The 72,089-nt window shown below is 40.5% G+C and overlaps 2 protein-coding genes across 13 annotated transcripts; both read right to left on the bottom strand.

Moving 5' to 3' along the window:
* Positions 1-4,075: 4,075 nt before the first annotated feature.
* On the bottom strand, positions 4,076-23,828 carry KBTBD2 (kelch repeat and BTB domain containing 2). 2 transcript variants are annotated; one of them, XM_065939878.1, is made up of 4 exons: positions 23,672-23,828; positions 14,562-15,069; positions 9,428-9,593; positions 4,076-6,770 (listed from the first exon to the last, which is right to left on the bottom strand). In XM_065939878.1, the coding sequence occupies exons 2-4, from the start codon at positions 14,729-14,731 to the stop codon at positions 5,235-5,237; spliced, it is 1,872 nt and encodes a 623-aa protein (XP_065795950.1). In that variant the 5' UTR covers positions 14,732-15,069; positions 23,672-23,828; the 3' UTR covers positions 4,076-5,234. The 2 variants fall into 2 exon arrangements, with proteins under 2 accessions (XP_065795950.1, XP_065795951.1); XM_065939879.1 differs by lacking the exon at positions 23,672-23,828 and adding an exon at positions 23,140-23,271.
* A 19,614-nt stretch (positions 23,829-43,442) lies between these two features.
* On the bottom strand, positions 43,443-69,748 carry LOC136171161 (retinitis pigmentosa 9 protein-like). 11 transcript variants are annotated; one of them, XR_010663767.1, is made up of 6 exons: positions 68,942-69,728; positions 68,593-68,733; positions 60,029-60,158; positions 54,845-57,817; positions 45,616-45,709; positions 43,443-43,635 (listed from the first exon to the last, which is right to left on the bottom strand). XR_010663767.1 is itself a non-coding variant. In XM_065939881.1 (6 exons), exons 2-5 carry the CDS (start codon positions 68,608-68,610, stop codon positions 54,846-54,848), a joined length of 258 nt encoding a protein of 85 aa, XP_065795953.1. In that variant the 5' UTR covers positions 68,611-68,733; positions 68,942-69,169; the 3' UTR covers positions 52,789-54,208; position 54,845. The 11 variants fall into 11 exon arrangements, 2 of the variants coding, with proteins under 2 accessions (XP_065795953.1, XP_065795954.1); XR_010663768.1 differs by lacking the exons at positions 43,443-43,635; positions 45,616-45,709 and adding an exon at positions 52,787-54,208 and having other exon boundaries at positions 54,845-54,906; positions 57,677-57,817; positions 68,942-69,744; XR_010663765.1 differs by lacking the exons at positions 43,443-43,635; positions 45,616-45,709 and adding an exon at positions 52,788-54,208 and having other exon boundaries at positions 54,845-54,906; positions 56,886-57,817; positions 68,942-69,320.
* Between the last annotated feature and the right edge of the window lie 2,341 nt (positions 69,749-72,089).

The following is a 72,089-nucleotide window of genomic DNA, read 5'->3' as shown; positions in this document are numbered from 1 at the left end:
TGTCATAAATCAGTATTGAATTTTGTCAAAAGCTTTTTCAGTATCTATTGATTGCTTATTGCAATGATCAGTGGCCTAGTCAATAGAAAGGAGAAAATATGTTAAGATACAATGTAGTGTAAATTTATATAGGGTTTTATTTATAAAACCCTGCAAAGTCAGGGTTTTACTCATCCTCTTCTATTTTTCCTTTCTCCTCTGCAGAGAATTCCAGCTCTAAGAAGATTCTAGTAATAATGGATTAGATTATCTCATTTGCTTTAGCCACAGTACACACACAATAGTATTAGAAAACTAATACCAACACTACCACTAATAATATGACTAAAACAAGTTAAAAAGATTTTTTTTCTTAGGGTTTATTCCACTAGAGAGGTACAAATTACTGTTTTAAGTTGATTAAAAGTTCCTTTTGCGGGTTATTCCACCCCAGTTACTAATTTAGATTCTTTAGATTCATCTTAAAATCTTTGTTTTATAATTATGTAAAATATTTACATAATTCCAAAGTCAAATTTACAAAACAAGTTACACTCAAAGACTTTTATTTTGATCCCTCATCCTGTTCCTTTCCTTCTAGTTAACCATTTAAAATGTTTATATTTATCTTTTTTAAACACGTAACAAATTTTGTAAATAATGTAATTTTACTGTATACACACACTTTTCTCCACTTTTTTGAGCTTAGTAATATGTTCTGGAGATCTATGGTGGATCTGACGTTTAACCATTCGTGATTTAACCAGTTGCTGATGGATTTGGAGTTGTTTCTGGTCTTTTTGCTATTATAAACGCTATTGTAAGGAATAACAGTCTTGTGCATATATTTAAAAGATGTTTTTTTCTTTGGAAGAGATCCCTAGATTTAGGATTGTGATCAAGATTAGTACTACTGTCAAATCTCCCACAACTACCATAGTTTGTAGGAATATCAGGAATATGTAAGCATACCTGTTTCTTGATCAAAAGTATGTCCAAGTTTGGGTTTTTGCCTACTTAATACACGAGAAATAGTATCCCAGTGTTGGTGTTATTGTCTCTGTGTTTCTTGTAGTATGAATAAGATCAGTATATATTGTTTATTGTTCACCTCACAAGCTCAATTTCTTAGAGTACTTGGCCTTTTTAAAAACTCTTTAAAGATATTAGAGATACTAGCACTTCTAAACATTTTTCATATTTTGTCATTTGTCTTACTTTGAATTTTGACGGTTGATAATACATAAAACAAGGCTGACATATATATTGTTCTTGTATCCTGTAAACTTGCTAAATTGTTAGTTCTAGTAGCTTTTAAAAAAATTTATCACAAATGGTCCTTAGATTTTGTCAAATAACTTTTCTATTGAAATGATTATATGACTTTTCTCTTTTATCCTGTTCATGTGTTATATGATTTCCAGATGTTTAACCAACCTTTCATTCCTAAGATAAATCCCACTTGGTCAAATCAAAATTGTTGAAAAGTTTGTGGTGTTTGTTCTTTTTGCAAAGTGTGTGTTTTTAATGCTGGTTCATTTGATGTTAATTTATTGACAAATCCTTTTTCCATAGTGTCAGAGATAGTCCATTACTGATTACTACAATTCTGAAATAGTGGTCTGGATTATCTATTCCCATAGGTTCCCCTTGTGACCTATGAATGCCTTTATATAGATTTTACTGTGTGCCTACTATGTGCCAGGCATTATTATGCATTAAGGATACAGAAATAAATAGGGTAGACACAGTCCTTGCCCTCTCAGCTGTGGTGAAGACAGTAAGAGAGTTTAAGGAGTGTTAGGCAAGAGAGTAAAATTTGAGATTTAAACAAAGGGAACTATGTTAGAATTTTTTTTAAAGCCTTTTGGAGGGGACATGTCCCTGGAGGTCCAGGGGTTAAGACTATGCAATGCAAGGGGCATGGGTTCTATCCCTGGTCCAGGAACTAAGATCCCACATGTCCCATGGCACAGCTGAAGGAAAACAAAAAAGTCACTTGGAGGAAGTTATCTGAATGGTAAATTGAATTCAACCAGGGTTACCATATCATTTATTATCCAAACAGGGACAGTTTTCAAAGTGAAAAGGGAAAACAGGCATAAAGTAGGATACATAATCACCTTAAATCTAACCAGTCAAATGAGAAGTGTTTGAGGCAGAAAAAACTGAAAAAAGACAAGGCCCATTAAGATAATGAAAAATCTTAAATTCAGTGAGCTGTAAACTGTGAGGAAAATTAGGTCAGAAAAGCAAGCAAAGACCAAAATATAAAGGTCTTGTAAACTGGAAAGGAACTTGAGCTTTATTCTAAGGACAATGAATGTTCTAAGCAAAATTAAATGAAAACTATTGCACTGTGGAGAAAGTGTGAGCAAAGAAGGTATCCTTAGAGATCATTTGGAGGAGAATGGAGGGTGGGTATGGGTTTTGGGGGTCATGAAATGTTCTACACAAAGGCCACAGAATTGCGTGCTGTGCCTTACAGCTTGATAAAGCTTTTTTCCTCCAGGTGAGAGATGAAAACAGCTCTAGATTAATGTATTGGAAGTAAGGATGAATTCAAGGGATATTTAAGAGAACCTATAAGGCCTTGTGACTGACAGGATATGGAGGTGAGGGAAAGAAACAAGTCAGTTAACATCCAAGATTCTGGCTTAAGCAACAGGATGGATGATGGTGCCATTTACTGACATAACCAGAACCAAAAATGAGGGTGTGGGTGGAGAAATAAAAATGTTGAATTTGAGATAACTTTGAAAACACTTAAGTTATGGACTGTTTGTGTCCTTCCAAAATTTGTTGAAACTCTAATCCCAACTGGGTGTTGGGAGGTGAGGCCACTGAGAATTACATCACGAGGGTGGAACCCTCATGAATCTGACTAGTGCCCTTATAAGAAGTGGCCCAAGAGATTATTGAATCTTTCTGCCACAGGAGGATACAAAGTTGGCAATCTGCAAGTCAGAAGAGGAATTTGTCAGAATCTAACCATGCTGGCACCCTGACCTTGAACTTCCAACCTCCAGAACTGTAAGAAATTTCTGCTTTATAGGCAGCCTAATCTATGGTACTTTGTTATAGCAGCTCCAGTTAAAACTGTATCCAAGTTTGGCTCAGGTGAAGCTCTGGGCTGAAGAGAATCAGCAGAAGTCATTGAAGTGAAGACTTTTGTTTAGGGCATATGTAAGATATGGTTAGAGGTGAAATCAGCAAGGGTCTGAGAAAAAGGCTATGGGGGGTAGGTGGGGGGAGAAAACCAGAGGAGCATAATGTGACAAGTGCAGTTTGGAGTCTCATAAAGTGTTCAACAATGTAAAATACTCTCATGTTTCAATGTAAAATGAGCAAAGTATCCTCTGGACTTCAAAAAAATTCAAGTTTCAGTGGGATAAAGTGGCAAAAACTAGTCAGAGTTTGCCACAAGTTATAAAAGTGATAGTAAGGCAAAGAAGTTTGGAGAACTGCCAAGAAATCTTTATTTTTCCTTCACTTTAGGCTAATTTTGCAGGACACAGAATTCTATGTTGCTAGACTTTTAAACACTTTAAATATTTTATTCCATTTTCTTGCCTGAAGAGAAGCTGAATGTAATAACTATGTATAGGTATTTTTTTTCACCTGGCTTCTCTCAGGATTTTTTCTTTGATTTTCTATAATTTTAAAACAGACCTAATTTGGACTTCATTCAATGAGTGGGCAGCAGTTAAGGTTTGTAAACATAATCAATTATATACTCTAGGAAGACCAGAATCAAATCTAGGTGATCTAGAATCAAACCTTTATATTTAAGGCCTAAACCAATGGGGTTCCAAAAGACTATTGCTTTGAAGAGTGTACAGACTGTGGTTTCCTTTGTTTGGGATGAGGCTTAGGCATCATCCCAAGCTTTTTCAAAAGTACCCAGAGATGATTCTAATAGGCAACTACAGTTGAAGGCAGCCATTGAACTGTAATTTATGTTGCTACAGTAAGGCTCAAATTGGACAAATATACATATAATCTCAAACAAAATTCTGAAGAGATCACCTGTAACAAACTAAGCTGATCCCATAAAACTACAATCACACCATTCACATCACAAAAGAAAAACAGATTTTGAATATATACAATTTATTTAATAAATTAATGTCATTCAAAATACAGTGCCAGAACATTATGCAGTTGAACATGCTAGTAATGTTTGTCATGAAGCACCTGTGCTCATGTTAGATTGGCGGCGGCCCGCTACTGCTAGTGGTTCCTGGGATTAATGCCAGAGCAGCACTAGTTATCTGCTCTTCTGCACTGCTAGTGCAGAGAATTCCTGAACAGTTCACCTTTCTAATCCTACCCCCCCACACACAACAGGTTAAAAAAAACACACCCTGACAGCTAACAAATATCTATACACAATCACTCTACAGTAATGCTTATTAAATTAAGATGTAATGACCTGGTTAACCCACTCTAAATCTTTAAGATGGAGAAATACAACAGCAGCAGGTAGTTATATGCATGAGCCAATGTTAATGTAATACAGAAAGTGGAGGCATTTACTGATTAAAGCTCCACACAGACCCGCACAATGAGGGACTAGCAATTCTTATTGCAAGCCCAGCAACTTAAGTCCACACCTGGTAAATGACCAGCTGATTGGAAGACCTGTATTCTAGATAGACAAGTATAAGTTAGTGAAAAGAGAGTACATGCACCTAATAGTATATAGTTAGACTGATCCTGCAGTCATACTTTCCCTGTGCAATACCATAAAATGGAAGATCTTCCTCAACTATAGGATTTAGACAACATTTCTATGCCAACATGGACACTAGTGTTAAGTGCAGCTCAGTTAACTACACTGAAAAAAACTATATTCCAGGACTTCAAAACAGAAGCACGGGAATGAAATACATATACTAAAATAACCTCAGCACAATTTGCGATATACCACACTAGGAACAGGAAACTAATAAGTGAACTTCTGGAACTGTACATACACAGGGCTAACAATGTTAGATAATTCAGATTGTTATGCTCTCATGATACACATAAAAGTTTCTCAATTATTGGATAATCTATTTCATTATGGAAGCATATCTTTAAGACTCACTGATATATATTATACTGATGCAAATATTAAGTAGGGCATAAAAATAAAATTTATCAAAGATAGATTTTTTTTATGTACTCATAGTCAGTCCTTTCATAGTCTCTCATTAAGCAAAGAAAATGACAAAGCAAACAGATGAAGCGTGCACTCCCTGAACTCCTGACTATACAGGCGGTAGTGCAACCATCTCTCCATCCATTTCAAACTCCTCTGTTCCATCCGGTGAAAAAAGGTACGTTGGTGGTTTCCATGGAGATTCTTCAAGGCAGGATGGATAGAGTTTCCCCACAGTGCATCGAAAATCTCTCCCTAGGTCCCAGAGTACACGTTCAGATATATGTTGCCGCAGAGACCACCGGTCAAGTTCCAGATCGTATTGGTAAGTGACGTATTTAGCTCTTTCATTTAAGTGGGTTTCTCGCATAAACACACACAGAGAATTTGAGATTACAACAGCTCTCACACAGGGATCTGAGTACCTCTTAGCAGGGATGTTGGCTGCCATTTTCCACTCATTTTTATTCACATCATAGACTTCCACAGTTACTGAAGACCCATCTACAGTGCCAGAGGGGAGTCTTATGCCAGAATTGGTAGCAATGTGCAGCCCTCCGATATAGAAAATTTTATCACCGAAAGCTGCAGCTGAAGCAAAAGACCTGCTTGTCTGTCTCATGGCCATTTCTACCCATGAATCAGACCTTGGAAAATAACAATACATGAGGTTTAGGGTCATCACATAAATGCAGTCATGAACTACAACTGCTGCACTCCACTGCCAAGCACAAGGCAAAGGGCTTACCATTGTCCATTCATCCTTCTCAGTGTCGTATCTTTCTACAGTCCTCCGATTAAGTTCTCCACCCACACTATCTCCTCCGATTGCATAGATAAAGCCTTCACAGCAAACCAAAGATGGCTTTACGCGGACAAAGAGCATCGGGGTCTTTGGAAACCAGGTATTTTGCTGTGCATCAAACCAATAAAAGCAATTCACAGTTCTAAAGGCAGTCTGAAGTTTGCTCGTTTTACTGTGATTTGTTTTTGTGTTTTTCAGAGGAACTTGACCACCTGCTATATAGATGTCATTATCAGGTGTTACAACGGTCCCAACCTTATGTAAATCAGCTGGTGGGCTGCACAGCTTGTAAACTTTTTCTGCTTGGGGACTGTAACAGACTGAAGAGTAAAGACTACAAGGATTTTCTGAAGATGCTTCAATGAAAATCATCATCTCCTCTTTAGTCATTCCAAGTCTTGGTTTGAAAAACTTGGGCATGGACTTATATAGACCTTGAACAACAACTGACTTATCATTGGGTGGCAGACCTTGAAACCAAGCTCTCTGTGTTACTTCTGAAAGTGCATCAATTCTGATTTGGCTAAGAACTGAAGACAAATACTGGGATCGTGATTCTGTGTTGTACTCCAGCCACAGCATAGCAGCTTCACGAACTGTCTCCTCCTTTTCTACATTTAAATTGTCACTACTGAGAATGTCTATCAGTAGATCATGTGACAGCTGCATGAAAGCTTCCTGATGATACACAGCCGTGAACTTGTGCTCCACCATCCTTTTAGCACTTTGTTTTAATTCCTCACAGCTGAACAGATCAGCAAAACTCAATAATCGCACACAATTCTCTGCATTTATTTTTTTAATTAAATATTCTCGACAACGTTGTAACACATCTTCTACCTAAAAATGGGGGAAAAACAAGGCTTATAAAGGCAAGCTAAACATTTGTTATGTAACACACAAGTGTATTAATCAGATCCTTATACTGTAGTTTTATTTTTAGGTACACATGTTTGGGCTAAGAGATAGTGTCTTCCAGTAATAAAAAACAAGACGACTGTGCAGGGGCTTTCCTGGTGGCTCAGATGGTAAAGAATTTGTCTGCAATGCGGGAGACCTGGGTTCGATCTCTTGGTTGGAGAAAGGAATGGCTACCCACTCCAGTATTCTGGCCTGGAGAATTCCATGGACAGAGGAGCCTGGCAGGCTACAGTTCATGGGGTCACAGTCGGACACAACTAAGCGACTTTCACTAGGTATTGTTTTGCATTTTTCTTCCTGTCTAGTGGCCTACTTAACTGCCCTATTTAGGAGTCAGTGGTATAACATTAGATAGGCTCTTGGGGACTTCCCCACTGTTTAAGAGCCTGAGCTTCCACTGCAGGGGGTGCAGGTTCGATCCCTGGTCGGGGAACTAAAATCCCATATCCCACATGCTGCACAAAAACAAGACCCCCCAATAAATGGCTCTCAAAAACCTAAACAGCCTAAAGGTAAGGAAATTCATGCATAAGTTAAATACTTTTAGGCTTTAAAAAATATGTAATTGAAAAAACCAAATAAGAACAATGTAAATTGGTATAAGAAATGATTATTGCTGGGAAGTGAGAATCTGGTTTTGTCAACATGTGTAAGATATTCATAAAAAGGCAGAAATACACAATGCCTAACAATGGTTATTTGCCTTTCTTACCTGGTGCACTAGGATAACCAATCAAAAGAAAACAGTCAAGTGCAGTTATAAATAATCTACATTTAACAACCATCTTAGCCACTCAAAGTTTCCTAGATTTGTTTTTTCTCAAGACAAAACAGATCTCAGTTGAGTTACAAGTGCTACCTACTATATTTATTCCAGATCACAGTGATTAACTAGAAACAGTTTGTGATAAGAAGTCACGTTGCTTGGATTCAAAACTTGGATAGGCCAGTCAACACTTGTATAATATCAGACAAGTAGCTTTCTTCTCTAAGCCTCAGCTTTCTCCTGCATAAAATGGGGAAATCCTTTAAGTGATTGATTATTTTAGGATTAGATGAGAACCGATATATAGCATCAGTACAGTATCTGGCATATAAAAACATTTCACGCAGTTAATAGTGAAAGCCATGTTGGCAGTCATAAAATGCCCCATCCCAGACTTGCCAGGGCAACCTTAGTCCTGGAGGCAGAGTCTGGGTTTGCATTTGGGTAAGCATATCCCTAAGGGTTTCATTAACATGATTAAAAAAAAAAAAATAAGGAAAGATGTCACTATTTACAGTAACAGTGTTCTGAAACCCAAATTTCTTAAAATTCCTCAATTATTTAGCAATTCTAAAAATACCTTCTTTTAGTTCTTGGCTTTTAAAAAAAGTAATGAAATCATTTAAATTATAGAAGGCAGTGCTTACAGTAGGCATTTCTCCCTTTTAGGTTTGGATTCAGGATATCAATGTCTTCCATTGTAAAGCACCAGGAAGCTACCATGGGCTTCAGTTTCCCCAGAATTACAGGTACAGTAGGACACTGCACAATTGGGAGGGGGGGAGAAGAGTACAAACTAAAAAGGAGGAAAGCTACTTAAACTGGTGCTCAACCAATATCACTGATGTTTATTCAGCAAGCATTTATCCAGTACCCACTAGATATCATGAACTATGCTACCAAAATTTAACCTTCAGTTTAATGATTCTCCCTTTGGAGAAACTTATTTCTGAAAATACAAAGAATTATTCCAAATAGGAAAGGAAATGAGAAAAATATACTTATTTATTTAGTCAATCATACAGCATGTGGGATCTTAGTTTCCCGGCCAGGGATCAAACCTATATCCCCTGCAGTGGAAGTGTGGATTCTTAACCAATGGACCACCAGAAGTCCTGGAAAATATTTTTATATGCCTCTTAAAATTTAAAAGAAATGTTGAAGGGTGGGAGTCCCTGCTAGTCCAGTGATAAGACTCTGCTTCCACTGCAGGGAGCACAGGTTCCATCCCTGGTTCAGGAGCTAAGATTCCACAAGCCACATGGCACGGCCAAAAATAAATAATAAAAATGTTGAAGGGGAAACAAAGAGTGAGAGAGTGAAACAGTCTATCATATGTAAATATATCATCACTTTTTATTTTAGTTTAATTCTTAATAGCTCAGTGTGTTCTCATGCTATTACAAATATCTGTACGATAACTTAACAATCTTAACATTTTCCATGAAAAGTAATACCATCAAAAATTAGCATATCTAAGCTTTTAGCCAAAACACAAAAGCATTTAAATTTAGTAACACTGTTAAAAACTTTTTACTTAAGATCTAAATTCTGTGGTATACTAGGCAGAAAATGAAACTAATATGAAATTTTCACCTATCTTTTCAGTAAAGTTCCCATCATAAAACTAAGTTTACTAGACGATCAAATTCTATTGTTTTTCTTTTACACCTTTTAAAAAGAGAAGAAAAACTTTACATTCTAAAATCTGCAAAAAAATTACATAGCTATGACATCACTGATGAAACAATGTTTCTTAAGAAAAATAAACCACAGTTAACACATACAACTGAGAGAAAAAACTGCTTACCTGCAGGAAGCAAGCTGTTTCATAAAGCTGTTCTACAGTGCTGTCGTTTATTGCCAAGTTACCCGTGTATGTATAGGTTATTATTATCTGTAAGGTGGCTGAATCCACATTCCTCAGGTGTATGTGTGTCTGCTTGCTTTCACTTAGTCCACTCATGAACATTGCCCTACAGTAAGGGTTGGGGGGAAACAAAAGTAGAGCTAAAAAAACACACCAAAACTAGACCACACAGAATGTTTATTTAGGGTATTTGCTGATGGACAACTTACAGGGAAAAACTTTTGAGGGAGGCAACAGAAAAGTATAATCCAGTGCCAAAGCTATACCAAACTATTCCACTATGCCATTCTGAATGATAATATCAAAATTAATTTACTCCTTACAGTCACACAATGGAATTTAGCAATAAAAGGAACTCTTTAATATGTTCACAGACAAACCTTAAGATCAGCATGGTCAGTGAAAGGCAGATCCAAAAGTCCACATGCTATATGATTCCATTTATATGAAGAAGCCCCCAAAAGCAAATATACAGAGGCAGAAGGGAGATTAGTAGTTACCTAGGGCCATGGGTAAGAAAGGTGAGTGACTGACTATAAGTGGGCATAAAGTGATGGAAATATTTCAAATTAGATTGCAGAGATGGTTGTACAGCTCTTTAAATATACTGAAATACTTAACTGTATGTAAATTAGCTCTCAACAAAGCTGTTAAAATTTCAATTTACTCAAATAATATCCTAAAAATATACAGGACAGTTTCCTAAAAATTTATTACATGCAAGAAAATATGCTGTAAAGGCAATTATGTTATGAAGAATACAAACTAAAATGTCCACATATAGGGGAGAGATGAAAAAAAAATGCAAACAGTATTATTGTATGTATAGAAAAGCCTATAGAGATCTAAAGTGTGGTATCACAACAAATAGCCTGGGCACCTCAAGGACAAGATGAGAAATGGTTTAAAGTGGATGAAGTAGTGAGTCAGAGTAGAACAAAATAACTTTTTTGGGGGGGTACAGCTGAACCTAAGAGGTTCAAGCATTTAGATCACAGAAGGCTTTTAAAATGAGACCCAAGAGGGAATTCCCTGGCAGTTCAATGGTTAGGACCCAGTGCTTTCACTGCTTGGGCCTGGGTCCAATCCTGCGTCGGGGGTAAGATCATGCAAGCCGAACAACAGAGCCAAAACTTTTTACTGAACTTCCTTGTAGATAATGAAGAATGCTGAAGAGTTCTGAGCATGGATTCACTAGCATAATAAAACATATTCTAGAATGAGTACTCTGTACTGACACAGATCTCAAGAGCTAAAGGCTGGAGACCAGAAAACTGCTTTCTAGACTATTGTAAATCTATGTTAAGTAAGAACCACCTGACTGAGGATGGCAGAAATGGATACAAAAGCTTTTACAAAAAACCAAACAAGATCAGGTGATTTTCTGAACATTGGCAATAAGAGTAGGAAGCAGATTGCTATTTTTTAGTTGCTAAGTTGTGTCTGACTCTGCGACCCTGTGGACTGCAGCATGCCAGGCTCCTCCGTCCTCAACTATCTCCCAGAATTTGCTCCAATTCATGTTCATTGAGGGGGTGATGCTATCTAACCATCTTGTTCTTTGCCGCTCCTTTCTTATATAGGAAAAGAATCAAAGCTAGCTCTTTATTTTCAAGTAAATGAAAAAAAATATTGTTAACCATTGAGAGGAAAATTGTAAGATGGAGGAAAAAAGTTAATCTTGTAAAAAAGGTGAGTTAAATTTTAGATATGTTTAATTGAAGGTGTAGGCAGCTGAGTCAAACAGAAATAATATAATAATCAGTTAAGTAATATTACTGAAACTATGAAGAAGGTCAGGCATTAATGCAACAGACTGTGAATTATCTACAAAATGTCATGTGTTAAAGCCAAGTAAGTTACATGATAGAGACTAAAAAACTAAAAGAAAAACCCACCCAGATTCCCAATGACCAACCTGAGGTAGAGTTCTATTAGAAGAAAAAGTAAGAATGACAAAAGGTTGAGAAACATTCATCAAAGAAATAAGAACAAGCCAGTCAGTATAATGCTACTCTAGGCAAGAGAAGCAGGGTGTCAAAAACTAGTGTCAAGGGTAACAAACGTAGCAAAAAGTATTAGAAAAGCACTGGTGATTCTGGTGTAGCTCACAAAGAGCAATAAGAACAGCAACCAACTTGAGGCAGTTAGGCAATGGAAAAGTGGCCAAAATATCAATCAAAAACTGCCTCCCAAAGAATACAGAATGGCCATAAATAAACCTAATCAAAGGAAAGGAGAACAGGAATTATTCTCAAAAAATATCCAATATGTAACAAGAAAACTCTAATAAAAACACCTAAGACTACTGGTGTCACTTGTTTCACAAGTCACTTCTCTCACATGGGAGATAACCAAAAGCAACCTGAAAAAGAATTACAAGAGATTTGAGTAAAAATAGAAGATTAGGGGTCATGTGCTTTTTATCTGTTCCAATAAAAAGTAGTTAACTTTGTAAGAGGAAGTAGGGTAAGAGAACAGCTGGACTATACAGATGACACCGACTGGTTATTCCAGGCTATGGTCTCAGATACCAGAATAAAGAACTTCTGTGAAGGATCTAGATGCTTCCCAAAGACGAGACACTAGGGGAAGCTCAGCCAACTTGATCATAAAAATCTGAAACAGGCTTTTTAAAGAAAGAATAAATACTGAATTGCACAATATTATAGCAGGCTGAATTACCATGGTGAGAGAGGTGCTGAGTAATTCTCAAGTAATCCCTTTCACTTGGGGTCTACTGTAGATGTTACTAAGAAGTAGAAACTATTACTTCAGAGGTTCTTGGGATTTTAGAAGTTTTTTTTGATTCTTGGAATGGAACTAGTAAACTACAAAAGAAGGTACCTAGTTCAAAGGACAAAATTTCTCATAGTAAATTTCTAATGGTTAAACTGATAGCGACATATGTAAGGATACTGAAATCTACAAACTTGAAAGCAGAATCCAGTTGAAGAAACCTGGGAAAAGATCAAGTTATTAATGTGGGAATATACAATAATAATTATCTATCCAGTCCTGAAAAAAGATATATATGGAAGGAAAAATTAATATATGTGTTTTTGGTCTTGTGGATTATGAAATTGGCCCTGACACAGGATTGTAAAGATGGACGGGTTTAATCCCAGACATGGGCAGAACTATTCTTTCTACTGTTATTTCAAATCCCTATTATCTGATGTGCTTTAGGAAATCACATTTAGCAAATGTGATATGCTTAGAACACCAAAGATGCTAAAGAAGGGAACCAACTAGTGATAAATTAGTAACAGCAGCCTTAAAGAGACTGTGTTGCTTTTAAAATTGTGATACTAATGAAATACTTAAACTTTTTATTTAGTCTTCCAGGAAGCCAATTCCAACCCAATTAGTTAAAAGATAAAGAATAACCTCATGGCTAGAGAATTTAGAGAATAGTGTGTTATCTATACAATAAAAAATAAAGTTAACAAGGAAGAAAAAAAGGTAAGACACCTAACCTGTAATCGCATGTGTTACCTTCCTTATCAAGATGACAATTAAGCAAACAGAATTTCTGCATAGGTTTAAAAGTTACACAAGACAGCTACTAGGGTAATAACCACAAAAGATTCTATGATTACAAATACCAATCTGAAAACCCACAAGTCATAAAGCTTTCCAATAAAGAATAATCAATTTGTAATTAAAAGCCATTAAAAAGGGAGAATTAATGGACCTACGTTTGACTGAATCTGTAACTCTGAATTCCTGACACTATCTACTAAGCCAACGGAGATGAAAAAACAAAAACAATCCTGACAATCACAATCATCTGGGAAGCTCTTAAAATATACAAATCCTGAAACTTTAACTCAGACCCACTGAGTTAGACCCAGAAGAATCGTTACTTCTGGGTTTGAAATCCAAGAATCTCTATCTGTAGAAACAAGAGAGGATTCTGAGGATCCTCTCTAGGTCCATTAGGTTTTCTAGAATTACTGTTAGCAAATATGCTAAGTTTTCTAAGATAAAAATAATTTCAATGTCTGAAACTATGAAGTACCCACAGCTAAACCTGAAAAAATGGCAGGCACAGCAAAGCAACTGACAAGGCAATCTGGGCGTAAGCTTCTATAATCATCATGAGATGTGTTATACTGAGGAATGTGAAGTTTCTACACCTTCCTCTATGTTAGCCTTGAAAAGTTAAGATTATACCTGTCCTGTCTATAGCTGCCACTAAAAAGCAGCAGAAAGTAACTTTCATTGATGATAGCCACTTAAGCCAGCTAAGATTTGTTGTACAAATATACCAGTGCACATTTAATTCATCTTTATTCACTCTGTCCCTTTCAAATATTAAGTATAAATTCAACCTAAGGGCAGTGACTATAGAAATTTCTATGCCTTAATTCTATTCCTCCCATGAAATACATAACAAAGGAAAACCTACCTTAAAAAGATGAAAAGTTGTAAAAGATCATAAAAATGTAAAGTTTTATTTATAATTAGCAAACAATTAAATCAACTTCTAAACATTATCAGTTATTAACTATTTCAATCTGGGAAGGAGTCTGATAAAGCTAAAAAGATATCACAAATGATAAAAGTAACCAACAGTGAGCAATAAAGTCATTTTTTCAAAGGAAAAAAAGTCCTTAACACATCTAAACACTACCAATTATCTTCTAGAAGTTATTATTAAGTATACGGTAACTCTTAAATTTATAAACAAAGACCATTTTCTAAATTTAACATTTTAAAATCTTATGAGTAAGTGAAAATTACACCATTCATCTTCCTTTCTCTTTCAATGAAAAAAAACAGTACTGTATTCTGAACCTTTTTGCTTCCGCATCATTAAACTTAACCTTAATTTCAAATTTCTTTTATTTAATCTTTGTAGAAACTTCCCTTGCCTGTCCCTTATTTACACACACAAGGAGGTGACTGGCAAGCACTTTATCACCCAAATAGAAGAGTTAGGCAAAACATTAAGACATCTAATTTTTTAAAATTTAAATAGTGTTTAAAATAATTTTTATCAAAAGATTAAAACAAGCTAACATTCTGCACTTGAAATTACAAACTAACCAAGATTAAAAGTACTTACCTAAAATAAGAGCTACATGTTGCAAGAACCATCTTATGACAAGGGAATTCAGTGCCCTCAACAATTAACACTATGTCAGTAAACAACTGCTGTTCATAAAACAATTTTAACTGCTCCAACAAGGACACAGCATATTCAGTATTGATCTGCTTCTCCTCTTGAGTGGACATGACTGTATTCCATTAATATCTCCAGGAACAGATTAGAATAAAGTCAATCTTACTGATGGAAGGTCAAGTGAATGCTTCAGAAATAAAGAAAGGAGAAACTCTGCTCGCTGTTATCTGCAGCATTCAGAACCAAGACTGACACACTCACTAATGAATAGTATCTTGCTATAGGCTTAGAATCACTACTAGGTCATCCTGTGTTAATTAGGTTCTTCAAAGTTTTTCAACACAGTCTGCACACATCTTGCTCAAATTTGCAACTGTTCATCTCAAAAGAGAGTAACACACGAGGTAGATTTTGTGGCAACATCCTATGTTCAGTGGATCCTCTGGAGTAACTAAAAAAAAAAAAAAAAAAATTCAGTCAGAGTATCTAGGCCAGTACATTTTTAGAATACAATGTTTAAGCAGACTTCCATATCAATTACATTTTTTTGAACTTCAACTTTAGACATTACCATAAAAATAAAACACGAGAAAAGGAACACTTTTAAAAGTTTATTACATTTGTAGTTTTAAGTTATCTTTCTGTCTTCTATAAAAAAATTTAAACATTTTGGAAAGTAAAGAACACATCAATAAGCATACATTTATAAAGTTCTTTAAAAACATAATTTTACTGAAAAACAAAAACACAGTATGATAAAATAGAGAAATGCATTACTACATGAAGACTTCATATTATACAAATATGAATGTTTTCAAAATGTGTAAATTTTTAAATTTTCAGAAGATTCAAATCCAATTTTTAGAAGATTCATCTGGAAGAATTCCCCAAAATTGCCAAGATATCTGAGCGAAAGTGAGGCAAGTTTTTCCTCATGACTTATCAAATATTAAAATATACTAACAGTTCTACAATAAAGGCAAGTAAATAAAACCCAAGTAAATAAAAATTAGTAAATTAAAAAAAAATTAGTAAATATAATACACTCAAGTTAAAAAAAAAAGGGTATTACATATGATAAAGAAGTCTTCAAATTAGAAGACTGGGTTATTCCAACAAATAATACTGGAATAACTGGATACCCCCGGGAGGAAAAAACAAAACCCAATACCGTTCATCAAAAGAAATTCCAACTTCATTAAAGTTTCATTTTAAAATATTACTTGGAAATAGTATTTATAACGTATGGCAAATGAATTACAAATAAGGAAAAAGTATATAATACAGAGTACCAATAATAGTTAAAAAACTATCACCTGTTTCCTAATTAGATGATTCTTAGTTCCATAATCAGGAAGTCAAGTGCTGTTGACATGAAAATTATAAAACTATTTGACCATCATCTGGAACTACTACTACTTTTTCTCACAAAAATATCATCCATCTCTCAAAGAGGTCACATTGTACTTTGGGCCAAACTATACTATTACATAAACTGCTATCCTGATGTAGACTGTCAAATTTCCAGCCAAGTAAAGTATAAGGAAGTAACTAAAACAGGTGCAAAGCCAGAGACTGGGTCATTTAAGGTAATGACTTTGCTCTTCCAGATTTGAAAGTTACCCTATAAATCTAAATTTACTGCATAACCTTTAAGGCTAATAATACCTAAAATCACTGGCTATTTTCATATATTAATAATGCAGCAAGGCGCAGTTTTGTTAGTGAGGGTGTTGGAAATGAGCATTTTTACACAGGAATGTAAGTTGATACATACCTCCAAGCCCTTAATCAAAACTCTTAAAGCCAGCTATGATCTGGAATTTAGGATTTCTCAAATCTTACAAAGGTAATGTGGTACATATATCATGTACTACAAGCAGTCTGGGACAGAACTCCATAACTGAACATCCTATTTTCACTGAGGGAAATATGAATAGTATGAAAAATAATGGTATATAGAGTCCCATTACTTCAGATCAAGTTTTACAAAAACAAATTTTTTTAAACTTGATTTTAAGAGCTTTTTGAATTTCAGAATTGCAAAGGAAGTATTACAGAACACGTAATATTTGGCACTGTAAATGCTTAATATCTCAATCTTTCAATTCTGCCTGTAAAAATTTATCTGACAGAAATGTATATATTGATAGACTAAAAGTCCTAACTCCAGCTGCAGGACCCTAATTGTCCCCATCCATGTTTAAACCAGGTGACAGGAGTTGCTGGCCAGGGCCAGGATGAATTTACATGACACTCTACATTCCAGAATTCCTTGCAGAGTAGCTGTACAGGTTCACTCTGGTTATTTCTCCAAGACTTCATACTCTCTTAACCCGATTTTTTTGCAGTTCCTTTTTTGAGCCCCATTTATGTATGTCTCCATTTTATTAGATTTGATTTCTTTTTATCATATTCATGATACTGTATTAAAACAATACTAGTCTGCTTTTAGAAAATTACACGGTGAGACAACTTTATACAATCTTATTGTCACTGCTTTATATTCCACCATTCCTTTGAAATCTAGGGTACATTGTCTTCCTAACAATTTTTATTTAAGATATCTCAACATCAAAATAGGCAGCAAAAGTCATTCAGACATTATATAAATTTAATAATTTACATAGGTCAGTATCTAGTACAATTCAAAATAAAACTAAGTGTTGCTTTTCTGGGAAGATAAGAGTTCAAAATGTATTAACTGAAAATGTAAAAAAAGGCAGTTTAAAATGGCCAACCAATAACCTTCAAAAGGCCCTTAAAATCAATATACTACATGCTCTGAACTATACTACTTAATAACCAAAGATTGGACACATTTCACAAATTTCCCCTTAATTCCCAGGTATCAATGAAATTGTTTACTTAATTTTCGATCATGAATTAATGGCTACTTAAATTTAACTCCACAAATGTTTTCTGAGTATTTACTAAGTGCTGGTCATTGTACTCTAAGCACTCAGACGGAGAGGTGCCAACCATGAGAGCGCCAAGACACCAAGTGCATTTACTCTTACTACAGCCAAACACGTCTATCCATTAAAAAGAGTGTCTTTGGCTGATTCATATCAATGTATGACAAAACCCACTGGGAAAAAAAAAAAAGAGTGTCTTTATTCTAGACAAATTCAAATCTAAAGGCAGGCAAAAGAATAAAATCTAGCTGTCATGATCTTTCATTTCTAAACTTTTGATAGAGAAGTAATACAAGAAATCTTATTCTTTATCATAAGGACAACTGTAGCACAAGTAAAATGAGCAGAGGCAGCTGGCATTCCTCCCACTGCTAACAGCGGTTCACACTGCAGAGGAAAGAAACATTTACTGAAGGCTTATTTAAACCTTCCTAATTTTGTTAACATATGCAATGATTATTTAATTAAAAAACTCAAAAACTTTCAAAAGGTATACTACTTTCTTTTCTCATCATAAAGACAAAATATTTTAGGATTTGTAAGCATAGTTTTTGTCTCAAATGCTAAATCTGTTGCAGTCTGAAAACAGCAAAAGTCAACATATAAACGAACGGACATGATTGTTTCAACAAAATGTTCTTTACAGAAACAGACTACAGGCTAAATATACCAATCTGTTTTAGGTTGCTTCTTGATCAAATATTAAGAATTTTTTTAAAAGGTGGTAACAAAAATGCACAACTCAAGATATTTTTCCCAGAAGAATGTTTCCCCTTCAAGTCATAAAAACAAGGAAAAAGTACAAACCTTAAATGCTTGAAAGTTGAATTAAATATAATTCTTAATCTAACCTATCTCCCACCTTTCAACTGAAATATTCTAACATCTCTTACCTAGTCACACAACCACTTTCCCTACTTACTACAGGCTCAGTCAACTTTTGAAACACTTAAAAAAAATCCAGTGTGAGTATCCTTTATTTGGGTTAGAAAAAAAGGACTTTTCTAAAGATAATCTGCTGAAAGAAATCCACAATGAGGAAAAAAAAAACACTATTTTAGAGTCAAAAACACTTGAATTTCTTTCTTTTTAAAAAAAATCAACTACATCATTTCTGGAGAAGGAAATGACAACCCACTTCAGTATTCTTGCCTGGAGAATCCCAAGGACAGAGGAGTCTGGCAAGCTATTATACCAAAGGTAGCAAAGAGTTGGACACGACTGAAGGGACTTAGTAGGTACAACTTATTTACATATATTTGAAAACCAGAAGATGTGTACAAAACAATTCTGTGTAAAGACATTCAATGAACACGTGGATTCAGCAGATGAACTGATGGCCAAAGACTAGGAAACCACTATTAGTTGCCGCATTTCCTGATATCAGGTAACTTAAGATTAATAGAAAGGTCCTATAATTTAAAGGTAGTTGTCAGGACATATTTCACAGTGAGAAAAGCCAACTAGAAAAAGCATTAAATGGGAGTCATACACACACAGTATAATGACATTCAGAATCTAACAAAGTAAAATGTACTCTGGCATATAAGGTATGCATATTCTTATTTCTTTTTCTAAGTTCTTGGCTAAATTCAGTATTTTTGATTGATCTAATTGATACCAGTGGATAATAGCAATGAATAAGGTTAGAATGCTATATACAGAATGATATCCTTTCTTCTACTTTTCACCAACTTTCTGCAAATAAGTAGAGAACAAAGACCAACTTATGTTTTAATCTCAGAGCTTCCTATAAGAGTAGAAACTTTATGTTAATTGCAACTGAGGGGAAAAAAAGCAAAAACTTGGATTCTAACATTTTCTCTTAGCTATGCAAGTCTCCAAGGTTCTGAGTGAATTTTGCCACACAAGATAGTTTCAGAGCATTGTTATTAAATAGTCATCAGGATTAAATCAGTCAACAATCCACAGCAATACACACAATTCTACTTAAAAATCTGAAATACCTCTTACAGAAAGTTGTTTCAATACTTGTTTTCCTCCCTTGATCAATGTGACTATAAATTTTGTAGGGGAAGCAAATTATCTAACTTCACTTTGAAGTCTAGCTTTCATTCCCACAAGTGTGTCATTTATAGTACCCTTCCACAGAATAGATATAGGAACATAAACAGATACAAAAGAAGTTTTTCCAATGTTATACAGCTAAGATCTGGAGGATAAAGAAAAGAATAAAGGACTGAATAACTACTGAATGTGAAAATCAGACTGATCAGCAATTAACCAAGCTGTACATGTGAAATGAGGAAGGATAAAAAGATAGCGTCGTTGTTGTTCAGTCGCTAAATTGTGTCCTCCTCTTTTGAGACCCTATAGATTGTAGCCTGCCAGGCTCTTGTCCATGGGATTTCTCAGGCAATAATACTGGAGTGGGCTGCCATTTTCTTTTCCAGGTGAAATAAAGGAGGAGGCTGCAAACGACGGCTGCACAAAAACTACATAGTAATGATGAAACAGTGATAAAGAGGAAGAGTAGTGGACTAAAGGTCATCACCTGTATGAAGCACTTTCAAGTTGTATATTATTAACTTAGGTGATGCTCTAACTACCAGTGTTACAAATGTCAATATAGAAGGTCTAAACTTGTTAGAAAAAATCCAAGGCTATTCTAATGTCAAGTATTGCCAAAAAATTAGAGTATGGACTGTGGAGCCAAATTACTTGGGTTGAATTCCCAACTCTGCAACTTACTAGTTGTGTGACTTTTTAAGTTATTTCCTTTTTGTGCTGTAGTATGCTCATCTGTAAAATGCAGGATAAAAACAGAATTCTTCTCAATGGATTAAGGATTAAATGAGCTCATTTGGAGCCGTGCCTGACACACAGAACTACTACTCTGTGCAAAAAAAAAATAATTTGTAACTATTTTCCTTAACACACTCACTTACTGGTCAAGCTTTTTGTAGTACCTTCCCACCTCTGAACCTTCATACCTACACAGATCTAAGAGTCCCAATTACAAGGTTTCAACACTCAAACACAGTTCTCTTTTTGCCTTGGGTGAATAGCATTTTAGGTAAGAGAAATTTATTCAAAGATTTTAGGGAGTTATTTTTGATGGTACAAATCATGAAACATACTAGTACAACAAAGACTAACCTTGAGAAGGCTGATGCCTGTGCAAAAAGACTAAGTGATAGCCAGAAAGCCACCAGTCATAGAACAAGCCTTTCTTCATTTCAGTAAAAAGATAGGTTTCTCCTTCAGGGAGGACAATATATTGGTGCCAGAAATAGTTTGCTTTCAAGTTATCAAAACAACCCTGACAGTTGGGAATGTTTGGAAAACCACTTCATCTTCAGATTGATTGTCAACCACTACACAGACAGAATTTTCTGGAATTGTGATAAATATCAATTAAAAAACAAACACCCTGACTTTTAAAGAATGTATGAGTTTGAGAAATTTCAGTACAGCTTCCTCTACTCCAATCAAGTTCAGAACCTAGGTGTACTCCTTCTTGACCCCTTTTCCAAGGAGAGTGAAAAGACCACCTGACTCCATCAAGTTAATTATGCTCAGTATCCTAAGTAAATTCAGGTCACAAGAATAGGCTTCTGTTCTACATTATGATCAGTAAGTTATCTCACTTTTAAAAAATTAAACAATAAAGGAAACACCATTTGTGATAAAATAATTATGACTATAGTATATCCTTTTATTTTGGTTATCACTTTTCTTTTTTCCTCTCAACTCTGCACAGACTTAAGAAAGCTGAATATAGACCAAAACAAAACTGATCTTAACCTTTCCAATAATTTCACTTTTCACCAAATCAGTGATTTTTTTCAATCACAGTAACAAAACTATTTCCAAGATATTAAATGTATTCATGAGGTCATTAAGGGCACAATCACTTAACAACAATTATGGCTACTTAAGTTTCTCAGTTTCTTAAAAAAATAAAAAGGTAAACTGAGGAATACTTAGAATCCCCTGCCAACCATGGAACCTATTTACATGTTACCACTTGTCAGAAGTATGGGAGGGAGTGGAGCTGAGGGAAAAAAAGGGGGGGGAAGAACTGAAAAAGTATCTCTCATTAAATGATTACATTTTCTCCAAGTCTCCTACTATAATCCCTCCTTCCCACACAGAAGACTCTAAGTGCTGAAAAATCCTGGCAAGTGAACAGGGAGTAAGCTTCACATATTTAAAAAGTTACTTGAAAACAACCTATCATTTCTAATACCCTCAGTAATTTGAACATAACCTGCTCTACTCAAACTCTACAAAACTGAAAATGATTAAGACTAAGATATAATGAAGGACTTTGGCATCTTCATTCATAGTTTTTATGACATCAGGACCAATCCTTTTTCCTACTCTTAGAAATTTGAGCAAGAAGAAAAACAACTCTTTCTAAGTAAATGAGTAAAATCTTTGGGAAAAACCAAAGAATCTTTTGCCTTTTAAGACTGCATTCAAATTTCTATAAATTGACCATTCGCTTTAAACACAGTGTTCAATGTTTGGATGTTATGAAGTAGCTAATTATTTCCATTAACTAGGAGAAAGAAAATCTGTGGAGGAGTGTGGACTAAAGTACTGACACCTCTATTCCCAACCACCTCCTTAAGGGCCATGTGAATAACCAAAGCTAGCAGATTCTATGGTAATGCTTAGGAGAGCAAAAAGGAGAGGAGTTATAGCACTTAAAACTCTTCCTACAAAGAGGTGTCTGTAGAGAAAAAAGAACCATGTAGAAAACCAAGCTCAACAGGAATGCCATAGCCCTGGTACTGTTTACTGAGGACAACAACCTCTTGAGAATTTCAGGGCCCAATCCAAAGGGGCTTCAATAAGCAACAAAAGATCAAAGTAAAGAAGTAAACTTAACATTAGCAAAATTCCACATCATCAAGGCTGGAAAACAATTGACTGGTTAGACTTTTCAATTTACTTTCGGTCAGAAAAAGTCTTTCTTTAAAAAAAAAAGTCAGGAAAAAATCCTAACCGAAGGTTAACTAAAGTAAGCCGCTCACAACTTCGAGATTTGAAGTTCAAACGATTCAAACTCGGGCAAAAATTCACAACAGCGGGAAGCAAAAACCAACCAACCAACCCACCTTACTGTAAAATAGAGAACCACTGTTAATTCCACTTTGTTGATTAGTGGTCTCAAGAGAAAAAGATAAAAAATAACTGTAGTCAGAGTACACTGCTGATAGGGTTGTTTCTAAATGCCTGAATGCTAAGTGAGCCAGACCTACAGATTCATGTTATCAACAACACGTGACGTCCTGTACCCTACGTTTTTACAACGCTGATACTTTAGCTAGATATTTCACACAAACATACCCTTTCATGGGTAATTTTACATTTTCGATTCTTTTTCCATTTTCATTTTAAGGGGGTCATCCGTGGCATCGGACAACTCTAGAGATTTGTGGGTGGTATATTATTCTCCCTTTGAGGTAGTAGGAACAGAGCTTTGATTAATAAACCAGGGGGGATAAAAGAGCCGTTAACTCAAAAACAACCGCTCCACCGGGATATTCTACACAGCTTCTTAATTCACAGGGAGAGAAAGGTGGTCGAGTTCAAATAACTTGAGATTTCAGTTTAAAGTAAATACGTACACAATTTTCCGTTTCAAAGAGCAGCTTCTGCTTTCTTTTTAAAATCATCAGTAGACCCACAATGGGACCTCTGTTAATCTAGACATCTCTTGGTTACTTCAGAAGTACCGGACAAGGAAAAAACGCAGGGCTTGCCCTCCTACTGCCCACCGTCTCGCGAACACGTCGCGAATAGTTAAGGGAAACAGCTTGATTCTGGCAACGCGGGCTCCAGCCGGGGCCAGGGCGCCGCCCGGGAGACCCGCGGCCGGAAACGCCCCCGCGAGCGACTCGCTCAGCCGCCGCTGCCCCAAGCACCGGCCGGACGCCGGGCCGCAGCGGGGCCGCCGCCGGGTGTGGACAGAGGCGCCGGCCGCCCGCGCCCATCCCCCGCCCGCGGCGGAAACGTCTCCGGTTTGAAAGATGCCGCCGCAGCCGCCCCCTGCCCGCCGAGCCACAAAGGGCCGAACCCCCTCCAGCCGCGGCCCTCCTTCCCTAGTTCTCCACAGGTCGCCCCCGGGTCCCCCACCCGGGGCTGGCGACTCCTGCTCACCCGAGTCCCTCAGTCCTGAGGGTTGGGATCCAGTGCGGCCGGCGGCCCTGAAGACGCTGGGCCCCAGGAGCGCGGCGGCGGGGGCGTGGCCCTCCCGCGGCGGCTAGGGCCGGGGTCTCGCCTCCGCCTCCCTAAGAGGAAGGCTGGCGCCGCCGCCTCCCCTTCCTTCCGGTTTCCCCTCGCGCCCTCCCTCGGCCGCTCAGTCCTGAGCGGAAAACTGCGTCCTCTCTGGGCGCCGCCGCACGCTCCTCAGGGCCCGACCACCGCCAGACTCCTCCCCCGGGAGCCGCGCCGCCCGCCCTCGCCGCCTCGTCAGCCCCGGGGCCGCGAGACGCCCGGCTCGCCGCTCCCACCCCGCCCCTGCGGCGCGCTCTCGCGCTCTTGGCGGGCCCCTTTCGAGGCCCGGGGGCGCGCGGACAGCGGACCGTGGGCCAGCCTTCGCCAGGTTTCTTTTCCCGCCGCGCGCGCGCGCGCCTAACAGCACAAACGTCAGTTTCGCAGTTTCCCGGGTTCTTGGGACCACCCCCCTAACCCCTCCCGCCCTTACCCTCGCTTCCCCCGCCCTTTTCCTTTGCTAGATCCCACCGGAAAGCCAAAACAATTGTGTCCGCGCAGGCGCGTGGAGGAAGCGGAAAGAGCAGGAAGGGCGGGGAAGGCGCGAGGTGACGGGGAAACGCTTTTGAAGGGGTTTCCCTGGGAAGGTCAGCGGAGAGTCCGCGGAGGGCGCGTGCGCGGCGGAGGGGTCGCCCGCCGAAGCGCGCGGGTGTGGGGCGCCAGGGGTGCGGATGAGGGGAGGCTTCAGGCCTAACCGGGTGAAAAGAGAGTCTGGAGAAACTCAGTGCTGGGAAATGCGGACAGCCAAACACCAAGTTTTATGCCGTAGACGATTTTTTCCCCTCTCGAGATACAGAAATTAGCAGGCTGAGTCCGGGAGTGGGAACAAGGTGGACTAGGCAACACCAGACTAGGGAAGAAAGGGAGACGCTGGGAGGCTGAGTGGGCCTTGTCTCCTCGGCCCCTTCTCTCCAAAACACGCTCTCCACTTATCAGAGCACGTTCGGTTTTCCAGTACTCATCGAGAGAGACTTTATGTCCTGGTCTCAAGGCCAGGGGGAAACTCAGAACAGCACCTGAAAGAGCTTGCAGTTCTGGGGAGTGAACCGTTGGCGTGTGGAGGGGAGGCTCTTCAGCTAGTTTGTGCTGCAGTGCCTCGGCTTCCAGCTCCCCCAGTAACTTCCAAAGGAGAGCCTTCAGCTTCACAAAGCGAGGTCTTTGTAACAGCCGTAGGCTGTGGCCCACTCTGGTGTGGTTAACTTGGTACGGTTTGCTAGCAAGCAGAAAGCCACAGATCTACACTCCAGTTTGATAAAAGTTATTCATAGATCACAAAACTGTCAGAAATGCCCACATAGACTTCACCCACCTTCATAACTTCCATTCTTGGCACAAGCCCAATCTGGAGAATGTACGTGACCAATTATAAACTAAATGCACACATGTAACTGAAGAGCTTCTTTAGGCCAAATTAAATCAACTGAATACACACCAAGATATGTGTGTCTGGAATTACGGCAGAATCTAGAAACTAATTCAAAGCATCTTTATTGACTGTCCAGTATGCTGTCACTCTGCTTAGTCTGATTAAATGTCTGTTTTTTATACTTAAGATTCAAATCATTTAACAGATGGTTGCGTTCCTATTCTGTGCAGGCTGGATCCTGGAGATGCAAAGTCTAAACAAGAAGGAAGAAGCAAAAAAAGAGTTTGTGTTTCCTCCTCTAGAAGACAGAATCAAAACTTTTTTAAAGACGAGTATCTTTTTATTTATTTTGGCCTCACCGTGCTGGCATTTGGGATCCTAGTTCCCGTCCAGGGATGGAATCCCCCCACCCCAACCCCGCATTGGTAGCAACGAGTCTTCACCACTGGACCAGAAGGGAAGTCCCAAGGAAGAGAATATGTTGATTTAAGATTTTAGAAAAATAATTCTGAAGCATGGTGCATATTGGACTGAATCTGGGATTACTAGTTAGGAGGCTGTAAAAAACAATCCAGACAGGAAGTGGAGAGAGTCCGAACTAACATGAGGATAGTGAAACAGAGCTGGACTTAAAACTAGCTAGATATAATATGTAAGACTCAGACACTAAGAGGATGAGGGGAAATAAGAAGTGAAGGATTACTGAGTTTTCCGGTTAGGGTGACTAGATAGTAATATCAGTAACTATAGGAAAAGTAGCTAATTGTGAGGATAAAAGACTACTAAAAGGTATCATTTTAATAGCTGTACAGTTAGGAATGCAGATGGCTGCGAATAAAACAATTCTACTGCAGTGGCTTAAAGAAGGGTCTGTTTAGTCACATAAATCTGCAGGTAGTTGGTTATCCTTGATTCAACAGCTCTTGAAAAACAGAGCCCAAATGTCTCTGAGTCTTTTAACATTTCTCTCATAATTCCAAGATAGCTGCAACAGTTTTAGCCTTTCCATAGTTAGTTGTCAGAGGCAAGAAGATAGGGAAAGGAATGGCTTCAGCCATCTTTTTCTTTTTTTCCCCAAGAAAGTAAAAGCTTTCCCAGGATAATACTCCATACCCCAACTCAGCAGACATTCACATACATCTCACTTTCTAGAACTGTAATTCAGCCAACTATAGCTGTGAAGACTTAGTTTTTCCAAGGTCTAGCAAAAGTCTATTTGGGTCAGGCAAGTAGCACTCAGTTACTTAGTTAATACTTACATCATTACTTTATAACATTTAAAACACTGTGGGATGGCAGGCTGGATTGAAGTTTCTAAAGTTTCCAGACGAATCTTATCAGTGTTTTATCTTAACTGGAAGAAGAACAGGTTGAACATTTATTCTCAAATATTTGTATTTGTTTGCTGCTCCTTCCCTCCTCAAAGTTGTAGTCCCCTTAAAAATCCTTAGAGAAATCTATAACCATTAGGAAGAAGAGGCTGCTGCTGTCAGAGGAGGCTGACTCCTTGCAGCTACTGTGGTAGAACAACTGTAAAGTGTTTGTCACTATAAACCTCAACACCACCTTGCCTTCTTTACAATTTCACTTCTTACCTGAGAAGCAGAACAATCATAGCTAGCTAGTTTGAGTGTCCATTTTAGGGAGATCATAAATCAGTATTTTCTAGCTTTTATACTAATTTTTTTTTTTGCAATGTAAAGTAACTCCCATGTGATTTATATCTAAAACTAGGCACATGACATTGTTTCAAGCATACCTTTTGAGTTAATAAGGAATTTTATTTAAATTAAGTACCAAATGCCATGAAACATAATTCTTAAGACTACATTTTAAACATTGGCATGACTCTAGAAAAGAAAGCAGAAATGATTACCTGGGAAAATAAAGATATAACCACACATTTTCTAAAGTTGAATTTTTGCTTAACCATTTCTGATGTTATAATTATTTAAGATATTAAGATAATCTAAAATATTTGTAATGTTAATTTTAACCTATTTAAAAACCTTGGATTTGGGGGAGGAAGTTACCAGGCCATCTGTGTGAGGGACAGTGCACAATCCACAGTTGGTTGAATCTGCAGATGCAGCACTGCAGATAGGGAGGGCCCACGATAATGTTATATGGACTTAAGAGAAGAGTCAGTGCCCCTAAACTCCATGTTGTTCAAGGGTCAACTGTATCTTGCTTCCCTATAATAAGTATATCACGGATACTGACTGAAGAACTTATGTAAACAGGCCTTTAGCAATGTAGTGGTATGGTATGGGGCAAGGCAAGTATTCTGTATTCCTACAATTACCTCTGTCTTTTAGTGAGTTTATATTGCTGATTGTGAACTTCGTACGTTTTGGGTCAGAAAGATTCCCTGGTGTAGGAAATGGCAACACACTCAGTATTCTTGCCTGGAGAATCCCATGGACAGAGGAGCTTGGCAGGCTACAGTCCATGGAAAGAGTTGGACACGACTGAGCGACTAACACTTATACACTTATGCACCATGAGAAAACTGCAGAGCTCCAGGAGGTAAAACTCATGGAAATGTGGGGGCCCCATCAATGACTTGGTCTCCCTGGAGACTTGTCACCACTGAGCTTCCAGCAATTTGTCAATGAAAGTTCAGGTTTCCCCACTCAGTGCTAGTTCCCATAGAGGTTGTTTCTTTTGGGCTTCACCAGTAAATTGTAATTCTCTGTATTTGCCTGTCCTAAAATCAGTGATTTCTTCAAGTTCTTATTCCTCCAAGTGGAGAATGGCATTTAGAAACCAAGATCTGAGGGCTAGGTGTCTTTGTTCCCAAAGATACTGCTTTAGGCCCTCTCAGCAAACAGAACCAGAAAACAGATGTAAGCATATGCATACACATGTATGCATGTATGTACATACATGTAGACCAAAAATTAAGGAGCCTGCCAGACTACAGTTCATGAGATTGCAAAAAAGTCAAACATGACTTAGTGACTGAACAACAACAGAAAATTTAAAACAAAAAATTTGAATTAAAAGGATATTTATAAAGAACATCTAATAATTAGTGGATAAAACTTTTTTCAAATTTACCCAACCATTTACAAAATTTGAATACTTACAAGGCTACATAAATCCAATCTAATGCCAAATTATTGGCAACTTTGAACAAAATGCACTATAATTAGAAATCAATAATAAAATGTTAGCCAAAATAATCTGATGTTTGTAAATTGAAAAACTTTGTTCTTAATAATTCAAAGGATCATGAAAAGAAGCATATTACAATTAGAAAAAGGAGCAAAGAATGGAAATTAGAAAATACTTAGAAATAAATTACTATGAGAATTCTTCATAACAACTTGTAAAATGCAATCAAAGAGGTATTTAGAAGGAAATGTATAACTTTAAACATGTATATAAGAAATAAAAATTTAATTAATTAGCTAAATGTCCAACTCATAAGCTAGAAAAGTAAAAGAGAGGAAATCCAAAGACCTTTAAAAATACAAACAAAAGAATAGTAATTACTACATTGGAAATAAAGGAGAGGAACAACAACAAAACAGTTTGTTCTTTGATAAGACTAATGGATATGGAAATGAATATAGTTTCGAGCACATTGATCAGGAAAAAATATAGAGGACAAAGAACATTAAGTATCAAAATAACATTTATAGATATCACAACCACTTTTAAAAAATCAAAAATCATGAAAAGTTTTATAGCTACAAATTGGGAAACTCAGACAAAAAGGACAAATTCCTAGAAAAACTCCTCCAAGTTGTTGAAACAAAATCAAGAAATTAAAAAATCAGACTTATAAACATTAGATAAAATGCATCAGTAGCCAAGTCTACTTACAAAACAAAATACACAATGTACTTTTTTTTTTTTCCCACAATGTACTCTTACAGAGAAGTTCTACTAGACTTTCAAGGAATAAATAGATAATCCTTGTCTTATGCAAAGTGCTCTAGAGAACAGAAAAAGATGGCAAGTTATCTAGCTTATGTTACAGTATGAGACTAGGATATCTTGAAACCAAGAAAAGACAACATGAGAATTAAAAATTAGTAATTAGCCTCCAACTAATAAAAATAAATGAAAAAAAAAAGAATTAAAAATTATAAAACAATTCCACTTATAGTCTTAGTTTCCAAAATTCCAAATAAAATACCAGCAAATGGAATCCTACAATGCATATTAAAATATATCAAAATTCCCTGACAGTCCAGTAATGAGGACTCCCTGCTTCCATTGCTGGGGGCCTGGGTTCAATCCCTGGTCAGGGAACTAAGATCTCACAAGCTGTGCAGCACAGCCAAAAATAAAAGAAAAATAAAAGACCAAGTTGGGTGCACCCTAGGGATACAAGGATTGTTTAACAAGAGAAAAATTCATTAAAGAATCTGCTTTATTAGCAAGATGAAGAGGGAAAAATACGATTATTTCAAAGATGCAGGAAACCATTTGTTAAAGTTCAACATTCATTCAATATTTTAAAACTCAGCCAATTGGAATAAGAGATTCTACTAATTTCCTAAAGGATGTCCCCAAAATAACCTAAAATAATCCTTTATAGTGTATCATTAGAAATTTAATACAGGAATTCCTTGGTGGCACAGATAAGAATCTACCTGCCAGTGCAGGGGATAGGGGTTCGATCTCCAGCCTGGGAAGATTCCACATGCCTCGGAGCACGACTTCTGAGCTTGTGTGCCACAACTTCTAAAGCCTGTGTGCCTACAGCCTTTGCTCGGCAACAAGAGAAGTCACTAATGAGAAGCCCTCACACCACACACACAAAAATAAGCTTAATTAAAAACAAAAGAAAGGAAACCAGCTCTGAAAGAGACAAGTGCACCCCAATGTTCATCGCAGCACTGTTTATAATAGCCAGGACATGGAAGCAGCCTAGATGCCCATCAGCAGATGAATGGATAAGGAAGCTGTGGTACATATACACCATGGAATATTACTTAGTCATTAAAAAGAATTCATTTGAATCAGTTCTAATGAGATGGATGAAACTGGAGCCCATTATACAGAGTGAAGTAAGCCAGAAAGACAAAGAACATTACAGCATACTAACACATATATATGGGATTTAGAAAGATGGTAATGATAACCCTATATGCAAAACAGAAAAAGAGACACAGATGTACAGAACAGACTTTTGGATTCTGTGGGAGAAGGTGAGGGTGGGATGTTTCGAGAGAACAGCATCGAAACATGTATATTATCTATAGTTAAACAGATCACCAGCCCAGGTTGGATGCATGAGACAAGTGCTCGGGCCTGGTGCACTGGGAAGACTCAGAGGGATTGGGTAGAGAGAGAGGTGGGAGGGGGGATCGGGATGGGGAATACATGTAAATCCATGGCTGATTCATGTCAATGTATGACAAAACCCACTACAATATTGTAAAGTAATTAGCCTCCAACTAATAAAAATAAATGAAAAAAAAAAGAAATTAAGTACAAGACAATGCTGTTATCTTTTAATTGAATATTGTGCTGAAGGTTTTAGCGATTAACAAAAGATAAATAAGATATTCATTGAAAAGGAAGAAACAAAATTCATTATTTGTAATAGCTCATTTGAGTGTTCACATAGAACATCTAGTCAAATCCACAAAAAATCAAAACTAAAGACAGTTCAGTAAAGTTGCTGGAATATAAAATCAGTATGTAAATATCAATAGTATTCCTATATCCCACCAAAACAGTTAAAAAATGTAATTTAAATCATTTTTCAATAGCAAGAAAAGCTGTAACTCTAAAAGATATTTATACAGGAAATTATAAATTAGAACCTTGTATTTAAGATTTATTCATGGAGATAGATGTGATTCTAGTTATTTAATTTCTGTGTAGTATAATTTATCTATACTACAATTTATTTATCCATTCTTTTGTTTTATGGACAATTAAGTGGCTTTCTTTTTTTTATAAGTAATGCTACAATAACAAAAGTTTTTAATAAATAATGCTTGTGTGTATATGCAAGGTTTTTCCCAAGAATATTTTAAGAGGCAGAATTCCTGCTTCATGACTTCATGACACATTTTCAACTTTTTCAGATACTGTCAACTTGCCCTCCAGAGTGATTTTTACTCATGAGTAACTGTCACTCCACTTCCTCCTTAACCCTTGGTGTTTTCAGACTCACTATCCCCAATATGATAGTTATGAATGGCATCTCATTGCAAATACGACAAGAATGAAGGCTCCTTAGCAATTATAATTCTGTTTTCCTTCCCAGTTTCCTTAGGGCTAGAATTGTGCGGTACCATTACAGGGACTCAAATTTTGTGAATGGAATGAATGAATGAAGGCTCACTAGTGAGGCTCTTTAGGTTTGGAAAGCAAGACCATCATTATGTTTGTGTTTAAAATTTCTATCTGAAATCAGCATGTCAATTGAGAGGAAAGTAGAAATCACTTTGCTTTAATAAGAGATGAAGACTCAAAATGAGAGTGACACTGACCACACAATCACTAGAAGAGGCACTGGGTCTGGAAACCCAAAGAAAGACCTCATCCTACTTCCCTTCCAGCTAGTAGAACTGCAACTTAACGCATGTGGACAGATTACTTAAGCTCCCTGAATCTCAGGTGTCCTCATCTTAAAATAGAGATGATAATAATAACACCCATTTGGAATCTTGAGTAGAGAACACACAGTTCACTAGCTGGACATTACTGCAAAAATAGCAACCACCATCTAACCTCAGACATCCCACCTAACGCAAAATGCCTCAGTTGGCACAAAAATATCCTTACATCAATAGTCTAGTCGGCATCTATGGACCAGGTAATACTACTCTATGTTTCTTCTTGACATCTTGCAGCATTGCCTCCAATTCAAAGTGCCCAGTTAGCTGGCATTTCTGGGAACATTCATTTCAAGTTCTAGGAACTTCTCCCTACTGACCTACCTACCAACTCTCTCAACTATATAACCTGGAAGCCCTGTTTAGCTAAGCACAAGCCACTATACCCCCACCTGTTTGAAGCTTGTTCTCTCCTAAGAACACTCCTGTTCTGAGCTGCCCTCATGAGAAGGTTCTTCATGCTCCCACTCTCCATGCACTTCAGGGCTGAGACATGAACACTAGCAGGTGGCAGATCCAAGCTTTCTGGGTACTTAAGATTATAAAACCCGGGGACTCCGTTTAAGAAAAGCATCAAGTTATGAATATAAGCATCTTGTGATGCTTATATTGGGTTCCATCTCTCACCTTGCTGGTCACTGCCACATTCAGTGAGGATAGAAGAACCTTTAAATGACTACAATATGAGAGAAGCTAAAGGAAGCAGGACACAGCAGGGCCCTCCCAGGGTCAAAAGCCTTTCTGTGTCAGCCATTGTTTGTAGAAAAAGGTTTTCATCTCCTAGATCTTCCCTGAGTTTCAAAGAGCACACTCAGTTACTAACTAAGGAAGTGAGGGAAGGCAGTAACACAGGAAAAGCAAGACCAACATAGCCTTTTCCATGATTGTTAGTTTAAACTAATCCCTTGATTTATGACCCCAAATATCTGAGATAATGTCCTTTTTGGCTTCAACCAGCTGGCTCCAACAGGGTCAATTAAGAATTGAGGCTCCCCCAAAACCACTACAGTATTGTAAAGTAATTAGCCTCCAACTAATAAAAATAAATGAAAAAAAAGATATTTTTAAAGATAAAAGAATTGAGGCTCCTAAACCATCATGAAGGCTCTCAGTACAGAATAAAATGCTTCAACAACTGCTTTTGCTCTGTCCTAGAAAGAAGTTAAGGGATCACTAAACCATCACTTGGAGAAGGAAATAGCAACCCACTCCAGTGTACTTGCCTGAAGAATCCCAGGGACGGCGGAGCCTGGTGGACTGCCATCTATGGGGTCGCGACTGAATAGACACGACTTAGTGACTTAGCAGCAGCAGCAGCAGACCATCACTTACTAGTTTGCTTTTCAGGAACACACAGATCAATCACAGTCACCAGTGAAACATCCAGTCACAGGAAGCCAGAAGACTGCAATTGAAGTCTTATCAGAAAATCACAAAGAACCCATACCTCTGTTGCCTTTGAAAACCTTGCACCCCAGCCCACTAGCCCCTAGGATGGATTTGAGATGAATCTATCAATCTATTAATCCATCTTTTGGGTTGGTGTGTCTTCAGCAAGTAAATCTTTGTTTGCTCCAAACTCCAGTGTTTCAGTTTGTTTGACCTCACTGTGCATCAGGCACACAAACTTGGGTTCGAAGGGGGTGACTCACAAAACTCCAGATTCCCAGATCTTTTCCTTTCTCATGCCCACTGGACTGCAGCAAACCAATGACCACCCTGTGGACCTCGTTATAACTTACAGCTACTCCAACTCTGAAATCCTAAACCTCAGATATCCATTCTCACACCACAAACACCCTCCTCTAGCTCTTTCACTCTTATGTGTAAGACTTCCATTACTTTTTCTTAGCTTGATCAGCTCCTCTCTGCCATTACTTTCTCTCCCTGACTACATGCTAAGTCACTAAGTATGGTGAGGTAAGGCACCTAGGGACACAGTTTATGGAGGCGCTCACACTCAGGGTCACACAAGTGCAGGGTATGTGTATGTGTTATGATGTATTACTTTAACATCTCACCATTATACTGAACTTTCTTGAGCCCTTGATTTCTCTTCCTAAAAGCCCTGCAAAACCACAATCCTTGATCCACCCAACCACCTGTCTCTCCCAAGTGACTGAAAATGATGAGGCAAGTGACATACCACTGCAGATGAGGGCCAATACAAATTTCTGAATCCCATCCCCAGGTCAGCCCCTAGTTCTACCAGCAGCTCTTTTCTGTCTATAAATTACTGCTCCTTCCATTCCATGGGGCAATATGGCAGGCATTGTTAGTACTATTCCTACCCCTCTTGACTGAAAATATAATAATAACAAGGTAATGGAATTAAATTCCTGCTTTCAGGATTTCATTTCTCTCCAACCTCAAAGACTTTCTCCTGTCCAAGGCCCAAGCACTGCAACCAGGCTGGACTACTCTCCCATTCTCAGAACATCATCTTAACATCCCTCTCTCTCCACTGTCAGTAACATCTCCCTGTCTGTCCATGCCCGAGATAAATACCTCAATTCTTCTCTTTCAAAAAAAAAAAAAAAACTGAAAACCCCACAAATCCTCCTTACAACCCAATGACTCCCCTCCATTACTGTCCTATAGCTTATCTTCCACTCACACACAGTACTCTACTCAGGAGCTTCCCCTTCTCACTGCCCACGCATCACCCCAGAGACGACGCCCACACTTCCCTGTATCACCACTGCCCCCGACCATTAGCATCCTCATCACCAAAGCCCCTTCCCCCGAGATGCTGCTCAAGCACGCTTGCTCACCCCACCTGTAGAAATCTTCCTCCTCCCAGGTCTGTCCTTCGTCCAGGTTGGCCTCCTTCGTCTCTTCTCGGTAGGCTCCTCTTCCTTAAGTGTCAGTGGCTTTGTGCTCAAGGAAGGAAGGCGGCCAGGAGCTCAGAGAAGCGGCTGTGACCCGTCTTAACACATTCTGAGGAGGGGACAGTCGGGGGGGGGCGGGGGAGCAGAAGGGTTCTGTCCTCTAGGAGAGCCAAGGTCAGGGCCCCCATGCTCACAGGGATGTGTAGAAGGGAGGACTGGGGTTCAGCCAGGAGTGGGTGGAGAGGACCACTTTCCTCCCTCAAGTCTCAGCACCGGCTTCTTCCAGTGCCTTCTGTCTGGGCAGTCTGGCCTGGGAGCTCCGACAGGGCGCAAGCGCAGGGGGCAGGGCCTGCGGGGGAGTCTGCACGTGCAGGTCCGGACGCGCGAATAAAGGCTGGGGCCGTGACCACCGGCAGTGAGATCTCACTAGCCAGGGTTGTCTGCTTCCAATTGCCTAGAGGCTTGCAGTCGCAGATGTCAAGCTAGAGCAGGTTGGTGTCGCTAATGGGAACACGTGTTCGTACGGGGTATGGGGGCGCAGGGTTTGGAAGTCTTAGGGACAGACTGGCCTCCTCCTACAGGGAGGAAGGTGTTAGGAGACGCGGAGCCCAGGCCAGGACTCCGGGCCTGGGAAGGGCTTCACACTGTGGCGGAAGCTGAGGGGCATGCTGGAGAGGCTGGGCAACGCAGCTGGGCCTAAGCCCCCTCTTCCACTGCAGGCGCTGGGCGCGGCCCCTGACTTTGGCACCCCACGCTGAGTGCCCCCACGCCTCCAAGGCCTCATCTTCCCAAGATGGGGCTGCCTGGGGGCCGGACTCGCTCAGCACGACGTGAGCCCGGGCCTCTGGGCACTGGTCGTAACGCATGTAGGGCAACGCATCCAGGCCAGCGGGAAGCCGTGGTAAGGGACCTGCCCCCCAGGCTTCCAGTCCTGACGGGGACGAGGGTGACTCTCTTACTTCACAGCACTTTCCAGGGTGGGTGCGGCTGCCCCTTTCTAACTACGAGCACGCTGTTTTTTTTTCAGCGAAAATAATCTCGTCAGGAAACAACGAAAATTTTTAGGACAGTAACTCTAGATCTTTCTTCTATCTGCCGCCCATGGCCCAGCAGCCTCGCCTGGGTCCCTGGTACCAGAATCCTGCCTGTAATCCCCTCTCCATTTTGGGGGCAGATGAGGAATCTGAATCCCCAAGGAGGTTCAGTGGGATTACGGGCCCTGCCTGTAAACCAAAGCCTGAAGGTTTTCTAACACCTTTGTCCATGACTTCCCTTCACCCTGCGTTCACACTAGGAGATTGCGGCAGCCCACGGGGCAGTCTTTGTGGTTCAGGTTAATAGGAAACATTCTAATTCTAGCTATATGCCAGTTACACTGCTAAATACTGAAAGTAGGTTCTCTCATTTGACCTCAACAACCCATGGGCTCCGTATTGTTACTGTCCTTGTTTCCCAAACTAGGGAGCCAAGGCTCCCAGTCCGTGTCGGGCCCAGGCTCACAGCATAATCCAATCAAAGTCTTCTCATGTTATGAGACTAGTCTGGCTGAAAGAGGTACCCTAGAGTTTCTAGTCCCCTGTAATATTTTTGACAAGGCCTAAAGGTTCTAAAATCTGTTATGGTGATGTCAGAAAAGTAGTTTGAAGGAAGAAGGACAAACAGGACTTGAAAATGTCTGGAAGTCAGACATCTAGGATTTCATTCAGTGCATGGGGGGAAGGGCTGTGGGCAGGCAGGAGGATCCATGGGGGTGATTCTCCCAAGTATCCTGCTGTAGATAAAGTGTACCTTTTGCAAGTAGAAAACCAGGTGTGATGAGGAGAGCTTTTGAATTTGTCACAGTTCCCAAGTGAATAGTAGTCACAGTCTGAGCAAGAGAACCTTGAGCCAGCTTATGACCTGTGACCTACAGTTCTTCACTATGTCTCTACCTGGCAGATGTTGGACTAGCACCTCCACCAAGAGCCACTTCCTTCAAGAAAGCTTATTATATAGAAACCATTGGGTCTGTTTCTCTGGAGATTCCCTAATTGGTACAGATGTTGATATGCTAGTTTGAAATGCTGCAGAGGCAAGAATTGTGAGGGGAAAAGTGTTGAGTACAGAGGGTAGGGGGTTCTAAAAGAAAACAATTCATAGTATATTTTAAATATTCTTTGAATTAACAGGTTGAGATGCCTCTGTGGTTTTCCCACACCATTCCCCCTCAGGTTTAAATTATTTCTCCTTTAGAGTTGTGGTTTAGGAGAATTAAAGTGGTGAGTTCTGGGAGCAGGAATAAAATTTGTAATTTTTTTAATTCCAACATAATTCAGACTTTGGTGAAAAAAGAAATGTATAAAATTCCAAGAGTGAAACCATCTAGTCAACTTCTGGTTAGCTAGATGGAGACTCCAAAGACATAATCCATTTTTTAGTCTATTTCCCTCTCATTCTAGGTTTTGGCTTTCTCTGTGTTGGCCTCACTGTCAGCCACTATTTCAGAGTGGCAAACATGCTCACAACATTTCCAGGCCTGTAATGATTCTGTGGCTAATCATCCAGGAGAAGAGCATACTCTTTGAATAGTTTCAACAAGAGTTCCAAATCTGACCCTCTACGGACTGGCTTTGAAGTTATCTGTCTCTATAGTTACATTAACTACCTTTTGTAGCTTCTAACCTCTTAAGAGGGCTTCCCAGATAGCTCAGTGGTAAAGAATCCTCCCGCCAAGTAGGAGACTCGGGTTCGATCCCTGGGTCTGGTAGATAACCCTGGAGGAGCAAATGGCAACCCACTCTAGTATTCTTGCCTGGGAAATCCCATGGACAGAGGAGCCTGGCAGGCCATAGTCCATAGGGTCACAAAAGAGTTGGACATGACTTAGCAGCTAAACAGCAACAACGAACCTCTTAAGACAGTGTTGAAATCCAAGCTGAGACTTCCTTTTCCTTCAGTAAAGGAAAATACCCATATGCATATGCTTATACAAAATATTAGGTCAGGTACGAGAGGCACACTGATGCATTCCTCGACAGTGAAACTGAGTTCATGAGATCAGCTGCACAACACTAATTTGAATGTAACTACCACTTCTTTTATATATAGTTAGAAGTTTCATCTTGGCTTCACTTGTCAGTTGTACAAATCTGTCTGGCAATGTCAGATGCCTTTCCCCAAAATGTATGAGAGAAATGTGTTTGGTGTTATTGACACCACTGCAGTGGTTATCCCTATGAATAGTGCTGAATACATAGGCTTAGGAAGGATTTTAAATCCAAAGAACTTTTGTTCCCTTTTGCTCTGTAAGGTAGGTCTGGTGTTATTCTTCTTGTAACCATGACAAGCCTGAGTTATACCTGGTATGCGCTTGGTCTCTTTTAAAAGGCTACAAAGTTGGGAGTGCTGTTCTTAATATGCTGACCAACTGATGACCTGGGAATCAACCAGGTGGAATAGATGCCTACTCTAGAGCTGTTCTATTGTGAAGAAGGGTTCTGGAGGCCCCACGGATATTGTCATTCCTTCTTCTTTGGTTGACTTCTGCAGATGTCCAGGGAGGAACTAGGGGCTGTTAACCAACTGGCATAGAGTAAACTCAGTATTTTAACAATTGGTATGGATGTACAGGTGTGCACTGGCTGAATGTTGTGACTGGCTTCAGGAGACGAAATGACTATCCCCTTCTCTTTCTAGGTTTCAGAAATGGAAGTCTGTATTTTCCATGTCTACGGTGCTCAGTGAGTATGTATCCTGCCTTCCTTGTTGCTCAGTCCTCATTGCTCACTATCCTTAATCGAAAACCCATAGTCCCTATGTCTTATAATGTGGCACAATTCCAACAATATGCTGGCTATGGGAAAGAAATCAAAATGAAACACACACACACTGAACCTCAACAGGCTGAAAACATGAATGAAAAACAAGATGCGCATTCAGAAGGCCACACCCATGATGTAGGAAGGGTGAGCAGTATCCCTAATGTTGACATTGAAACTGACAACATTCATCAAGAAACATATGGGGCTTTGATTTTTGTTGCCCAGAAGAGGGAGCTAAATGGCAAGAGCCCTTCTAATTACACTCTTTAGAAACGTACTTCAAGGAAGCTGTGTCTCGAAGAAAGAGCCAAGGAGGCTAGAACAGGGCAAAGGATCCTCTATAATAAAATTCTGGAAAACACTGAAACAAACTGTGGGTTTGTATGATGTGGCTTATGGTTAAACTATGCCAGAGAACGTACTGCAGCACAATGGCATTTCACAGAGTTCCTGTAAAAGTAGAGGTGTGCTTTATAACCTCATGAGGGTAAAGACCACATTGTATAAAGATGAACACAGAGATGTCCAGTCGGAGCAGTATCTTGATTTTGTAAGACATGATGAGATGTTAAAGTCAGGATTTATCATAGAGATGAACTTGGGTTAGGAAAATAATAAGAGATATGCAACTCTTTCCCCAAACCCACCACCTCCAAATGACAGAGATGAGATCCAGAATACCCGGAATTCACAATTGTACTAGTCTGCTAGAGATGGGAACAAGCTTCATCAGGAAGCTTCATGCTGCACTCTGCGCCAGCATGGAAGCAGTTAAAGACCTGAGCCTACACTCAGAATCATCTCAGAAGCCCTTTACTGCAGGGGAAAGTATGCCAGAGAACAGTAGTGGGAGCCATGGCTCCCCTGAGGCTGTGGGTGAAGAGGCAGAGAGCAACAGCTGCCCTGAGATGGCTGTCCCATCCCCTCCCTGCTTGGCTCAGGTCAGCAAAGTAGATGAGGGCATCCAGTGCCACTTGACTTGGTGGACTGAGGTACAGCCTGGGAATTCCCCGGAGTCTTCACCAGGAAGTGGTAGGAAGGGAGCAGAGCAGACGTCAGCGGGGAGCAGGAACCAGGATGAAGCCTATGAGGTGGGGAACAATGGCTGCGGGGGGCGCCTTCCCTCCCCTACCTGGTTGGCCCAGGTCCACAGAGAGGACGAGGGCATCCAGTGCAACGTGAGTTGCTCTGAAGCCCAGGTAGAGAAATCCCCCCAGCAGACCCCCTCCAGGGGTGAAGAGACAGCATCAGACAGCGAAACCAAGGGATCTTGGAAACAGCCAATCACCAATAAGAAACTAAGTGCAGATAAAGAGGAAATGATCATGAAAAATGAAACTGGGGAGGTGTCTAATGAGAACTTGAAAAGGTGTGCGAAGATTAAAAAGACTGTGAAAGGGAGGAAGCTGAAAGAGCTGAGCAGCTTCTCAAATGTTATGACAGCCTATTTGCTGAAGAAAAGAGCTGCTTTGACCATTGTTCTTCCTGAGGATTCAGAAGACTCTGAGTTGGAAGAGGAGGGTGATGTGGATGAGGTCGAATGCCTCCTTGAAGAAGTGAGTCCACAGAGCCCTCTGACATCTTCCAAAGGAAGGTCTTATCATGAACCTGGAAGGATAATCAGGGTGCCACCTGAGAGCTCTGTCCCTCCCCAACTTACGGTGTGGCCCACCAGAAATTAGTGCAAGTTATTACAAGTTCGTGGTGAACATGAGTGTGTCCCTACTGTTTACCAGTGGAAACGACAGGATAGCTGTGAAAGCACTGGTGTCAGGCTCTGAAGAAAACCCACCATGACCAAGTCGGAGGGACTGCACTCCAGGAAAGCCTCTCACAAATCACTGGAATGTAAGTGACTAACGGATTCATACATTAATTGGTTGTCTGTGCTCGTTCCCTATCAGGTGAGTCAATAGCATTTCTTCATTTTGAAAGTGTGTTGTCACTTAAACTGTACTGTCCACATTCAAAGGATTTGCAAAAAGAATCTCTTAGAATTTCTGCCTTCTAGGAAATTGCAGTGTAATGTGAAATGAAGTGCTGCAGGAGAAGATGATAGAGAGCTGGGTGGTGGTGGGCTGAGATAGTCAGGAGGACATCAGTCTAGCTGGATGACTGAGAATGGGCAGTCCACATGCAGGCAGAGACTTTTCACCCAAATTTAGGATATGTTTGGAAATAAATGGACTTCCCTGGTGGCTCAGACAGTAAAGTGTCTGCCTACAATGCAGGAGACCTGGGTTCAGCTCCTGGGTCCGGAAGATCTCCTGGAGAAGGAAATGGCAACCCACTCCAGCATTCTTGCCTGGAAAATCCCATGGGTGGAGGAGCCTGGTAGGCTACAGTCCATGGGATCTCAAAGAGTCCAACATGACTGAGCAACTTCACTTTTGGAAATAAAAGGATAAAGTTTGGAGTGGGAATGGAGACAGCAGCGTGAGCTCGGATGGACAGCCAGGGCAGGATTCTGTTTGAGATCTTCTGCCAGAGGGAAGAATTGTGAGGAATTGGGAAAGAGGCTGAGAATGGGGTAAAGTAGGAGTGTTTCTCTTCCCTTATAGACTTTTATCCTGTAGTCAGTAAGTGGCTAATCCAGACTGAGTAGAGAAATGAAATTAGGTGCTGTAGGAATTTCAACCAGCGGTATTTTATAGGAGAAAATAGAATGGAGAGTGGCTTTATGGCTGAAAATCAGTTTTATTCAACAAAAAGTGTTGCAATTCAACAGAACAAAGTGATGAGGATCCTGACTTGCATGAGTATAAGATAGACACATGAGAGGCCTAATACAATTATATCTTTAAAAGGTTGGTGTTTGCACTTGAGTACATAGGAAAAAATGGTAACTTCCTTGGAAAAAAGTTAACTTGGGAAGAGAAGTTGCTTTGCTTCGAACTTCACTATGTGGGTTGTGGTTGGGAGGAGAGTAAAATGGTGAGATTGAGGGACTGGACTAGCAGCCCATCCACACCTGGACCATCCTAGGACTGGTGGAGTACAGGTGACAGGAGTGGAGAGGGAGGGATGACCCTAAGGAGAGCTTTGGGAGATGATTATATCTGGGGGTGCAGAGAATGAAGCAAAGCAGGTAAATGAAGAATGTGACACATAAGGGCCCCAGGGAAGTTTGGTTCCAGTCTTAGTCCCCAAACCTTTGGACTTGACATGTTTAAGCCTACTACGTCCATTTAGAAGTTGGGGTATTGTAACCTCTTAACTCTTGGCTGTAATCATAAATTCAATTCATGCTCAGTAATTTGGAATAGATTTTTAAAAACAGGGTGACTTTACGTGAGCACTTTTTTGGCTTTGGTGTGTTCAGTCCCTGCTTATAAAAGATGGCAAGAGAGACTGTTCTCAGCCACTGTGCTTAAGAGACCGCTCATGCACAAGAAATGGAAGCATTGTGTAAGCTCCATAACGAATGAGACCATTCCAGATGTGTGAGCCCTAGACTGCAGTGTCTAAATTGTAAAATGAATAAACTAAAACACTGGCCACCTTACCTTTAGTCATCTTCTACATTCCCCATGTGGTTTCCCATCAGAGTGCAAGTGAATCTTTTTCTATTTGGGGAAATCACATCAGTTATAAATTTACCCTGCCCCTTCACAATATTGTAGTTTCCAGCATTTTCTCCTTTGACCATGTCTGAAAGAAAGTCTGGGAAATTTCCTGGCGGTCCTGTGGCTAGGACTCATTGCTTTCACAACCGAGTTGCTGGGATTGAATCCTTATCCTGATCAGGAAACTCAGATCTCACAAGCTACGTGGTGTGGCCAAAAAAAACCCCAAAAACTGATTGAGTTGTTCTGTGTAGAAGACAATGAGAACGCAGTTTACTCCAAGTTACACAGTCAGCATTTTAATTTCTAGGCTGACGACTCTCTTCTAAAAATTGTCTTATTTTTGGCTAATGATATTTTTTGCTGCCACAAACTATAGAATTGTATGGAATAGTGTCTTGAAGATCATTTTCTTGAAAGATGTGTTGTTTTTTTCCTTTTGTTTTTTAAGCATCTTGGATTATTTAACGTATAAACCCCTTCTTCTCTCAGGTAACTGTGGGAAATAAAAAACCAAGGTCCCTTACAAATTAACAGAGATCAGAGGCAGATATTACAAAGTGTAGGAAATATCCAGCAGCTCTAGAGGTTGCTATCTATCCTGTGTTCAATTTGTCTTACGATTTGCTCTTTGGACTTTGGGGTTTCCTGCTTGGTGTCTGTTCTGCCCTCCAAAGCTAACACTGCTTATGGGCAACAACAAACAGCAGGGTTCCACCCAGGTAACAGACATACCTTGTAAGGAAGGCCTTACCTTTCAAGATTAGAGACAAAGCCTTTCAATACTGTGGAATGTTGTTTTTATGCCGGTATCACACTTAACTCCTAATGCTGTTGATGGTATTGTGGGTTACATGGAATTGTGGGTTACATGTTAATGGTATTATGAGTTACATGAATGTATATTGTGAGTTACAGGGAATTTTGTAAGTGATCCTGGCAGATCTTACATTCAGTACTGGAAGCTTAGCAACTCCCTTAAGGGTGGTAGCATGCCAGGGTTCCTTCACACAGGTAACCCTTCCTCGCAGTCAACGCCTGGTCCTGGAGTGGTGGCTTGATAGTCCCTTAAAGGCCATTTCTTCCCTGCAGTGGTCACAAAGGGAAGAATGATAACTAAGCTCAAACTGTCAAGACCTTTAGCTTTATCCTAAAAATGGAAACTATAGATATTGGTAATGATTCTGTGTATAACATCTTGAGTCTGTGATACAACTGGTTTAAGGAAATGTACTCCATTGTTACTTCATAGGAAACAAATTGCTGAGTTCCAGCTTCAAGGAAGAGCTAAATCATATGTGTTTTTTCTTGATTGAACTACTAAAGCATTATATCAGAAAAACAAGTTAAGAAAATGTGATATTGTAAAGTCTTTGGAATTATAAGTTGTAAAAGAGCAAATAAATTGAACTGCAAGTGTGTGATTTTTTTTTCAAGGTTAAGACATTTTATTATATTAATTAGAGTAGATGCTAACTGGTTTTAATTAAAAAGAAAAAACAAACAAAAAAAACCCCTTAAACTAGAGTAATAGAAAAAAGGGAGTTTATTTCTCTCTCATGTAAAAGTTCCAAAATAAGTAATTGAGTAGGCTGGGAAGAAGGCTCTTCTCCATCAGGTAAGCCATGCTGGGACCAGGGAGGAAGGTCAATCTTGCCATCCTAAACAGATGACTATGTCACTGATTCTAAGATGCTCTAAAAGGAAGGAATAAAAATTGAGTAAAAGATCACACAGAAACAGCTCGTATCACTCCAGTCCTATTTCATTGGTCCAAACTCATTCACGAGGCCAGATGGAAATAGAAAACCAGAAACAGTAGTCTTTAGCTAAGGATCTAGAAAGTGAAAGTGAAAGTGAAGTTGCTCAGTCATGTCTGACTCTTTGTGATCCCATGGATTGTAGCCCACGGAATTTTCCAGGCAAGAGTACTGGAGTGGGTTGCCATTTCCTTCTCCAAAAGTGTGTGATTTTTAAGCATTTTCTTCTCTCAAACAGTCGACATTACTCATAACATCACCAGTTGTTATGAATAGTTTTGTAATCTCCACAAATCTCTAGATAAGGAGAAAAGGATGGTGGAGTGGAGGGCATAAAAGATTAAGCATTCCCTACAAAGAGGAACTATCATGAAGACAGAAAGCATACCGACTAATTTATTTATAAATGGAGGCCAGGCACATAGGAGGTCCACGGATGGATATTTCCAGGGGTGGCCTGTGGAATTATGTGCTTTACTTTCAACCAGTGTAAGTGCTTAGGGATAAAGGAAGCTGTAGGCAAACAAAAGAGCTTTATACTCAGAATCTAGGACTTATGTGGTCAATTCGTGGAACCAATCTCCCAATAAATGGTGCAGGTTAGGTTTTCGACTACATGCTAAAAAGATTTTTAAGTGATCAGAGGCTCTTCCAAGGTTATTCGAACAGAGCAGATGTGAGAGGATGGGGGTGCCTCCAAGAATGGACATTCAGTGTTGCTTCCAAGTTACCCTGTGATGAAAATGTCCTAGAGAAAAATGTCCTTTAACTCCCTATGTGTGTATGCTAAGTTGCTTCAGTTGTGTCTGACTCTTCAGTCATGAATGACTCTTCGCGGCTCCATGGACTGTAGACCGCTAGGCTCCTGTGTCCACGGGATTCTCTAGGCAAGAATACTGGAGTGGGTTGCCATGCTTTTCTCTGGGGATCTTCCTGACCCAGGGATAGAACCCATGTCTCCTGTGACTCCTGCATTGCAGGTGGATTCTTTATCCTTGAGCCACCAGGGAGGCCACTTTATTCCCTATATTAACCAATTATCCCTCAAGATGGATTAATCCCTCAAAGTGATTAAGCACTACATTTTTTTCATGTGAGACGCAAACAATGATAGTGTTTTCAGGGCTGGCCTTATAAGGCCTATAACTTTGTCTAACTCCTTACAGATTTTGTTTAGATACTCCCCACCCAAGGCTGGATTATGTGATACTCCTGTGTGTTCTGGCATCACCTGTATCTTCACTTTGATAGCCCATTTAATGACATGACAGATGAGACCTGTAACATTCTTAACTTCATCAAAGGACACAATATATTCCTTAGAGCTGTGAATTAGTATAGCCAATGCAGTATCCCCAAGGGAGAGTATAGGGCCTGGAACATCATACATATGCAGGTATTTGTGAATGAATGGCTTACTGTTAATTTTATGAGATTAAGTCAGGCCTTGTGGGTTGGACCCTAGAAAGTGAGGAAGACAGTGATACCAGTATATGGAAAGGGAAGCACAGAGACAGAGGACAGTACTAATGAACATTTTCCTGCTTTGTAATTCTTTCCAAAGTCTTGCCTTTATCCTAGAGGAGGGATGAAAAGTCAAGGATGAATTTGGAAAATGGGAGTCTAAAATGAAGACTTGTATCTACCCACCTTGTATCTACCCAAGTGGCCATCATACCTCCGTGGCAGGTTGAGTTCCTTAGGACCAGACTCTGGGATGCAGATTTGGGTGCAGGAAATTTAATGGGATGTGCTATGGGGAATAACATCTCTGAGGGGACAAAGAAAGCATGACTAAGTAGAGAGAGGAGTTTGGGTATGTTGCAGGCACAACAAGGGCCTTGGGCAATTCCACTGAGAGCTCATGAGCTGTAATGACCCAGAATTTCCCAGTTAGGGCAAGAGGCTACGTCTTACATTGCTGCATGGAGCAGTCGCTGTGATGCAGGGTGCCGCTGGAAATGAGGCGTGGCCTTGGATGAGGATAGCTGTCTTCAAGAAAGAACAGTCCCTGGAAAGGGGAAGTCATTGCAACTGTTAAAGTCAGCTGTTGACTAGCAGGTGGGAGAAGGTGAGATATAACACAAACAAGATGGTCTCTGCCCTCAAGAATCTTCCAGACATGTGGGCAAGCATTAATTATCACAAATGTGGTAGCTCAAAACAATATCCATCAACTTCTGGTCTCTGGTCTGATGTTTAAAGAGGTTAGAAGTCTTCACTCTTTTCTAACAAGTAAAACTAATGATCAGATTTTCTTAAATCTGTTAGAGAATCATGGTCACAGGGTAAACCACTGACCCAAAAATCAGAGAGATGGGCTGATAAAGACTCAAAACTGAAGCAGAAGCCTTTGTGGGAACCAGGGTAGGATACTTTGCTATCTGCCACCAAAAAAAAAAGAAAGAAAGAAAAAACACCTCTGGTTTTAGAATTCTCATGAGTTGGTTCTGATCACCCAAACAGTCACCCTTTGAAAAAACCAAACTGTCCAGAAATGTACTCTAATCATGGGAGTAAAATCCCTTCAAGTAATGGTTCTACAGGTTTGGGCAGGAAACCCAGGCCGTTTTACAATTGTGTCAACCACAGCCGTGGTGACAGGCTAAGATACCTGCAGAGAGAGGTCTGACGGCTTCTTTTGACTTCCTTAATAGGATTAGCCAGTGGGGTGGGGGGAGGTGGGGGGGTTTGAGGGAGAGATTTTAGGATGAAGAAATTTGATTGGTCAGCTTTATGGGCTCAGCAGTCTGGCAATTCTAATTCCCAGAGGAGGAGGAATTTGGTTTGAGGTTCTTTTGGGTAATCTGGGCAGAAAAACCAAAGGTCAAGGGAGATAACAGGCTTAATTGATGGCCACAGAATGTAGGCCAGAAATAGAAGACAGAGAAACCTGGAGTGAGGGAGAAGGCACAGGAATTAACTTGCAGGGGCTGCAGTGAGTGGAGAGATTGCAGTTAAAGCAGAAAGTGGAGAAAGGCTTTAGTAAGAGGTTAAACATTTAGATCAGCAGTTCTTCAAATCTGGTCCCCAGACTAACAGCATCAGCATTGTTTGGGAACTTGTTAGAAATGCAGATTCCCCAGTCCATTCTAGAATTAGTAAATTGGAAATTCTAAAAGTAGGAGCAGGGCACAAGAATCTGTTTCAACAAGCATTCCGGGTGATTTTGAAGCCCCATAAGCTTGAGAATCATTGATATTCTTCCATATTGTAATAGAATATGTTTTATCATGAATGGGACTCCAGCAGGAGAAAGGAAATTTCTGAAAGGAAAATTTTCTGCTGCATGCTGAGCTAGAAATGCCAAGGATTAGTGTAAGACATTGCTTGACCTAACTGGCCTTAGGGTTTTCAGAAAGAACAAGTTCTGAGCCATTCCAGCCAGTTGTGTTATTGATACACACTTTTCAAGACCAAGACTAAGAGCAGTTGGAAGAAACGTTATGACCAACCTAGACAGCATATTAAAAAGCAGAGACATTACTTTGCCAAAAAAGATCTAAGTCAAAGCTCACATGTAGGATGTGAGAGTTGGACTATAAAGCAAGCTGAGCACAGAAGAATTGATGCTTTTGAACTGTGGTGTTGGAGAAGACTCTTGAGAGTCCCTTGGACTGCAAGGAGATCCAACCAGTCCATCCTAAAGGAAATCAATCCTGAATATTCATTGGAAGGACTGATGCTGAAGCTGAAACTCCAGTACTTTGGCGACTTGATGCGATGAACTGACTCATTGGAAAAGACCCTGATGCTGGAAAGATCAGGTGGGAGAAGGGGACGACAGAGGATGAGATGGTTGGATGGCATCACCGACTCAATGGACATGAGTTTGAGTAAACTCCAGGAGTTGGTGATGGACAGGGAGGCCTGGCGTGCTACAGTCCATGGGGTCACAAAGAGCCGGACATGACTGAGCGACTGAACTGAACTGAGGAGCAGTTTACTGAGGGGAGTTGGGAAGGAGTCAGCCTGGCCTACATCAGTTATTCTTGAAGGAGGGGGAAATCCCCCCTAGGGGAAAAGGCAGGAAGTGGGAACAGTGAGTTCCTGGGACCCTGAGTGATGAAAGCAGTAAGAGACTCTGGTGGAGAAGGAAGGACCCTTGCTTGTGAGCAAGATCTGGCTCCACTTCAGCTCAGTAAGAACAGACGCCCTCTCCTGGCTGCAGGCAGCGTCTGGCCCTCCTGCCTCAGCTGCAGCAGTCAAAGCCTTTGTCCTTAGCCGACAGGCAGAGGATATATTTTGGGATGTGGGAGCTGACCCAGTACACTGATTCCTATATCCTTATAATTTTTATGAATCAATTATTCTGGGAATAATAATAATCATGGTACAATGGCAATAAATGCTAAAGACATAGTTGTTCATTGTTATTATAGGCTATCCCAGCAAGATGGTAGGAGGGGTGAATTCACATTTGGAATCAAACCCCATTCCCACCAGATATGCTCAGAGGGCTCAAACAAACTTTGTGCGCACCAGGACCCAGGAACCCCACAGAGACTGAGACAGAATTGTGTTTGGGCGTCTCCTGTGGAGGTATGGGTTGGGAGTGCTCTGCCACAGGGACAGAGGCTGTGCGTGTGGATATGGCTTAAGCCCTCTTGGAGGAGGTTGCCATTAAACCCACCATAGAGCTGCCAGAGCTTACACAGGGCTGGAAAGTAGACTTGGAGGGCACAACAGAACCTTGTGCAGCAGGAACCAGGAGAAAGGAACAGTAATCCCACAGGAGTCTGTCCCAGACTTGCCTGTGGGTGTCTGGGAGTCTCCGGTGAAGGCGTGGGTCAGTGATGGCCTGCTGCAGGGTTAGGGGCACAGACTATAGCAATACACGCATGGGATCTTTTGATGGAGGTCACCATTATCTTCATTACCTCCACCATAGTTTGCTGCTGCTGCTAAGTCGCTTCAGTCATGTCTGACTCTGTGGGACCCCATAGACAGCAGCCCACCAGGCTCCTCCGTCCCTGGGATTCTCCAGGCAAGAACACTGGAGTGGGTTGCCATTTCCTTCTCCAATGCTTGAAAAGTTAAAGTGAAGTCGTTCAGTCGTGTCCGACTCTTAGCGACCCCACGGACTGCAGCCTACCAGGCTCCTCCGTCCATGGGGTTTTCCAGGCAAGAGTACTGGAGTGGAGTACCATTGCCTTCTCCACCATAGTTTGGCCCCAGGTAAACAGCAGGGAGGGAACACAGCTCCACCCATTAATAGAAAATTGGATTCCAGATTTACTGAGCATGGCCCCACCCTTCAGAATAAGACCCAGTATCCCCCTCAGTCAGTCTATCCCATCAGGAAGCTTTCATAAGCCTCTTATCCTTCTCCATCAGAGGGCAGACAGACTGAAAACCACAATCACAGAAAATTAACCAATCTAATCACATGGACCACAGCCTTGTCTAACTCAATGAAACTATGAGCCATGCCCTTTATGGCCACCCAAGACGGACAGGTCATGGTGCAGAGTTCTGACAAAATGTGGTCTACTGGAGAAGGGAATGGCAAACCACTTCAGTATTCCTGCCTTGAGAACCCCATGAACAGTATAAAAAGGCAAAAAGATAGGATGATGAAAAATGAACTCCCCAGGTCAGTAGGTGCTCAATATGTTACTGGAGATCAGTGGAGAAATAACTCCAGAAAGAATGAAAAGATGGAGCCAAAGCAAAAACAACAGCCAACTGTGGATGTGACTGGTGATGGAAGCAAGGTCCCATGCTGTAAAGAGCAATATTGCCTAGGAACCTGGAATGTTAGGTCCATGAATCAAAGCAAATTGGAAATGATCAAACAGGAGATGGCAAGAGTGAATGTCGACATTTTAGGAATCGGCAAACTAAAATGGACTGGAATGGGGTGAATTTAACTCAGATGACCATTATGTACTATGGGCAAGATTCCCTTAGAAGAAATGGAATAGCCATCATAGTCAACAAGAGAGTCCGAAATGCAGTACTTGGATGCAGTCTCAAAAATGACAGGATGATATCTGTTTCCAAGGAGAACCATTCAATGTCATTCATGATAATCCAAGTCTATGACCCGACCAATCATGCTGAAGAAGCTGAAGTTGAACGGTTCTATGAAGACCTACAAGACCTTCTAGAATTAGCACCCAAAAAAGATGACCTTTTCATTATAGGGGACTGGAATGCAAAAGTAGGAAGTCAGGAAACACCTGGAATAACAGGCAAATTTGGCCTTGGAGTACAGAATGAAGCAGGGCAAAGGCTAATAGAGTTTTGCAAGAGAACGCACTAGTCATAGCAAACACCCTCTTCCAACAACACAAGAGAAGACTCTACACATGGACATCACCAGATGGTCAACACCGAAATCAGATTAATTCTATTCTTTGCAGCCAAAGATGGAGAAGCTCTATACAGTCAGCAAAAACAAGACTGGGAGCTGACTGTGACTCAGATGATGAACTCCTTATTGCCAAATTCAGACTTAAACTGAAGAAAGTCGGGAAAACCACTAGACCATTCAGGTATTATTTAAATCCCTTAAATTATACAGTGGAAGTGAGAAATAGATTTAAGGGACTAGATCTGATAGAGTGCCTAATGAGCTATGGATGGAGGTTCATGACATTGTACAGGAGACAGGAAGCAAGACCATCCCCAAGAAAAAGAAATGCAAAAAGCAAAATGGCTCTCTGAGGAGGCCTTACAAATAGCTGTGAAAAGAAGAGAAGCAAAAAGCAAAGGAGAAAAGGAAAGATATACCCATCTGAATGCAGAGTTCCAAAGAATAGCAAGGAGAGATAAGAAAACCTTCCTCAGTGGTCAGTGCAAATAAAGAGAGGAAAACAGTACAATGGGAAAGACTAGAGATCTCTTTAAGAAAATCAGAGATACCAAGGGAACATTTCATGCAAAGATGGGCTCAATAAAGGACAGAAATGGTATGGACCTAACAGAAGTAGAAGATATTAAGAAGAAGTGGCAAGAATACACAAAAGAACTGTGCAAAAAAGATCTTCACAACCCAGATAATCATGATGGTGTGATCACTCACACTCACCTAGAGCCAGACATCCTGGAATATGAAGTCAAATGGGCCTTAGGAAGCATCACTACGAACAAAGCTAGTGGAGGTGATGGAATTCCAGTTGAGCTATTTCAAATCCTAAAAGATGATGCTGTGAAAGTGCTACATTCAATATGCCAGCAAATTTAGAAAACTCAGTAGTGGCCACAGGACTGGAAAAGGTCAGTTTTCATTCCAATCCCAAAGAAAGGCAATGCCAAAGAATGCTCAAACCACCACACAATTGCACTCACCTCACACGCTAGTCAAGTAATGCTCAAAATTCTCCAAGCCAGGCTTCAACAATATGTGAACCGTGAACTTCCAGATATTCAAGCTGGTTTTAGAAAAGGCAGAGGAATCAGAGATCAAATTGCCAACATCCGTTGGATCATCGAAAAAGCAAGAGAGTTCCAGAAAAACATCTATTTCTGTCTTATTGACTATGCCAAAGCCTTTGACTGTGGATCACAATAAACTCTGGAAAATTCTGAAGGAGGTGGGAATACCAGACCACCTGACCTGCCTCTTGAGAAACTTGTATGCAGGTCAGGAAACAACAGTTAGAGCTAGACATGGAACAACAGACTGGTTCCAAATAGGAAAAGGAGTATGTCAAGGCTGTATATTGTCACTGTGCTTATTTAACTTATATGCAGAGTACATCATGAGAAATGCTGGGCTTGATGAAGCACAAGCTGGAATCAAGATTGCTGGGAAAAATATCAATAACCTCAAATATGCAGATGACACCACCCTTATGGCAGAAAGTGAAGAAGAACTAAAGAGTCTCTTGATGAAAGTGAAAGAGGAGAGTGAAAAAGTTGGCTTAAAGCTCAACATTCAGAAAACTAAGATCATGGCATCCAGTCCCATCACTTCATGGCAAATAGATGGAAAAACAGTGGAAACAGTGGCAGACTTTATTTTTTGGGCTTTAGGCCACCTGATGTGAAGAGCTGACTCATTGGAAAAGACCCTGAAGCTGGGAAAGATGGAGGGCAGGAGGATAAGGGGACGACAGAGTATGAGATGGTTGGATGGCATCACCGACTCAATGGACATGGGTTTGGGTGGACTCCGGGAGTTGGTGATGGACAGGGAGGCCTGGCATGCTGCGCTTGATGAGGTTGCAAAGAGTCAGACACGACTGAGTGACTGAACTGAACTGAAAATCACTGCGGATGGTGACTGCAGCCATGAAATAAAAAGATGCTTACTCGTTGGAAGAAAAGTTATGACCAACCTAGATAGCATATTAAAAAGCAGAGGCATTACATTGCCAACAAAGGTCCATTTCGTCAAGGGTACGGTTTTTCCAGTAGTCATGTATAGATGTGAGAGTTGGACTATAAAGAAAGCTGAGTGCCAAAGAATTGATGCTTTTGGGCTGTGTTGGAGAAGACTCGAGAGACCCTTGGACTGCAAGGAGATCCAACCAGTCCATCCTAAAGGAAATCAATCCTGAATATTTATTGGAAGGACTGATGTTGAAGCTGAAACTCCAATAGTTTGGCCACCTGATGTAAGATGTGACTCACTTGAAAAGACCCTGGTGCTGGGAAAGATTGAAGGCGAGAGGAAGAGGGGATGACAGAGAATGAGATGGTTGGATGGCATAACCAACTCAATGAACATGAGTTTGAGTAAACTCCGGGAGTTGGTGATGAACAGGGAGGCCTGGTGTGCTGCAGTCCATGCGGTCGCAAAGAGTCGGACACGACTGAGTGAACTGAATTGAACTGATCCCTTCCCCTGAAAACTCAACCAAACATGAAAGAGGTTTATGGGCTTCCCTTGTGGCTCAGCTGGTAAAGAATCTGCCTGCAGTGCGGGAGACCTGGTTTCAATCCTTGGGTTGGGAATACCCCCTGAAGAAGAGAAAGACTACCCACTCCAGTATTCTGCCCTGGAGAATTTCATGGACTGTACAGTCCATGGGGTTGCAAAGAATCGGACACAACTGAGCGACTTTCACTTTTTTTCTTTCTTTCATGAACTCGAGACTTCTGTGTGCAGCAGAGACCAACATGTTTTACACTGTTGAGTTAAAAAATAAAAAATCGAAACAATTTAGACAAATGGGTATGGTATGCTAGCATTTGTATTAAAAAAGGGAAAAAACATTTGCTTGTGATATGTAAGATAGTTCTGGATGACTTGACGAAAAACTGGTAAAATTGATAACCATTGGGAAAGGGAACTGAATAACTGGGGAAGAAGAGAGGAGCGGTTTTTATGATTAAAACCATGTATACATTTTATAATTTTTTTTTTTTTTCTGATTACACCTCGCACCTTGCAGGATCTTAGTCCCCCAGTCAGTGATTGAACCTGGGCCCTGGTGGGGAAAGCACAGAGTCCTCACCACGGACTGCCAGGGCATTTCCCTTATATACCTTTTAAATTTGGAGGCCTTGAGTATATTATTATGATTTAAAAATAAATGAGTATTTTTAAAATAAATAGCTTTTATTATCCTCAGCGCCAGAGGGAAGTCAAGCCTGAGCTCTCTGGGCACAAGTAGCTCCCCCGTGGAGCACCTGGAGAAGCTCCTCAGAAACTCCCTTCATCTGGCCGCCCTGCCCGAGGCGCTTCTAAGGAGTTGGGACCCACGGGGATCAGCAGGGAGGAGCACGAGGGGGAAAGCTGTCCAGTCTGAAGTCAGGCGTGTCCAGAGCTAGCACCTGACAACACACAACTCACATCCTCCCTGGAAGGCAGGTGAGAACCTGCACCTGGGACACCACACGTCTTCCCTTTGGGCGTCTCTCTCTCCTGTTCCTCTCCGACTCCGCCTTCCTCCACGGGTCCTCTCATCTTTGGCCACAGTGTTTGGTTTTTGAGAAGAGAACGTTGAACAAGCCAGGCTCTTAAACTCTCATTTGACTTGGAAGAGTTATGCTTTCGTTTTTTTCTTCTTTTTCTTTTCTTTCTTCGTTTTCCTATGCTTTTCTTTCTTCTTTTTCTTGTGCTTCTATTTTGAGGAGCTGGAGCTGCTCCTATCGTCATCTGACGTTGAATCCTTCAGTAATTGTTTTGATTTTTGTATCCTAAACACTTAAGATTGACCAAATAACCATATTCAGTCAGTTCAGTTCAGTCACTCAGTTGTGTCCGACTCTTTGCGACCCCATGAACCACAGCACGCCAGGCTTCCCTGTCCATCACCAATTCCCGGAGTTTACTCAGACTCATGTCCATTGAGTTGGTGATGCCATCCTACCATCTCATCCTCTGTCGTCCCCTTCTCCTCCTGCCCCCAATCCCTCCCAGCATGAGTCAACTCTTTTCCAATGAGTCAACTCTTCGCATGAGGTGGCCAAACCATTGGAGTTTCAGCTTCAGCATCTCAGTCCTTCCAATGAACACCCAGGACTGATCTCCTTTAGGAATGGACTGATTGGATCTCCTTGCAGTCCAAGGGACTCTCAAGAGTCTTCTCCAACACCACATATTCAACTCAACCTAAAAAAAGTTTTTTAGATAAAAACATAAGAGTAGTGAGAATGAAAATTGTCACAAATAGTCACCTTATTAAAGATTGTACTGATGTTTATTTTCACATATTTCCCGATTCTTGTCTACATCCATGCCTATTTTATATGACTTTAACCAGTGTACAAGCCATTTTGTATTCTCAGGTGAATACTAGGTAATCTCCATCCTCAACAATTACAATTCAGTATCACCAATTTAAAAAAAAAACCCTCTTTTTTTTCACCCTATCTTTATTCATGTCTAATTTTTAACAATAGCTCAGATCCTTAAAGACATTGGAAAAGATAAAGAAAACATAAGAAGGAGACTCAATCACACAGTAGAACTAGATATCACAATGTTGGCTGCCAGCATCAACTATCTGTGCCATGAGTGGGCTTGGCCAACCTTTAAGTTAACAGCTTTAAGTTAACCCAAGTAGAATAGGCTGCCTCCTCATTCCCCACATACTGGTCTTTTCAGGGATTACTCCTATTCTCCAAACATTTCACAATTAAAAATACCATCTTTATTAAACCATTTCTCTAATACTGGATTGGCTGTTTCTAACTTTGTATGATTTCAGACTTTAAGAAGATATTGTTATCACCAGAACAGTCTCACCTTATATCCTTTTTGTGTCTTTTATTCTCTCGTATGATGTCATACATGGGATCTTCATGTGCCTTAAGGGTGAAAAAGGGTTGGATGAAAAAAGGCTTAAAGTTGGGCTAGGCTTGCTAGGTTGTTAGTTAATTAAACATTAAATCCCGAGGTTACTAAAAGCCAGTTATTCTTTTTCAGCTTGTTTGTTCAAATGTTCTAATCCTTCCTAAGGGGCACCAGCACTGCCAACTCACTGAAGCTGTGAAAAGAATTTTCCAAATAGGAAGATATAGGAGGTTTAACCTGGTGGTCCAGTGGTTAGGACTCTGCACTTTTCACTGTGGAGGCCCTAGGTTCAACCCCTGACCAAGGAACAGGATCCTGCAAGCCGCACAATGCAGCCAAAAGAAAAAAATACAGGATGTAATTTAAGAACCTTTTATAAAGAAATAAGCAATAGCAGAATCATGAAATATTATTCAAGGAAGAAATATTGAAGCAATTCTCTTTGTTCTATGTGGATACATGACCATGAAATATTAACAGTACAAGAAAAACAAGTGAATTATAAAATCACATATGGGGAACTTCCCTGGTGGTTCAGTGGCTAAGACTCCACTCTCCCAATGCAGGGGGACTGGGTTCAATCCCTGGTCAGGGAACTAGATCCCACCTGCTGTAACTGGTGCAGCTAAATAATAAATACAAAAAAATAAAATCATATATAAGAATGAAACATTTATAGAAATACAAAAATATATAAGTCCCCCAAAGTCTGGAAATACACTGGAGGTATAGATAATTTTAAATGATTTGAATTACTTAAGAATACCTGTAAGGGAAATGTTATGGTATGTGAATTATCTTGTTTTAAAAAAGAGTAAACATTTACAATAGAAATTTTAGATACTATCAGAAAATTAAATTTTAAAAACATCGATTACTTCACTACCCAGAGATAACTGTAAACATGTGGTGTCTCTTTTTCTTGGTTTTTTCCTTGTTCTGGGGGGTTTCTTTTTCGCCATCCTCTGCAGTCTGTGGGATCTTAGTTCCTCAGCCAAGGACTGAACCTGTGTCCACGGCGGTGAAAGCAGCAAGTCCTAACCACGACCACCAGGGGACTCCCTGGTCCCTCTTTTTCAATCATTATTCGTAATTTATGAAAAGTCATAATCACACTATATAAAACTCTATTACTTTTCATTTACATTTTCATGAACATTTTCCCGTGATATAACACATTCTCCTAAGCCACAATTCCTAATGGCTAAATAATCTGTTACAGTAATTTATGTTGATATTTAATTTATCTTGATATGTTGGACTATTGTTTCCCATTTTTCTTTAGTTTTCATTTTTCTAAACATACAAATAATAATGAAAACTATCCTATACATACGAAAATAGTTGTGTATATACTATGTTCTCTTATACTCTTAAGGTAAATTCTTATAAGTGGGATTTCTGAATCAAAATGAGTATCCTTAAAGTTTCTCAGATTTATCGCCAAACTATGTTCTATAGTATCTATAAAAGTTGTCACTCCACTAGAAGTGGAATGATTGATGTCAAAATAAGTTATATCAGATTATTAAAATGAAAACACAGCATCTTAAATGTCATAAAAACTGGAGAATGTTGATTCCAGTCTGATTTACGTTGACAACCTCAGTATAGCCAGACAGCTGCATATTTTACTTGATAGAAGCAGCTACTGAATTTACAGCCCTGGGTGTAAGTGACTGTTAAAATAATGTGAGGAAATGATAGATTTATTTTACTGTCAAGTAAAGAGTGTATACAATTTATATATACATTTCTAGCTTATAGTTTAAAGATAAAATCTTTAGGTAAAGCCTGGAAAACTAAAACCCTATTTTAGCTATAAAACATGTTTTTTTAAATACAATAAGTTTAAAAAAGTGATTGAATAAATAACAATGTCTGCTTCAGAAAAAGAATTACTATTCCCAAGGTATAAGCAAATAACACTTTAATAAGAAGTCAATCTTTTGTTAAAGAATGAATCTATCTCACAAATATACAGGCATCATACCTCATTCTGCTGCACTTCACTTTATTGCACTCAGCAGATACTGCATTTTTTTAACAAATCGAAGGTTTGTGGCAACTCTGTGTCAAGCAAGTCTGTCAGCATCATATTTCCAACAGTATTTGCTTACTTCATGTCACAGTGTCACATTTTGGTAATTCTTACAATATTTCAGACTTTTTCATTATTGTTAGGTTTGTTAGGGTGATCTGTAATCAGTGATCTTTGAAGTTAGTACTATAGCCTTCTGAAGGCACAGATGATGGTTAGCTATTTTTAGAAAGAAAGTATTTTACTTTTTTTTTAAAGAATATTTATTTATTTATTTGGCTGTGCCAAGTCTTTGTTGCAGTACGTGGGATATTTAATTGCAGCATGCTAACTCTCACTTTTGGCATGTGGGATCTAGTTCCCCTGACCAGGGATCGAACCCAGGACCCCTATGTTAGGAATGCAGAATCTTAGCCACTGGGCCACCAGGGAACTCCCGCAAGAAAGTATTTTAAATTGTTAAGTATTTTGTTTTTTAGACAGAATGCTGTTTCATACTTAACCAACTACAGTATAGTGTAAACATGACTTTTATATGTATTGAGAAATAAAAATGTGTCATTCACTATATTGTGATATTCACTTCTAGATATTGCTGGAACCAAACCTGCCTTATCTCCAAGGTGTGCCTGTGACTTAACAGAAATGTGGTTAACACCAGACACTTTGGCTGAATGGCTCTGGAAATGTATTTTATGTGAATTTCCAGTTTACTGATTATAGCCTAATTCACTGATATTCACTGTCTCTGATATATGTAAATTGATATTGTGGGGCTCTGCTTACTACTCTGAACCATTCTAACTTTTGGTTGCCTTTGATAAAAAAAAAAAAGGGCATTCTTTGTCCTCTGTTCAGTGACCATTACCGTTTACAGCACCAACCTGAAAGCAAAGAAAAAAAAGGAAATATTTCTGTAAGATAACACAGTTTCCTTTAAAGAAGACAAACAGTAGATCATATTAAAGTTTTTCTTCATTAAACTCCAATTCTAAAAACAAATGCAATCAATGAATGAACCATGTAAGATCCTAAAAAACACAAGGAAAACTTGTGATTGGGTTATGTCCCAATAAACCCATTGTAAGTTGAAAATATCGTAGGTCGAAAATGCACTTTAATGCACCTAACACTGAATATCATAGCTTAGCCTCGCCTAAATGCACTCATATGACATATTTATACATTAGCCTACAATTGAGCAAAATCATCTAACACGAGGGCTTCCCCAGTGGCTGAGCAGTAAAGAATCTGCCCGCAGTGCAGGAGCTACAGAGATACAGGTTCGATCCCTGGGTCAGGAAGATCCCCTGAAGAAGGGCGTGACAACCCACTCCAGTATTCTTGCCTGAAGAATCCCACGGACAGAGGAGACTGGTGGGCTACAGTTCATGGGGTTGAAAAGAGTCGGACGACTGAAGCGACTTAGCAATGGCAATCTAACACAAAGCCTATTTTATTGAATAAAAAGCCTATTTTATAATAAAATGTTGAATTTCTCATGTAATTTATAAATGGATGTATGAATTCATTTACATATAATATATCCAAAAAAGCCAAATTGATAAAGACAGTAGATTAATGGCTATCTGGGGCTGAAACGGGGATTAACTAGAAAGAGTCATGAGGGATCTTAATGGGAGGATAAAATTTTCTAAAACTTATTTATGGCAATAAATAAATATACTCAGTAGTTACTAAAAAAATCACTAAAATGGGTGAACTTCATAATATCTATATTAAACTGCAATAAAGCATTTTTCAAAAGGCCACAAACCCAAATGTACAGAGAAAACCTGTATGAGTCAAATGCAAAAAAATGTTGTATATCACAATGCAATAAACATTAAAATGAAGAACAGACACCAGAAAATTCAATTCTAAGGCACCAGAGGGGAGAACTGAGAATCAACTCAATTTTTCTTTGCAGAACCTCCAAAGAGCTCAGGAATTGAGCTCTGAGCACCAGATACTGTTGAATGTAAGGGTAAACGAGAAGCTGAAATAACAGGACTGATGAAAAGTCCAAGGGCAACTCTTACTAGCCCTGGTAGAAGTTATTGTCTGATAAAGGTAAATCATAGGATCTCTGGTAAAAGGACATCAGATACACGTGAAGGCACGGTGTGACAGTAATTACAGAAGATTACGGGAACACATAAAAAAAATAGACGGCAAGATTTCACAGCCTTTTTGCTCCAATTAGATTCCACAACACTAGCAGCTTGGCCTTCACCTTCCATGGAGGAGCCGCCTTCTCTGGGAAAATACAACCCAGCCCTAGAAGAAAAACCTACAGGTACTGACCTCATAAGTTTCCAGTTGGACAGACTAGAAAGATCACCCTCCAGTGAAACTCAACAAGTCCTACTCACACACTTAGAGCTTCCAATCAACTTTTTATCTCCCAGTAATGAGCAAGAATAGCTGTGATTGCCAGTCTTCAAGATGGACACCAAAATCCCTAAAAAACATGCCCTCAGGTAGTCCCTGCAATGCTGAATAAGTTAACTGTTGTAACCTAGGTACTAGGAAAGGATGGTGTGTGAATGGAGGTAAAGAAACATGAATTGCTATTTTAATCATATGCATGAAGGATCTCTGTACAAACAAATGTCTTTAAAAGCAGCAGTACCCCTTCAAATGCCATCTTATGCTGGTGCAGTGGATAGTGTGCCCAAGCTCCTCTCAGGTCACCTGGAGAAAACCTTGGTACCACTGATGAGAAGGACTGACTGAGGCAAGACCCAAGGGACCACCTCCCAATGCATCTCTTGTTCCCCGTGGCATTTCTACATGGAATATCCTTTCTGTTACAGGACTATTACTGAAGCATAGGCTCTGCAAACAGCTACAGTCCTGTGGAAGACCACCACCCTTGCAGCCAGAAGCCCTGGAGTCAAGGCACTGCTCTGCCACTTACCCCAGGCACTGACTAACACATGGAAAGCGGCTTCCTCATCTGTTGCCTAGAGATCATGCCCTGACTTCAACAGTGTGGTGTGAGAATGAATTAAAAGAAGTGAACTAATTTTAAACAGTGGTTTATAACTTGCATGAACTGAGTCTGTTACTTGAAACCCTTCAACGCTCACACTGCATGACTTTGACTTCTTTCCCCAATGGCATCCAAAGTCCTTTGATTGGTGTGTGAGCCAGAAATTCCCTGGCATGTTCATTGCCTGGGACATCTGGTATACAGTCTTCTGGCTTGGTCTCATCTTCCTGAAAAAGGAAACGGTGTGTAAACTCTATGGCAAAAAAACCACCAGAGCCCTCTCCCACCTGTTTGAGAACACAGCACTGCCTGGCTTCCTCATGGGCTGGAGATCCCTATGTCATCATGTTATCCTCTGAAGAGCTAGAAAGACAAATTATAACTGAGAAAATATAAGTAACTATTCCAGAAAAGCTGCTGCTGCTCAGTTGCTTCAGTTGTGTCCGACTCTGTGCGACCCCACAGACGGCAGCCCACTAGGCTCCTCTGTCCCTGAGATTCTCCAGGCAAGAACACTGGAGTGGGTTGCCATTTCCTTCACCAGTGCATAAAAGTGAAAAGTGAAAGTGAAGTCGGTCAGTCATGCCCGACTCTTAGCAACCCCGTGGACTGCAGCCTACCAGGTTCCTCTGTTCATGGGATTTTCCAGTCAAGAGTACTGGAGTGGGGTGCCATTGCCTTCTCCATCCAGAAGAGCTAGCCTACCACAAAAACAAAGTAGCTGTTCTTAGAGAAAAGTCACTAGTGTTTACACAGGGATGATCTGTGAGCTCCAAGTTCTAATTCTAGATCACAAAAATGAGATTCTAAGATCACAAAAAATTTTCTGCCAGTTTAGAAACTTTGTGGAATGAGGCAGAAGACAGAATTAAACAAGTAAGGTTTCCTGGAACAATAAAAACAATGTGTCAGAGTAAAAGATTATCAGACCTTGAGGGCCACTGTCATGGTTTATCATCTCATACATACTGTACTTGTGATGCAACTTCCATGACAGTGTCATGGGGATGGGGGCTGCGCAGGGGGGAGGGAGCGAAGCCAGAGGGAAGGACCTGTTGTAGCAGAAGGAGGTGGGGTTGACCTGGCCCAGAGGCTGCTCCCCACTCCCCACCCACCAGCTTTGGATTCAAGATCCTCCCTGAAAGGCTTGTCCTGGCCTTCCAGCGGGCATGGGGATACTGTCTGCTGCTCAGCACCCTGATTGCCCTCTGACCTCTCAAGATGCAGGTCTCCTGCTCGGTGCCTGGATAACAGGTGACACTCAATGAAGAACTACTGCTAGAGAAGCAGATGACTGTGTGTAAATATACTTTCCCTTCCACCAACACAGCACTCAGACCCCAGGGTCCTGAGAACGCAAATCATGCCTATGCTCCCAACTCATTTCCACTTGTCATTGCTCTGCTGAAACTTCCAGAAAAGACTTCTGGGTGCCAAATCTAGAAACCTAGCACCAAATGCTCATGTTCGTTTTTAAGTATTGACATACTACCTACTTGCTATTAAACACATGGTGTGGGTGTTTGGGTTTCATTGTGAATGCCCAAGGGACCAAAAACAAAAATGAGAATGAAAACAAAGAAACAGGACAACGGAACTTGCCAGGTCTGTGCAGTGCTTCTGTAAGAAATATCTGAGGACATCTGGACACTGTAGCTGGTTTAAAATTGTGTCTTGACTCCAGAAACTTGGAAACACACATGGGCGCTTCACCATTGCTGCACCCAGATGGTGAGAACCAGGATGACTAATTTTCCACATTTTCTGTAATGAAGATGTGTTACTTTATGACCAGGGGGAAAATGTTTAAAATGTGAAGTAGATATTCATATGGGACAATCTCCATAAGTTTAAATTTTTAAAAAAGGGGAGTGAAGAGCAAACCATTATATTTGGGTTTTTTTTTTTTTTTTGGCCACACTAGGCAGCTTGTGGGATCTTAGTTCTCCAACCAGGGATTAAAGCCAGGGTCCTGGCAGTAAGATCCCTGAGTTGTAACTACTGGACTCCCAGGGAATTTCCTTGGTATTTGTATGGGCAAAAGGAGTCATCAAATGGCCATGACACACACACCTTTGTTATGATACATATAGACTGTCTCTGGAAGGATATCTAAAAAACTGGCTTGTCTCTAAGGAGGGGAACTAAGGATCATATAAATGGGAGAGACTTTATTATTCATTCTATTTGCATTTGCATGCACATATATTAACTTGCAAAATGCTTTTTAATGACAACAGAAAAGCAAAATCAGTGGTATCTTCATTACAGCAATGTTGGTGTAAGCCCAGGTTAGTATATTTCTGAAAGAAAACTGAATGTAACAGGAACTAAGAAAAATGGAGCCTCAAATACGCTTTATATAGATAGAGGAAGCTCTGCCCCTGAAGACTATATAGTAAACAACCAGGCATGAAGAGACTTAGCTTTTTATGTGTGGAACACTGCTTTTCCAAAGTAAATGCTTAAAATATTTTCTGACAGAAAGTGGGGAGATGATAACAGTTCATCGGCATCCATTCATTAGAAACATTAATGCTATGCCTTATGCATAGAGACCAAAAGGAGACTGCTGGTACCATCATAAATCAACCAATCCAGGAGATCAGATTCAGATTTGAGCCACAAGAGTTATACAAACAACAACATATGGCCAAACAAACTGAAATCCAAATTACTGAAAAAATATGTAACTACTGATTCCAAAATGAAAAGGAGTGTGAAGGGACTAGACATTTTGAAATCTATTATTAGCAATGGCTTCCCTAAAAAATCCATTTTACAACTGTTTTCATAAGTTTAAAGGAAGGTGGTTGATGGTTTTTCCTCGGGCTAAACAATTCATTAATTTAACATATTAAAAAAAGATAGTTCTCAATGTTTGAAGTAATATATAACTAGTACACATAGCAGAGAATAATTTAGAAATGGTAGTATGTTTAAGGTTAGCTTCTATGCCATAACAATCAAGAAGTCCACATTTATCTTTGTAGTTAATTCTTTTTTATTTTTTGTACAGCACATGGAGTCTTAGTTCCCCAACCAGGGATCAAACCCGTGCCCCTGCATTAGAGTCTAAAACCACTGGACTGCCAGGGAAGTCCCTGTAGTTAATTCCTAATATTTAAAAAAGTTCATGAAGGCCCATTATTCTGTCCCATCTAAGAAGCTTATCGTTAAATCAGATGATAATAATTTATTCTGTGTAATAAGACTAAATTAATGTAAGAAGGAATTTCTTCGCAACTGGGTCTGAGAGAAAAAAATCTTTATTCAGCCAAGTATTTCAAATTACTCCTTGTGATTCTGAGTACTTGCGTGGGCTTTCTTTCAGACAGATCTTTCATGTAAGCATACTCCACCCCAAACAATTGTTCCTGCAACAGCTTGTCTTATCTGGGACTGGAAAACAGAGGCAAAATTGGCGCATAGACTGGGAATATCCATTCTGCTATGCCTAGTAGCCCAGGAGCACTTAAGTGACAACAGTGGGAACATGAACTGGAGCCTAGGTGGGAGACTCAGATGTCTTTGAGGGCCTGGCTGCTGCTGCTGCTGAGTCACTTCAGTCGTGTCCGACTCTGTGCGACCCCATAGACGGCATCCCAGCAGGCTCCTCTGTCCCTGGAATTCTCCAGGCAAGAGTACTGGAGTGGGCTGCCATTTCCTGGCAGGTATGGGCAAAGAGAGAAGCAAGGTAAAGTGTAAGAAAAGGGCCAGTGGAGATTGAAGAGGGTACATCAGGGACGAAGGATTTCAATTCAATTTCTGAAAAAACAAACTGGGGGGCTTGCCATTTAATATGGCAGACTGAACAACATGCTTTATTTTTTGGTTTTTGTTATAACAACAATAAACAAATTTAAAAGGTGGAAAGTTACAAAGAAATCTTGAGCAGAGACAACATCAGAGGAAGATTTCAACAAATCTGGGGACGTGGAAGGAAGAAAGAGCGGATTTTTGTGTAGGAAGTTGGTCTTCAGGAGATGGGGTTAGGGAATGTGGACATGGAGTGGCTGAAGCCACCAGTTTTTTCCTCCTTCCTTATATCCAGGAAACTGCCCACCCAATCTGTGAAGGCGACTGCAGATTAGTGCCCTCTGAGCATAACTGAGGATGGGGGTGATAGTGAGCATGGGCTGAAAGTTGATGCTCAATGAAAGTTTGTATGAACTCGAGACACTCAGCCTTCTCCTTTCCAACCCACCCAGAATGCTTGCATCCAAGCATAAATCCCCAGACTGAAGGGTCTGCTCTAGAGAAGCTGAAGAGCCCTAAAAAAATTCTCTACCCATAGCCTGATCTTCCTCTAGTGAGGCTATGCAGTCAGTGAACAAGCACCTTCTCTCTCTGTCTCATACATGGATGCTTGTCAAAGGGTGTTACAGGGCCTCACTCTTAAATATGAGTAGAGACCCAGATATCCAGGCATTAGGGGTGAAAAACTCTAAATGGAAGACAGATCAAAAGAAAAGGCAAATACAAAGGCAATGGAGGGAGCAGAAATCAAAGAAAAATTAATGAGGATCCTCGAAGAAGAAGCAAGAAAGGATACTATGGAAAAATAATGCTCAGAATGAGAAAAAGTTCTTGAATTGAGATATACAAGAATAGAATTTTTAAAATATGTGCAGTAGAAGAAACAGAAGATAAATCTACAAAATAGATTGAAAAGTCAATGGGATAAACAACTGGAGATAAAAGATAATTACAGGACTGACAGAAATCCAACAGAAAGAGAAAAGGAGAAAAAGAAATCAAAACACAGTATATTTATTTAATGTACCCATGAAATGTCAAAAAAATGAAAAAAAAAAACTTGTAAAAAAGACACACATCATCATAAGCTTCAGAATGGCAAAAATAAATGGAAGTAAAGCTGCCAAAGCTTTAAGAGTAGAGTTAAGGTTGAGCAGGTAACCTATAAAAGAAAGGGAATCACAGTGCCATCAGACTCCTTAGCAATTCTGGAGACTACATGCCACCTTCAAAATTGAGTGAAAATAATTTTTGACCTAGAATTCTATACCTCACCAAATTATTAAGTTTAAAGACAGAATAAAGATATTTTCAGATATGCAAGGCATCAAAAAATTTACCTCCAATACACTCTTTCATGGGAAGTTACAGAATGTGCTTCAGCAAAATATGGGAGGAAAGACAGAAGGAGGAACAGATGCAATCCAGGAATGGGATATAAGACGATATTGGTGAAAGAAGTTCCAGGATAATGGTTGCACTCCAGGTCTAGAAAGTAACAAAGTATTACTAGAGGATAAAAGATGGAAGATCCAAGTGAAAAATAAAGTAATTGATTATCTAGATAGGAACACATGGGCAAGTATTTTCAGCTTTTGAAGCCTCAGGGGGAAAAATAGCACTTGATAATAGTATATGAAGTCACTCAGTCGTGTCCGACTCCTTGTGACCCCATGGACTGTAACCTGCCAGGCTCCTCATCCGCCCATGGGATTTTCCAGACAAGAGTACTGGAGTGGGTTGCCATTTCCTTCTCCAGGGGGATCTTCCCGACCCAGAGATCGAACCTGGGTCTCCTGCATTGTAGGCAGACGCTTTGACTGAGCCACAAAGGAAGTCCCTGGTGTGACAAGAAGAGAAGCAAAAAGCAAAGGAGAAAAGGAAAGATATGCCCATTTGAATGCAGAGTTCCGCAAGGAGAGATAAGAAAACCTTCCTCAGTGGTCAGTGCAAATAAAGAGAGGAAAACAGTACAATGGGAAAGACTAGAGATCTCTTCAAGAAAATTAGAAATACCAAGGGAACATTTCATGCAAAGATGGGCTCAATAAAGGACAGAAATGGTATGGACCTAACAGAAGCAGAAGATATTAAGAAGAGGCGGCAAGAATACACAGAAAAACTGTGCAAAAAAGATCTTCATGACCCAGATAATCACAATGGTGTGATCACTCACCTAGAGCCAGATATCCTGGAATGTGAAGTCAAATGGGCCTTAGGAAGCATCACTACGAACAAAGCTAGTGGAGGTGATGGAATTCCAGTTGAGCTATTTTAAATCCTGAAAGATGATGCTGTGAAAGTGTTGCACTCAATATGCCAGCAAATTTAGAAAACTCAGCAGTGGCCACAGGACTGGAAAAGGTCAGTTTTCATTCCAATCCCAAAGAAAGGCAATGACAAAGAATGCTCAAACCACCACACAATTGCACTCACCTCACACGCTAGTCAAGTAATGCTCAAAATTCTCCAAGCCAGGCTTCAATAATATGTGAACCGTGAACTTCCAGATATTCAAGCTGGTTTTAGAAAAGGCAGAGGAATCAGAGATCAAATTGCCAACATCCGTTGGATCATCGAAAAAGCAAGAGAGTTCCAGAAAAACATCTATTTCTGCCTTCCTGACTATGCCAAAGCCTTTGACTGTGTGGATCACAAATAAACTCTGGAAAATTCTGAAAGATATGGGAATACCAGACCACCTGACCTGCCTCTTGAGAAATCTGTATGCAGGTGAGGAAGCAATAGTTAGAACTGGACATGGAACAACAGACTGGTTCCAAATAGGAAAAGGAGTATGTCAAGGCTGTATATTGTCACCCTGCTTATTTAACTTATGTACAGAGTACGTCATGAGAAACACTGGGCACAATCTGGAATCAAGATTGCCGGGAGAAATATCAATAACTTCAGATACACAGATGACACCACCCTCATGGCAGAAAGTGAAGAACTAAAGAGTCTCTTGATAAAAGTGAAAGAGGAGAGTGAAAAGTTGGCTTAAAGCTCAACATTCAGAGAAATAAGATCATGGCATCTGGTCCCATCACTTCATGGCAAATAGATGGAGAAACAGTGGAAATAGTGGCAGATTTTATTTTTGGGGGCCCCAAAATCACTGCAGATGGTGACTGCAGTCATGAAATTAAGAGAAGCTTACTCCTAATGACCAACCTAGCAGCATATAAAAAGCAGAGACATTACTTTGCCAACAAAGGTCCATCTGGTCAAAGCTATGGTTTTCCCAATAGTCATATACAGATGTGAGAGTTGGACTATATAAAGAAAGCTGAGTGCTAAAAAATTGATGCATTTGAACTGTGGTGTTGAAGAAGACTCTTGAGAGTCCCTTGGACTGCAAGGAGATCCAGCCAGTCCATCCTAAAGGAGATCAGTCCTGAATATTCATTGGAAGGATTGATGCTGAAGCTGAAACCCCAATACTTTGGCCACCTGATGCAAAGAGCTGACTCATTTGAAAAGACCCTGATGCTGGGAAAGATTGAAGGCAGGAGGAGAAGGGGACGACAGAGGATGAGATGGTTGGATGGCACTACCAACTCAATGGACATGAGTTTGAGTAAACTCCAGGAGTTGGTGATGGACAGAGAGGCCTGGTGTGTTGCAGTCCATGAGGTTGCAAAGGGTCGGACACAACTGAGTGACTGAACTGAACTGACTGAATAGTATATGAAGCAAATGAAAAATTGAGGCTATTACTACTCAAAAGACAATAGTTATACTAGAAAACAAAAAATCACACCGTCTGACTCAAAAGCTAGCAGCACTGCATAATTATAACAATGTTAGTACTCACATTGATTAGGGAAGTTGTTATATCATAATGGAACTCAACTGGAAGGATGGAAACAAAAAGGGCAAATAGGAGAACTAAATCTTTACAAGAAGTTAATAATGTCTAAAAGTGTTGAATGAACAAAAGCAGTATAAGCATACAATTTAGAAATGTGCAGTTAAATCCAAGAAGTGAAACCTAAAAGAGTTTGCACATGGAAGTCTTGGCCCTATTAGGAGAGAACTGGGGGTAGACGGTTGTGGAGGGAACTATGGGGTTGAATGAGGAGCGTGGTAACCCACCACTATTTTTTTGTAGGATTTTTAGTAAATACTATTAATATTTGAGTTTTTAAGATATATACAAGTATTACTCTGATATAAATTAAACTTTATGAAAATCAAACACAACTCTGAATTAGAAAAAGCAAACATGTTTGTAGCCTAGCCAGTTTTAAACCTGTGAAACTGGAAAAATCCCATTGGTCTGAGAACTGAGGACACCTCAATTCTGCTCTAGCGTTGTTGGCTAAACAGGTCAGTGACTTAACCACTGAGCCTCCATTTTCTCACCTATAAAATGTTATCATCTTTCTCCTGTCGGTGAAAAAGTTCTGTGAGCTTCAAAATAAACATATAGAGTATTAACCACCATCTGGCATCCTATAGTTAAAGATACTGAGCGCTGAGTGGGCCTAAGTCCTGCCTGAGTCCAGGGTGTCCAGAAGGAGCCAGGACTGTGGATGCTAGCAGTATAGCTCCTGTAGCCACAACCATTGTTCACTGAGGCAAAATTCAGCTCAAGAGCCACAGTGAAAAGTACAGGTCAGGCTTCAAGGAGGCATGCATTTTGTATCAAAGCTCCCAGAGGGGAAGGAGAAAGATTAACCCTTTGAGGACCTTTCCTGACATGTCTATCTCAGCAATCATGAGAAAGTCGGCAGTGAGAAGTGCCTGTAACAAACAATTCAAATAACTAACTGAAAACCAAACTGAGAAAAGTTCCACTTATGAAGTTGATTACAGGATAACAGAAACACGGAAAAGAAAGGGTCGTTAATCCAACTTTCCCACCTGATGTTTATTTAAATCTCCTTTACAACCCACCCTTCTCTCAGTGGTCATCTGGACTCTCCTCCATCCCTCGGAAGCTGGGGGAGCACACTGCCTCCCAAGTCAGGCTGACACGGGTCCTAAATTCTTCTTCTTGCGCTGGAACTGGCCTCCTAGTAGCTTTCACCCTTAACCCTGGTAAAAAATCCTAAGGACCAGAGAGAACAAGTCTACGCGCTCGTCTACGTGACAGCTCCTTCCGAGTAGTTAGGAGCCAGGCCCTCACCCCAGTTGACTTCTCTTCGTCACCGCACGAACGTAACGGGACTGGGCTTTCTCTTCCCTTATTAACAGCAGATGAAAAGGATGGGGATTTTAACCCGTTCACAGCGCGCCCCCTGACCTGAGAGCGGGAAAGACCAGGGCGCTCAGCCGCACTTCTGGGTTCAGTCCCGGAGTCCCGACCAAGCGCCGCCGCCGCCGCACGAGGACTAAAACCGCCGCTTCCTGCGGGGGAAGCGCCCGCCGCCGCCGCTCGGGGCCGGGACGAGGCTCGGGGGAGGAGCCTCCCTCCCTCCCGCCAGCCGCTGGGAGTCTAGGGTCCCGCCGCCGGGATCAAAACCGGCTTTGCGGGGCCGCGAAGACAGCGCTTCCTCCCTGCCGCGACCGCCGGGCCTCGCAGCGCCCCCTCCTGCCGCCTCCCCGCGCCCGGTTTCTTCGCCGAGGCCGCCGGTCCCCAGCCTCCCGACGAGCCGGTAGGACTGCCTCCGGGCGACGCAGCCTTAAGTCCGCACGCGGAGCGCCAAAACCCGGCGGTGGGGTCAGCGGGTGCCGCAGGCCGGAGCGCGCCCCCTGGCGACGGCCGGGAGCCCCGGCGCTGAGGATGCTGCGGAGGGAGCTTGAACTCCCACTTGGATCTCTGGAAGCATTTCTCCTGAAGCCTTCAGGGATGTAAGCTGTCAGTTGCATTGAAGCCACCAAGCTAAGAAGAAGCCCAAACTGACAATTGGGAAGATTGATGCCAGGAGGAGAAGGGGACGGTAAAGGATGAGACGGTTGGATGGCATCACTGACGCGATGGACATGAGTTTGAGTAGGCCCCGGGAGTTGGTGATGGACAGGGAAGCCTGGCGTGCTGCAACCCATGGGGTTGCAAAGAATCGGACACGACTGAGAGACTGAACTGAACAAGTGGGGAGAGATCACGTAAAGAGGCCCTAAGACTCAATAAAAAATGGGATGTCAGGTCAGACCCCACTGGTGCATGCCAGGGATAAATCTTAAGTGGCTCACAGCAACCAAGCTAGACCAGAACTGTTTTCCCCATCTCGGGGAGGCTTTGTTGCCGGCCAGTTATGTGCCTAAAGTAAAAGAAAAGAAAATGGAAGAAGGAAAAAAGAAAGAGAAAAGACAACAAACAGTATTTAAACCCAACAGGTGACCTTATAGCATGCAAGCAAATAATCTGAAAACGTTAGTATATACTTCTATGCAGAAAGCAATTGCGTTGGATTTTTCTCACTTGCAATTGAAAAAAGTCAATTCAAAGTCAGTTTGCCTAACACAATGATTTGATTTCTCAGCAAGAAGATCTGGAGATTGATAATTACATTTTAGCAAGTATTAGTAAAAATTCTTTTGAAAACAACAGTGGACCAAAATCCAAATAAAAGAAAAATTTTTTTTTCTTCTTTCAGCAATAGCTCCCTACATGTGGGATCTTAACTCCCTGACCAGGGATGGAAACTGTGCCTCCTGCACTGGAAACTTTGAGTCTTGACCATTGGACTACCAGGGAAGTCCCCAAATGAAACTGTTCTAAGAAAATAAAATTCAGGAATTTATTGACTTACATATGTGAAATGTCATAGGATAAAACTTCAGGAATGGCTGGATCTAGGTGCTAAGATGTTATAGTTAGCAGGTTCTCTCTCAGCTTTACTTTCCTTTGTATTACTTCGTTCTTTGCAATTTCTCCCATGTGGGGAAAAAGATGGCCACTGGAAGCCAAAGATGGCCAACAAATTAGCGGTCCTAGCTGAAAGAAACTTTCCCTTTCTCAGTTTCAGTAAGAATTCCATGTATTATACTCATTGCCTTAGCAATTCTTTATTACCCAGGGCCATCTCTCACATTCAGCCCCATTTTCTGATTATTTTGATAAACTCAGTATAAGAGCATCTAGTAAGCATGAGACAAACGGGAGGGAATTCTTATCCTGGTGGTTATGATTCTGAATCATTATTGTGTCCTGTCATCCTTTGTTTATGCTTATACTTGGATGGGTGTGCAGGTACAGTTCCTTTCCAGAAATAGAGAGTAAAGTGATTATTACCCAACTGTGAACACACATGGAGTCACCCTTCAGTTTGTACCAGGGCACCTAGCCCAGTGAGTGAGCGATGCTTTCTTTATTGTCCCTCCCTGTTCCATTCTCAGCTTCAGTCTTTTCTACCCCTCTGCTTCATCCTAAGATGGCAGATTCACTCTCAAGGCCAACAAGAGGGTCTTGGTGTTTGTCTAATTGTAAAGGGGTGGCTGCAGCTAGTCCTGACTGTGTTACTGGATAGGTTTGAAGCCTTATTATTCCCCCCCCCACACACTAAATGTTTGTTTATTTCTGGCTGTGCTGGGTCTTCATTGGTGCTTGGACTTTTCTCTAGTTGTGGTGAGTGGGGACTACTCTCTTGTTGTGGTGCACGAGCTTCTCACAGTGGTGGCTTCTCCTGCAAAGCACAGGCTCTAGGGTGATCAGGCTTCAGTAGCTGCAGCACGTGGACCCAGTGATGGTGTATGGGCTTTAGATGCCACATTGCATATGGAATCTTCCCGGACCAGGGATCGAACCTGTATCCCCCCGCACTGACAGGTGTATTTTTAACCACTGGACCACCAGGCAAGTCCTATTTCTAATCATTTCAACTGGCATTCTATCTAGTCACCAATAGGACTGGAGGGAAAATTGCAGACAACGTGTTTTCTTTGATGCTTGGAAGGGAAGAGGGAGACAGCTAACATAATTAGCAATCTGTGGCAAAAAACTGGTTGACAAACCAATTGCCATTCCCCCTTCATTTCTTTGATCACACCACTCTGGTTTTGTACAAGAAGTTTAGGTGGCCATCTACTTCAGTGGAGGCCCTTTCCCTCCTCTCTGGAAATGAATCTTAATTAGTCTTAAACCAATCATAATAATGCAATTTCTCTTCCACTGATAGATTAGCAATGGGCATGGGATGCAATTTCAGTCAATGAGGCAGGATGGGAGGGCTGTAGGAGGGAGGGTTTCTGGAAATGCTGTCCTTGCTCTTAATAAATGATACTTGGAAAGATAAAAAGTCCCCTTTCTGCCTCAGGATGGTGTTCTATGTAGGTGGTATCTGGATCTAGGGCAGGCATCTTATAATTACAAGGGGTAGCAGCAAACCCCCTGAGGAGGAAAGGAAAAGAAGTCACCAGAGCACCCGAGGTTGTTCTAGAGACACTTCATTAACCACTCCTGGAGCTGCTTCCCATCCAGACCTCCTCTTCTGAGAGTTAGTATGTATGGG

Source organism: Muntiacus reevesi, chromosome 6 (assembly GCF_963930625.1).
Source record: "Muntiacus reevesi chromosome 6, mMunRee1.1, whole genome shotgun sequence".
Classification (NCBI taxonomy): Eukaryota; Metazoa; Chordata; class Mammalia; order Artiodactyla; family Cervidae; genus Muntiacus; species Muntiacus reevesi.
Note: the sequence above shows the minus strand (reverse complement) of the source record. Positions and strands in the feature narration are given on the sequence as shown.

Bases quoted from the DNA above. Each gene is read 5' to 3' on its own strand.
- KBTBD2 (XM_065939878.1), bottom strand. From the start codon at position 14,731: ATGTCCACTCAAGAGGAGAAGCAGATCAATACTGAATATGCTGTGTCC. The intron at 9,594-14,561 runs GTAAGTACTTTT...CCCTTACTGTAG, and splicing joins ACATGTAGCTCTTATTTTAG to GGCAATGTTCATGAGTGGAC. The intron at 6,771-9,427 runs GTAAGCAGTTTT...CCCCATTTTTAG, and splicing joins AAACAGCTTGCTTCCTGCAG to GTAGAAGATGTGTTACAACG.
- LOC136171161 (XM_065939881.1), bottom strand. From the start codon at position 68,610: ATGACCACTGAGAGAAGGGTGGGTTGTAAAGGAGATTTAAATAAACAT. The intron at 60,159-68,559 runs GTGGGAAAGTTG...TTCCTTTTTCAG, and splicing joins GAGATTTAAATAAACATCAG to GAAGATGAGACCAAGCCAGA.